At 42.7% G+C, this 72089-nt stretch overlaps 1 protein-coding gene across 8 annotated transcripts; it reads left to right on the top strand.

The window, feature by feature from the left end:
- Positions 1-18342: 18342 nt before the first annotated feature.
- Positions 18343-70771, top strand: SFXN1 (sideroflexin 1). 8 transcript variants are annotated; one of them, XM_030927312.1, is made up of 12 exons: positions 18466-18575; positions 24167-24352; positions 31997-32169; positions 50023-50193; positions 51172-51270; positions 52509-52584; positions 53157-53242; positions 54489-54616; positions 57688-57737; positions 63295-63344; positions 63749-63796; positions 67972-68699. In XM_030927312.1, exons 3-12 carry the CDS (start codon positions 32006-32008, stop codon positions 68066-68068), a joined length of 969 nt encoding a protein of 322 aa, XP_030783172.1. In that variant the 5' UTR covers positions 18466-18575; positions 24167-24352; positions 31997-32005; the 3' UTR covers positions 68069-68699. The 8 variants fall into 8 exon arrangements, with proteins under 8 accessions (XP_010386666.2, XP_030783175.1, XP_030783170.1 ...); XM_010388364.2 differs by lacking the exon at positions 24167-24352 and having other exon boundaries at positions 18343-18575; positions 67972-70771; XM_030927310.1 differs by lacking the exon at positions 24167-24352 and having other exon boundaries at positions 18434-18603.
- Positions 70772-72089: the final 1318 nt, after the last annotated feature.

Genomic DNA, 72089 nt, shown 5'->3' with positions numbered 1-72089 from the left:
ACAGCCAATCTCAAATGGAGGGGCTTCTGCATCAAAGCCAGTATAAAAATGTTGTTCTGATGAGAACACATGGACACAGGGAGGGGAACATCACACGCACAGACCTGTCAGGTTAGCGGAGGGACAGCATTAGAACAAATTCCTAATGTACGTGGGGCTTAAAACCTAGAAGACGGGTTGATAGGTGCAGCAAACCACCATGGCACATGTATACCTATGTAACAAACCTGCATGTTCAGCATATGTATCCCAGAAGTTAGTAAATTTTTTTTTAGAAAATGTTCTTCTGTATTTGCTGCAACATAATCAATGTCATGTTATTGCTCATATATATTACAGTGAACACACACACACACAAAAATAATGATGACTACAAAACCAACACAGTGAGAAGGAAACTAATGTTTTGTTGGTGCCCTCTATGGGCCAGCTCTGATGAAAGTTTTATCATCTTTGTTTTGAATTTGAAGAAACTACAGCACTGAAATTCTTGTTAACTAGCCTGAGGTCATATACTAATAAGAGGCAAAGCTGAGATTCATACTTGATTCTATCTGATCACAAAGCCTGGCCTCGTTCCACGATCTTTCAAGTTTATGTATTCACTTATCCGATGATGTATTTATGCACACACAATACACACACTGCTCCTAAATCACCGTAGATTTATTTACAATTTATAATTGTAATAATTGCTATGAAAGAAAGCAAACAATAGGAAGTATTAAGAGAAAATACAGACTGGGGGTGGCCTTTTTGGTAAATTATTGTTCATAGTATTTGCTGCCTTTCCTTGGGAGAATATTCTACTTGCCCAGCTCATTGACTTCAGGCTTAGCCATGAGACTTTACACATCCCTAAGGAACATACGCTTGATGCTCTATGGGACTATTATAGGTCCCCACCCTGGGGAACTTGGGAGTGTCCATGTGACTTCATTTAGCCCATAAAATGAGGCTGGAGAGATGTGTATTATTGCCAGGAGGAAGCCTGGTTTTTACCCTTATGGCTCACCATCTCTCTTCACTCTGCCCTAAGTCCAGCAATGTCCCAGTGAAGGCAGTTCATCAGCCTGTGTCCCAGAGTGAAGTCTTTGTGAACAGGAGCTGCAGCTGGCCCTCGATAGAATTATCATTGTTGAACCAGGCACGGTGGCTCATGCCTGTAATTCCAGCACTTTGGGAGGCCCAGGCGGGCGGATCACTTGATCATGGCAAAATCCCATCTCTACTAAAATATAAAAGTTAGCTGGGCATGGTGGCACACGACTGTAATTCCAGCTACTTGGGAAGCTGGGGCATGAGAATCGCTTAAACCCGGGAGTGGCTGAGATCGTGCCACTGCACTCCAGTCTGGGTGACTGAGCAAGACTCTGTCTCAAAGACAAAACAAAACAAAAAGAATTGTTATTGTTGTAAGTCACTGCGATTGGAGGATCATTTGCTAGTACAGCATAGTTTGACCTATCCTGATGGAGGAACCTTCTTAAGGGGGTCAGTGAAGACCCCTTGGAAGAAGTGACGTTTGAGCAGAGACCTGAATAAAGAGAAAGATTCTATCTGTGAAAGAGCCAGGAGGGGAGAGATTTCCAGACAAGGCAAAACAGCGAGTGTGCACGCCCCAGGGTGGGAAAGAACTCAGCACACTTGATGAAAGAAAGCCCGAGTTACTGAGCTGACAAGAGCGGTGAGGGATGAAGCCAGAGATGTGTCCAAGCTTGAACACAAGGGCATCACCAGCCACGTGAGGAGGTTGGGCGGTATTCCATGTGTGACAGGAGGACACTGAAGGAGCCAAGCGGTGGAACGACGTGGTCAGATTCAAGCATGTAAGATTGTCCTCAATGTTGTGTAGTAGAAGAGCAGGGAAACCAATTAAGAGGCTTTGTTCAGGCCTGTTAAGGGCCGAATGGTGTTCCCCGGTAAATCACATGCTGAAGTACTAACCCCCAGTAGCTCAGAATGTGGCCTTCTATGGAAATAGGATGGTTGCCTGTAGAATTCATTAAGTCTAGATGAGGTCACACTGGAGGAAGGTCGGTCCTTAATCCACATAACTGGTGTCCTGATAAAAAGAGGAAATGTGAGTGCACACAGACACACAGGGAGAATGCCATGTGATGAAGGCAGACATTGTGGTGGTGCTCGTGCAAGCTACAGCATATCAACAATTATCAACAAACCACCAGCAGCGGAGCCAAAGGCATGGAACAGATCCTCTCTCACAGCCCCGAGAAAGAACCACCCCTGCTGATGCTCTGAACTTGGAGTTTCAGCCTCCAGAACTGTGAGACAACACATTTCTGTTGCTTAATCCACTCAATTCATGGTACTTTGTTATGTCGCCCTAGTAAACTAACACAAAGTTGGAAACAATGATGCCTTGGACTGGGGTCATAGCACTGGAGGTAGTCAAAAAGCAGATGAATTCAAGGTACATTTTTTCTTTTTTTTTGAGACAGAGTTTTGCTCTGTTGCCCAAGCTGGAGTGCAGTGGCACTATCTCAGCTCACTGTAACCTCCACCTACCAGGTTCAAGAAATTCTCCTGCCTCAGCCTCCTGAGTAGCTGAGATTACAAGTGCATGCCATCATGCCTGGCTAATTCTTTGTGTTTTTAGTAGAGATGGGGTTTCACCATATTGGCCAGGCTGGTCTCGAACTCCTAACCTCAGGTGATCCACCCACCTTGGCCTCCCAAAGTGCTGAGATTACAGGCATGAGCCACCACACCTGGCCTCAAGGTACAGTTTCGAAGGTGGAAATAATGGAAGTTCCTATTGGATTAGACATAGATTAAAATGGAAAGGGAGGAATTAAAGAGGAAATTCTCAAAATTGTGTATCGTGCACTCTGTTCAATGCTTTCACGGATTATTGCCTCATTTCATCTTCACCAAAGGCCCATGTGTCAGTTGGGTCCCCTGGGATGCAGACACTGAGATGGAATTAGGAATGCATGAAGTTTATTGGGGTAATGTCTGTGGATGATAAAAAGGAGAGGAAGCAGGATTGGGTAGGGAAAAGACCAATCTTTTTGCGATGCAGATGTGGCAGAAGATTCAGGCACCCCAACGCAATAGGGACCTTCAGAGCAAAGATTTCCCATCACGGCATCTTGCATTGACAGAAATAGGCCCTAGTGTTCCCACCACGCTTGGCCATTGGCTGGCAGGAACTGGAAACAGTGTGGCCTCTGCTTAAAAGTGAAGGTGGATCCTGAAGGCTCTGACGGCAAGAAGCTGTCAGCTAAATTTGCTCCCAACAGTGAAACAGCAAGCTCTTATTTGAAGGGAGATCAAGCCACTCACCATGCTCTGTAAGGTACAATTTCCAACCATATTTCTCAAATTAGGAAACAGAGGTTCAAAAATCATACTTTGAAACATTGCCTTGAATGGGACAACATAGACTCTGGCTCTGCTCCTCTAACGTCATGGTCTCTGCCAAATTATGGCATTTGTGGCAGACGCTGAAAGCTGGCCCCCTCAGCGCTCATTCCATTCCAGTGCCCTCGAAGCTTGCCTCACAGCACAATAGGGGATGAAGAGCTAAAAAGCAAAGTCTCAGATACCTCTGCAGTGTGGGTACAGGTGTGTGACCTGGTTTTGGCCTGTCTGATGTATCACTAGACTTGCTGATGACTGTCAGAAGTGAAAGGCAGGACTGTGGCAGATAAGAGGCTCACCTGGAGAGCTCTGTGGCTGAGTCCCCAGACCCACAGGTGCCGAGTGGCAGGTGGCAAGCTGCATCGTTTTTACTGGAACAGCCCTTGATATGACTGACTGATTCTCCCAACTGTGTTGTGCCTGGTTCTTTAAACACTCTGGAGGCTTGCAAACTATCCAGTATCCTTTAACAAATTCCCTTCTATTTACACTAGGAAGAAGGACCTCTGTTGTCTGCAATAGAGAGCCTTGAGAGACGCGATACTGGCTAGAGTACACTGAGCCATACAGACACAAATGCACTATTGAGCAAGGAAATTGAATTGAAATCCAAATGCTTTTTTCGAGTTCTGGCGTACTTCACTGGAGCATTTCTCCTAGATGAATTGAACACATTTTGGTCTTAGCAGCATGCAAACATATCTAAAAAAATCAAGTACACACCTGGAAGGCAGTATGTTGGTTAGAAGGGTCTCAGATCTGCAAGAAATTGCCTTGCAAAAACCAGACTTTTTTTTCAGCTGTATGCAAATTAACTATCAGCATCTTTAAACCAAGCAAAATACTAGCTGAAAAATTCGAGTGTCTTAGCTATAACACAGAATAGGTGTTCACAGATTTTTAATAGAAGGCCCTCTTAAAAAGTCCCATTTTTATCTGTGATGTAATTCGAAGAATAGGTTTGATTTTTTCCTCCCTACCTGTCCACCAAAAGCAAATCAAAGGCCTTTTTCCTCAAGGAAGTTGCCACCCTATGAACAGCCACGAATGTCAAGAGCTGACTTGCAGGCTGAGCTCAGTTACATTAGGGACTTCTTCCTGTGCAAGCGGGGCTACTGAAGGCGACAGTGAGATTAGTAAGGGGGAGAGTCATGCACCTGGAAACAAAAACCTTGACCCTCCTCATAGCCCTGCAAAACAACACTGACTGAGTGTGCAAGCTGGTCCCTTCGCTGAGCCTCTCTGTTCTCCTCTGCAACCCTGCCTATGCGGTCATTTTCAGGATTTCACTGAAAATCTCACAGAGCAGGAAGCTGACATGGTCTACAGAGGCACTGAATTGAGGTAAACAGAAATTTCAGAGGCCACCTCTGCTTAGAGAAGCCACAAGCAGAACCATCCAGTGCACCACCACCTCAGACCACATCTCCCCAAGTCATCCAGTCCCCAGAGCCGCCTTTTTCTGTTGTTTTGTTTTCTCTTTAGAGACAGAGTTTTGCTTTATTACTCAGGCTGGAGTGCAGTGGCATGATTATGGCTCACTACAGCCTTGAACTCCTGGGCTCAAGCCATCCTCCCACTTCAGCTTCCTAAGTAGCTAAGGCTACAGGCTCTCACCACTATACCTGGCGAATTTCTGTCTTTTTTTTTTTTTCACAGAGACAAGGTCTGGCTATGTTGCCCAGAATGATCTCAAACCCCCGACCTCAAGTGATCCTCCCACCTTGACTTCCCAAAGTGCTGGGATTACAGGCATGAGCCACTATGCCTGGTAAAGCCTCTTGACCAAAAGCCCCACTCCAGTGGCTCCCAAGAAGCTGGTTTCAAAAATCCTATCTGTTCAATGGATAAAAAATCCAGCATCCTTATACAATGGAAGACTACATGACAATGAAAAGGAACAATGCACAGATGCTCGCAGTAATGTGGAGGAATTTCACAGCCATTGTGATAAGGAAAACAAAACAGAGACAAAAGACAGCATGCTATAGGGATTCCATTGATTGGGCATGCTAGAAAATGCTAGGCTAATTTAGAGTTACAGAAAGCAGACTAATGGTTTTGGGGATGGGGGCTTGACTGCAAAGGGACACAAGGGAAACTTTTTTGGACACTGAATATATTCTAAATTTCGATTGTGATAGTAGATACACAAATGTATATACCTTGGTCAAAACTCAGTGAACTATACAACTTACCATGAATTGTGCAGTGTGTGTTAAATAAACTGTGCCTCAATAAAGTCAACAAGAATAATCCTGTCAGGATGACTAAGACTTTCCGTATGAAAACCCCTTTTCTATGTGTTCCTCTTTAAATACCTGCCCCCTTGCTCTCTCTGAGAGCATAGATAGTTTTGCTGCCAGTTAAACCTGAATTATAGTTATCCTCATCACAAAATGTTGTCTGAGAAAAATATGTAGGCTCTGCACTTACTTTCTGTGTGACTTTGAGCATAATACTTCACCTGTCTATGACTCAGTTCCCTCATGTGTACTATGGAAACAGCAGTACAAAGAGGGTCCAACAACACAGCTTACACAAGAGAACCCAGCTCAGAGCTGGGCATGTGCTGTGTGCTCAATAAACCCTGGTTTCCTGTCTTCATGCATCAGTTAGGGCTCTTCAGATTGCATATAACAGAACATCTGGCCCGATTTATCCAGAGGTGAGACTAATGACGGAAGAGCCCAGAGCTTGTACTGACTCCAGAAGGTCAGCATCGAGGCCAGGCACTGGATTTCTCTCCCTCTCTCGGCCATGCACTTGGGCACATCAGCATTATCCTCTGGCCCCATGCGATGCACTCCCTCCCAGCAGCACCCACCTCTCCCTTTGGGCCTCTAGAACGCTTTGTCTCCCATGCCATCCTGGAGGCCCTCTCTCTGTCCCCAGTTGGGACACACGCCCTTTGTCTTAGCCAAGAACTGCAACTATGGGCACATAACATGCTAGTAGGATTAAGCAAATCATCCTGGAGCTGCAATCTGGGTTCAACATCCCCCAAAAAAGTGACTGCTACAAAATGGGGCACAAGTGACTGCTTCTCTCAGCAGAAGAAAGGGAGTAATTATATGGGAAGATAATCAACAAATGTCCATCAAACATATTCTGTCTGTCTGAGAATTCATCAGGAAACAGAAAATACAGACGTTATTTTAACAGAGGATTTAATCCAAAGAATTCTTTAAACAGGTGACAGAACACTGAAGTCATCACAACGTAGCAACTGCAGGAATCAGCTACCATTCCTAATACCAGGGGAATGAAGAGGGGGAATGAAGAGGACAGGCTGGGATACGAAATGGGAGAGACCTGGGGAAAAGAGAGCGCTCTTTGGCTGGTGCTCCTGGCCCAGAGGTTAGAGGAGAGGCCCTTCGGTTCCGGGACCCAGAACCCTGAGGAGACGTGCTGGGATCTCTGAAGGGGTGTAATGGGGCTGAATCAGGGTGTGTGGGAAAAACCTAGCTCTTCGATGAAGAAGCAAGACTGGAGTGATGCCAACAAGAATAAGATGCAAACAGGAAGGGACATGTCTCTCCATCCGCTTTTAGTCTTTCCTCCCTCCCTGGGTCTGCATGCGAGCCAGCTGGCAAAGCACAAATGTGGCTTTCAGAGTCATAGAATCACAAAGCATCATGCAGAACATTGGGTTTGGAGCAGAGAGACAATTACTTAACAACTAGCCCCCAAACTATTCCACAATCAGGGTATCAATGAGGACATTTTCGCTGCAAGAAGTAGAAACTCCAACTTAATTAGCTTAAGCAATGAGAACATTTTCTTCCCCAGGAAGAGCCACTCCAGATTTGCTTATAATTCAACTGTTCAACATTGATGTTAAGGCCAAGGTTCTTTCCATCTTGGAGGAGACGCTTCTTGGTTCTGGAACCCAGAACACTAACAGGGAGTGCTGGGGTCCACACTATGGATATGTGTGTGGATATATCACATATGTGCATATGCATATAGGCACCTCAGGAGGTTTGCTGTCATGCATATACATATATACTGTATGTGTATATACATGCTGAATATATATATGTGTGTATAGAGAGAGAGGAAATTTATTTTATTTTTTAATTTTTATTTTTAGTTCTGGGGTACACGTGCAGGATGTGCAGGTTTGTTACATAGGTAAATGTGTGCCATGGTGGTTTGCTGCACCTATCAAGCAAATTTATTACAAATATACTGACATAAAGGATGTGTAGAGCAAAATTTACAAATGACAATAAATTATACGATACTCCTTATTACAAGTTTCATATAGGCAACTGGTTCTCACAGGATGCTTTCATTGATTTTTGCCAAACCCTTGGATTCTCAGCCAACCTATGTTTGCAACTGATGAAGTTTAGTTCAGGCATGACCTTGTTTGATATAGAAAAACAAACTGAAACCATAAAGATGTATGTGTGAACTTCACTCATTAGCCAAAAACATGAGCATATCCCATAAGTGAGCTTAAAAAAAAAAACAAACTCTATCTGGAGCACTGCTTCCACCGGGGTGATTGAATGTTTATCTTAGCTAATTCAAAGTTTACCTATCTCCTCATTTTCTTGGAATTACATCCAATTTCCAGGACATGCTGGGAGGGCCCATGTGATCTTGCATCAGTTCAAAGAGCTCACTGTTTACATAGTTGCACATCCATCTGCCAGTACTTATGTTTGCATATCCCTCATTCCCATCCATGAGATACTTTGGATCTGCTACCTCTGTTTCCATATCCCACACTGAGAGCCCAAGAATCTCCATGAAGCGAAGTCCCCGTCTCCCAAGACTCATCACCATGCTCTGCCAGGGAAGCAGGATGCAGATTCCTTCTCCCTGGAACACATTAATGTCTGAGTTTTCCACGTTTTCCCTCTGCTCTCCTCTTCATTCAGCCTGATGAAACCATTCCCATTCTGTGGGAGAGTAAATCCCTACATGCCTTAACTGCCCTGATCCACAGTTTATCTGAGAGTGCAAGGGAAACCGGCTCACTCTTTGAAGAAAAATAAAACTGAATTCCCACCTCTCATACTGCATACAAACTCTAGACAGATTTTAGATTACATTTTACCTTCTAGATGAATAAAAGCCCCGAATGTGAGGTGTAAACTATACAACTAAAGCGTTAAACATTAGAGCAAACCTTTTAAGCCCAGTGTTGAGGGAGATCTTCTCTATTAAGACATCAAAAGGCCAAAACAAAAGAAAAACAAACTGATGGATTTAATTACACTGATGTTCAAGATAATCTGTTCAACAAAAGTATACTGTAGACAAAACTAACAGGAGGATGACAGGTTGGGGGAAGATATTCGCAATGTTTTTGGCAGACTTGGAACACTTACTAAGCGATAAAGAAAAGGGAAAAAAGCAACAAACATAAAGAAGTGCTAGTAAGTAGATGAGAAGATTCTCAAATTTGTTAATAACCAAAGAAATACAAATTAAAATGACAATATAGCACTTTATTCCCATCAGATTGGCAAAACTTAGAAAGAAGTATAACACCAAGTCTTGGTGAGACATGAAAAAAACAGGAGCATTTTTGCACACTGGTGATGAGTTATACAATGCCATCATTCTGGAAAGTCCTCTGGCAGTGCTATCTAAATTAGACATGCATGTATCTACAGAAATTTCACCCTCAGATATGTTTCTGGAGTCCTTATTAAACAAGACCATAACTGGATATACGTTAATATGTTTTTGCAGGGTTTATGGTACTGAGAAGTATCATAACACATCCTACATAGTAGATAAGTAAAAATGCATCCTAGGTAGTAGATAAGTAAAATGTGGTGGCTCTACACCAGGGAATTTTATCAGGAGTTAGAAAGAACAAACTACATCTATACAAAACAACATAAACAGATCCCAAGCACTCAGTAGTGAGTGACAAGTGAGAAAGCAAATGGGATCTCCAAAAGAATGCCATTTTTATAACTTAAAACCATATGCCCAAAACATTACATATTCTGCAAAGACATTTTGTAATGTGTTACAGCTGTTGCCTACAGAGGACAGGAAAACAGAAATGGAGGGCAGGGATAAAGTGAATGATTTCTTTCAAACATCTTGTCTCCATTCAGACTTTCTCCGTTCCCCTAAAGATTCAGATTTATTGACCCTAGAGTCCCGAGTCTAGAGCCTTTCTTTCTGCCTTGATGCAGCTTATCATTGAGAAAATTAGCCCAGAACAGCTCAGTCATTTGATGGGGACGGAGGGGAATAGTAAAGGGAGTTGGGGGTTGGATCAGTTAATTAACTAACTGCCAAAATCTCCATATATTATCCCACCACAAATGTTTCAGGGTTCTTGGTGAGAGTTTTCAAATCCATAACAAAATAACCAGAAAAAGAATGTCTACTTTATGTTGCAATTTGCCTATGACTTGGGTAAGTCTGTTCCAAATGACCCTCCGTGACGACTGCCACATTCAGTTGTGCAGTCTGTGCACTGCACAAAGATGCTCCTGCCCAGGGGAGCGGGAAGAAGCTGGAATTCACCAGGGACTCTGTTTACGAGCTGGGCCTGCCTGAGGCTCTTTCAATCATAGAGAGGAGCCTCAGGAGGTTGGCTGTAACTTGTCTTCCAGAGAGGGTAACCTTGCAAAATTCCTACAATGGTGCCGTATGTACTTGCTGGAGCCCTGACTTAGTTTACCCTCAGCCTCCCCATGTCTCAATCTGGTCAATATCCTTATCAGAAATTCACTCTAGCTTCTGTTACAATCTGCTTTTAGGACAGTCCTGAGGCAAATTTCACTTGTTCTTCCCTCTGCCTGGAATGGTCTTCCCCAGACAGCCACATTGCTCACTCTGCTCCTTCACTCAGGCCTCTGCTCCAACATCACCTCCACAGAGAGGTCTTCCCTCCGCATCTCCTCTAAAATAGGCCCCCACCCTGCCTTGCTCTCACCTCTCATCCCACAATTCTTCATCCTGCTTATCACCCACAGAATGTGTATGTATTCGTTTATTGCAAGCTTCTCAAAGGGAGAGACTCAGTCTCACTCACTAATTGGTGCCTCTCCTGCGCTGGCACAGAGCAGGTGCTCAGCAAATACATGTTGGATGAATGCATGGATTGAATCTAAACAGCAAGCAGAGTATGGTGTTATGGTATTCCTCTCCAAAGAGTACAGGAAATAGAACAGCAAGTGCTGAACCAGAGCAAAAAGAAATGTGAAGTATTACTTCTTCCTTAATTCTGGCCTATTATATATAATAAGATTAATTTGACTAAGAACCAGTCCCTTAAACCCCATAATGGAGTGGCTCAGTTTTCTCAGAATAATAAACATTGTCTTTAGCCTCCAGAAACTATTTCAAAGACATAATTGGCTTCTAAGCGATGCTTAGCATTCTTTATTTTTAAACAAAGAGCCAATTCATGATGCGTTCTTCAGAGGCTTTGTATGTGAGGTTTACTGGGCTTTCACTCTCAAACAAGAAATGCTGGCCAGGGGAATGGGAGAGGGATAATATTAGGAGAAATAGCTAATGTAAATGACGAGCTAATGGGTGCAGCAAACCAACATGGCACATGTATACATATGTAACAAACCTGCACGTTGTGCACATGTATCCTAGAACTTAAATAAATAAATAAATCTTTAAAAAAAGTTTGTGCTTGAATGTTCTTGGCTGCTTTATTCATAATAGCCCAAAACTGGAAATATTGTAAAGGTCCGTCAGTTGAAAACTGAATACAAAAACAAATGTGATATATAACAGAATCCTATGCCCCAATGGGGAAAAATCCAACACCATGGATAAATCTCAAAAACACGCTGCGTGAAAGAAGTCAGACATACACACACACAAGTGTAGCCGTATGATTCCATTTACACTAATAATAAATATTTCAGAGCATGAATGAGTCCCAGAATATTAGCTTGGTGCAAACATAATTGTGGTTTTTGCCATTGAAAGTAATAACAAACAACGCAATTACTCTTGGCTACTCCAGACAAGTGGTTAGGGAAGGCACCTCTGAGGAAGGTGACACTAATAACTGAAAATTAGTGTCAGAAATTATGGAAAGTAGGTGACAGAAAACAGGATGATGTGATGTCAGGAGTGGAGGTGTCCTGACTGAGAAAGGGCAGGAAGGGACTTCTGTGTCTGAGTGGGAGGCAGGTGTCATTGGCCTCTACAGGAAAGGCCTGATGTGGCCTGGCATGTGACCTCAGCTCAGCCAATCAGATGCTCCTGCCCAGACAGTGGAGACTCCATTCTGGCAGTGGCTGCAGCAACTAGTTTTAAGAGAGGAGTGGCGTTCATCCAGCGTTCAGGGGTACAGGCCACAGAGTCCTCACCACAGTGCTTCCGTGGCATAATCTGGGCTGTGACAGCAACTGCAGGGACTTTTCAAGGAGCTGAGAATATAGCAGGGGATAAAGAAGACAGGATTCCTGCCCTTATGGTAGAAAATTCTAGCTGAAAACATAGAGAAGAAACAAATCAAAAACAAGTAAACAAGGTAATTTTTTGTTTAGTTTGTTTTTGGTTTTGTTTTGAGAAAGAATCTTGCTCTATTGTCCAGGGTGGAGTATAGTAGCATGATCTCAGCACACTGCAGCCTCAACCGCCCAGGCTCAAGTGATCCTCCCACCTCAGCCTCCCAACTAGCTGGGACTACAAGTGTGCCACACCATGCTCAGCTAATTTTTTAATTTTTTGTGGAGAAAGGGTTTTACTATGTTGCCCAGGCTGCTCTTGAACTCCTGGGTTCAAGTGATCCTCCCACCTCAGCCTCCCAAAGTGCTGGGATTACAGACATGAGCCACCATGGCTGGCCTAAATGAGGTAATTCTGAAAAGTGACAGTACGACAAAAGAAATAAACAAGCAATGAGCTCCAGTGTGAGTGAGAGGGACTACTCCAGACAGGTGATCAGGGAAGGCACCTCTGAGGAAGTGACATTTGACCTGAGAGCATTCCAGGCAGCGGGAACAGCATATGCAAAGGCCCTGTGGTAGGTAAAGTTGCCCTGTTGAGCCAGCATTCCCATGAGCATAGGGAGCAGTGGTATATGGTAAAACTGAAGAACTGGAACAGGACAGATCATGAGGATCCATAGGCCACAGTAAAGAGTTCAAATTTTATCATAAGTATAACTGGAAGCTGTTGATGATTTAAAAGCAGAGGGCACATGATTTTATTTACCTTTCCAAGAGATCAGGGACTGAACAGTTAGAGGCAAGAGCGGAAATGGAGATGTAAAATCAGGGGCAGAGTAGTGTGATGGTTGCTTTTATGTGCCAACCTGGCTAGTCTATAGAGTGAATTAATCAAACACCAATCTAGGTGTTGCTGTGAAGGAGTTTTGTGGATATGGTTGACATCTACAATGAATTGACTTTAAACAAAAAAGATTACCCTCAGTAATGTGGGTGGACCTCATTCAATTGGTTGAAGGCCCTAAGAGGAAAACCTAATTTTCCCAGTGAAGTTCAGCCTCAAGACTATAGCATCAACTCTTGCCTGAGTTTCCAGCCTGCTGACCTGCCCTAGAGATTTCAGACTTGCCAATCACCACAATCATGTGAGCCAATTTCTTAAATCATTCTAGACAAATAGATGGAGAGAGAGAGATGGATGGAGATATAGTATATAGAGAGGGATATAGATATATAGTTTATTGGTCAATTTCTCTAGAGAAGCCTGACTGATATAAGTAATTAACCCCTCAGGGATGCAGTGAAGACTAGAGAAGATGTTTGTGCAAGTGGTTAGAGTATGGGTTGCCTGCCCTGCTCACAGTGGACGCTCAGTTCCTCTCCCTCCCTTCTGTAAGGCTCTGCTGAGTTTCTGGACCCAGAATCTCCAGGTCTTCCCTCACCTGAGAAAAAAAACACACTGAATCCAATGTGCGTGAGTGGGTAGTACAAAAAGACTTTCTTTGACGGGTTGGGTGGACGCTGACGCAGCTGCTCCATGAAACGTCCTACAGCCATTCAAGCAAGAAAGGGCACCTTCCCCTAGGTCTTCCCTGACCCAGCTCCCTGTCGCCTCCACACCCCCTCCTTTGTTAACTTACAGGACTTACTACCTTCTAACATGCTATATATCCTACTGGTTTTTTTTTTTTTGAGACAGAGTTTTGCTCGTTTCCCAGGCCAGAGTGCAATGGTGCGATCTCAGCTCACCACAGCCTCCGCCTCCCGGGTTCAAGCGATTCTCCTGCCTCAGCCTCCCAAGTAGCTGGGATTACAGGCACGTGCCACCACACCTGGTTAATACTGTATTTTTAGTAGAGACCGGGTTTCTCCATTTTGGTCAGGCTAGTCTCAAACTCCCGACTTCATGAGATCTGCCCACCTTGGTCTCCCAAAGTGCTGGGATTACAGGCATGATCCACCATGCCTGGCCTTATATATTCTACTTATTCATTGTGTTTATTGTCTGTCTTCATTTCCTACACAATCAGCTGTGTGAGGGCAAGGAGCTACATGTGTTCCATTCACTGTAGACTCCTTAGCACTTAGAATAACGACTAATGTAGAATCAGTCAGTGTTCAATAAGCATTTACTGAATAAAAAGCATGAAAGAATGCATAATGAAGATTATGATGTGACCTGAGAACATGTTTATAAAATATAACTTTGAGTGAAGAAAGTAAAACATAAAACACATGTACCAGGATTCTCACCACATATTTAGCAAACAAATATAGCATTCACTGGATGTCCTGCTGGACACTGGGGATAGAAAGTTGAATGACACTGAGTTTCTTGTTTGAAAGAGTTCATGGTCTAGAGAGAAGATAAGACTGTAAAACTATGCAGAGAGAGTTTATGAAGTGCCGCAGGACCCATGAAGCTGGAACTCTAAGAAAAGCAGCTCTCAATTAACAAGGCTCACCACTGACCAGGCGCCCTGCTCATCTCTGCACATATGTCATCTCAGGTAATAGTCACAATGGCCCCAGGTAAGTGTTAGTCTTACCCGATTTAGATATAAGCCAAGGCACAGCAAGGTCAAGGAACTAATTTGTGCAGGGTCTCACACCCGATCCAGGCAGAGGTGGAATCAGAACCCAGGTGGACCTGCCTGCAGAGCCTGTGTGCTTAAGCACTGTGCCGTGTGCTCCTGGGCTTGTGCATACAGAGAGCTGAAACTCAAGCACGGGATGAACCGAAGTTTGATGGGTCAGCAAAGGAATTACAATATTCAAAGGGAATACACTAAAAATCTAGCAGGGAGATTTCTGGGGAGTAGCATTGAGTATACACTTATACTTTTCTGTACTTTTCAAATTCATTTGATAATATATTTCTTTTATCACCAAAAACAACATGGGAGTCAGGCGAGGTGGCTCATGCCTGTAATCCCAGCACTCTGGGAGGCTGAGGCGGGCGGATCACGAGGTCAAGAGATGGAGACCAACCTGGCTAACATGGTCTCTACTAAACCTGTCTCTACTGAAACTACAAAAATTAGGTGGGCTTGGAGGCATGTGCCTGTAGTCCCAGCTACTCGGGAGGCTGAGGCAGGAGAATCGCTTGAACCAGGGAGTCAGAGGTTGCAGTGAGCCAAGATAGCGCCGCTGCACTCCAGCCTGGCTACAGAGTGAGGCTCTGAGAAAAAAAAAAAGAGAGCGAGAGAGAGAAAAAAACATGGCTAATATCATCTGGAACTTAAAGTTTTAATTAAAGAGTTAATTTAAACAAACCAACAAAAAATAAGGTTCTCATTGGATTATCTGTCCTGCCCTGATGAAAACTTCCCTTTGTGATACATTCAGCAAGATCTTTCCTCAGCTCCCTGAACTTTTGCTATGCTCAGAAATGCCCCCCACCTTTGCTGATTTAAGCATTGTTTTGTTTTTGCTGTTCCCTGAATGGTCAAAGTCCATATTAAAATGCAAGGGTTTTGCAACTTTCGTCGATGCAAGCTTAGCAAGAATTTCCAAGCATTCATTTTCTGAATTAAACAGAAATGTCATTTTAGCTTTATGGAAGCTGTTTCTGAAAGGGCTGTATTTGAAACAATGACTGGAAATCATATAAATGCTTGCTTCCCACTTTTAATTACCTCTCATTTTTCTTCCTTCATCCATCTGCTATTCCCGCTTTTTCAAATTTAGTTGCACTAGCTCGGATGTCACCACCTCTATGAACATCTCCTCACCCCAGTTAGTCAGGGATGGAAATCCAACTCACAAAAGCTTAAGATTTTAAAAAGAAGGAAAAAAGACAAGCAAGGGAAAAGGAAAGAGTTGGCGTGGGGGATAGGGTTTATTGACTCCCATAGCTGGAAGCCTAGGAGACAGACCAGGAGGCAGATCTAGCCTCAGGCTTGGCTGAGTCTGAGGCCTGACATGATGCCATCTGACCTCTTTCTCTCTCATATCTTTTAGCCTGACTTCCCTTCCACAGCTCCAGCAGCCCTCAATCCACATTCTCTTAGATCAGTTGTCCCAATATATGTGTGTGGTGGGGAAGGGAGGCAGGGAGGAGAGGTTACTTCTCTTCCCCAGCACCTACATATAAATTCAGGGTGGAATTCTGTTTGGCCCAGCTTGGGCCATGTACCCATGACTGTGGCACACAGGAGAAGATCAAGTACCATGACTGATAATTGGACAAGATCCAATGAAATGCGGGAGGGGAATTCCCCAAGAGAAATTGAGATGCTGGAAAGACAAAAACTACACATGACAGAATTTTTGAATAAAAAAAAATCCACAATTCTCCACCAGTCTATATATCTACACCTGCTTACCAGGTTGCTTGGCAGTTTCTCTCATCAAAAGATAAAGTCTATTTCACCGTGAATAGGGGCTGGCCTTGTTGACCTGCTTTGACCAATAGGATGCCTTGGAAATGAAGGTTTGCCATTTTCAAGCCTTGGCCTCAAGAGGCCTTGAGTTCATCTATTCTCACCTTTTCTGCCTTTGCTATGTGAACATGTCCAGGCTAGCCTGCTGGAGGAATGAGACATGGAGCAGAGCCATCCCGACCCAGTAATCCTGGCTGAGGCCCCAGACACATATGAGAGAGCTCTACCAAGATTGGCAATGCCACTGATGGCCCAAAGGTGACCACAGACACATGAGCAAGCTCTGCAGAGCCCCGCTCAGGTCAGTAGAACCTCCCAGCCAACCCATACACTCAGGAACAAAACTAAATGTTTACTGTTGCCTAGTCCCAAGGTTTTGTGGTTGTCATATAGCATTACTGTGGCAACAGACAACTGATACCTTTGTATCTACTAAACCTCTTCCACATGCCCATTCTGGGCAACTAGTCAATCCCTTCTCTGTGTTCTCAGGACACTTAGTTATACAATATACTCCACATTCTACTGTTGCAAGTTTCCTATTGAATTGTTACCATTTATTTTAAGCAAGTATTTACATGTCTATCTCCTTGCTCATAAGCTCTTTGGAGAAACTGGTTTTGGTTTTTTCTTTTGTAAATTTGTAAATAATTGTTAGTTTTCTTTTGTGTCTGAGAGAGACAGGGTCTCACTCACTCTATCACCTAGGTTGGAGTGCAGTGGCACAATCGCAGCTTACGGCAACCTCCACATCCCAGGCTCCAGCAATCCTCCAACCTTAGCCTCCTGAGTAGCTAGGACCATGCGCCACCATGCTCAGCTAATTTTTTGTATTTCTAGTAGAGATGGGGTTTTACCATGTTGTCCAGGCTTAAACTTCTGAGCTTAGGTGATCCACCCACTTCGGCCTCCCAAAGTGCTAAGATTATAGGCAGGAGCCACAGTGCCCAGTCAAGAAGGGGTGATCTTTTGTATATCTTTTTGAGCCCACACTTGGCACAGGGTATGGTACAGAGAAAAAGCTAGTTAAATATTTAGCCTGTAAAAATACTGACTTAACAACGACCACCTATAATGGGTTCAGTACTACGCTAGAGGCCAGGAATTGAAACACGAAAAGACCCAGTGTCTGAGCCCCAGGAGCTGCAATGGAGAAAAGAACTTTGGTAGAGAACTGCAAACAAACAAACAAAAGCAAGAAAGGAAAAGGAATTTGGAGGATGAGGAATACCACTCAAAATATCTGTGACATATTGCTTAAGTTTTAGAAGTTTTGTTTTCCACATTTGGATCATTAATCCACCTGGAGTTTAGTTCCATGCATTATACAAGTAGGGATTTGGCTATCCCAGTAGCGTTTAAGGAATAGCTAACTTTTTCCCCTGACCTGTGATGCCAAATCACAGCAGGTTTCTACATGGCTGGCAACTCTGTTTGGCTCCATGAAGCTTTGTTGACCCCGGAGCAAACACACTACCTTTCTTATTTACCATTGTTTTATAACAAGTTTTGTATCTGTAGGACAAGTCACTCGGCCTTACTCTTTTCTTCAAAGCTTGCTTGGCTATTTCTGGCTCTTTATTTTTTTCATATACATTTTGCAGTCCGCTTGTGCAGTTATAACACACACACCACCATGCACACTCGTGTTGTCAAAAAAATTTTTGGAATTGTCATAGGTCATTTGGGAAAGAATTTACATCTTTAAAAATGGAATCTTCCTATGAAATTCACCATTTATTAGATTTCATTTGCCCTTTAAATATGCCCAGGTTACCCACTTGGCCCAAAACACCATGATTCCTCTCCTGGATAACCTCAGCATCTCGCTAAACAGCCTCTCTGCCGCACATCCCCTCCCACACAGTCTGTTTTCCATAAAGAAGACGGGGTGGTGGTGGTGGTGGCGGAGTTTTTAAAGACGTAAATCAGGTCGTGGCACTAAAGTCCTAAAATCGCCTTGTAGCGCCAGTCTTGCCAAGCTCCACACTTTAATTGGGTAAATGAGTGCGTGAATGGATGCTGGCTACGCCAGGCCCCGGGAATAAAGAAATGATAAAGAAGCAGTCCCTTAAGGGAAACCCAAATGGAAAACAGTGGCCCCGGCCCGCGCAGAGCCCCACACCACGGTGAGGATGGGCTTGCAGTTCTCCCGGAGCCGGGGCGCGGTTGCTAAGCCAGAAGCGAAGTCGCGCGCGCGGGGCGGGGCCTGGACCGGGAGGGCGGGTCCCTGAGCCTCGTAGCTCCCGGGCGCGGACGCGCGCTCGCAGGCCCGCACGAGGACGCGCTCCGGGGACGCGCGAGGACACCGTGGCGGGAGAAGCGTTTCCGGTGGCGGCAAAGACAGCACTGAGCGGGACTTGCGAGCTGCGCACGCTGCGGCCCGGGGGAAGCGGTGAGTCGCGGAAGACAGGCAGAGCCAGGTGGGTGGAAAACGCGCAGGGGGCCCGGCGGAGGCGCGCAGGCTCGGGCAGGCTTGGGCCGTGCACCTGCGGGCCGGCTGCCGGGAGACCCCAGGCTGGGAGGTCGGAAGCCCCTTCGCGGGCCGGGGATGCCTCGGGCCGGGGGGTCCCTGCACCTGGGGATCCCTGCCATCCTGCTGCCGGACAGCACCCCGCTTCCAGCATCCCGAGGCCCAGCATCCCGTGGGCTTCCTCTCCGGTGGGGAGAGCCCTCCGCCGCGTCCCCGCGCGCCTGGCCGCGCGGTCTTCGGCGCCTGCGTGGCGAACTCGCCGCGGGGACACCAAGATGGCTGCGTCGGGGACAGCGGCAGCCAGGTGGCCGGGTGCCTGATCCCGCGCTCCGCGCTCTCAGCTTTGCCTCCTGGTGCTGGGGTCGGAGGGGAGACCACCTGGTTCCTGTTCTGGAACTCGCAATCCAGTAGGGAGGTGATGTGCAAGGAAGTAGATTCTTGGAATAGTAGTTGCTTTTTCCCTGAACTTTCACATCTGTCACAGGTCTCTAACCTGCCCAGAATGACAATAAACAGTCTACTAAGTGCGTGCCAGGTGACTTAGGTCCATGTAGTTTTACACTCTTCCAGCCCTGCGAGGTACTGGGTTCCAGATGAGAAAACTGGGGCTTAGAGAGGTTGAGTGCCCAAGGTCACACAGCTGGCCATCCATAGTCCAAGGCCATCTGAGTCTCAGTCGTAAATGCTGCGTTCTCAAAGATGCTTTTCCTTGGCTATGCTGCCGAAAATTGCACCCCCATTCCTACACACACCGTTTGTAACACAAACTCTGGATTTTTTCTTTAGTGTCTTTTGTCACTAGTTGAAATTAAAGGTGTTTACTTGTTTCCTTCTCCTCCTGTGAACAGGGCCTATTTTGTCTTGCACAGCCTTTCTGTCCCCTGCACATAACAATTGCCTGCACCAGGAAGGCCCTCAGTGAATATTTGTTGGCTGCCTGAATGAAAAAGCCTAGCGCTGCTTGACTCCAGAGCTTGGGCACTTAGCTGCTCCGTAGGCAACTCTTTTCTGAGTCCCCATAGCTTTTTCCTTGTGCATTTCTCACAGTCCTAGTCCCTCTTCTGCCTTGACTTCTAGATTTTGACTTGGGTGCCTCTGGATTCTCCCTTCTTTGTCCATCCCCCGTTTGATCTGCTTCAGTGTTCCCGGCATTGTTATAGGTGCCCAAGGAGGATGCAGGTAAATGAGGGGGCTTTGCAGCTCCTACAGCTTCAGACTTGATATAAAAGATTAGAGGGAACTGTTTGGGAGGATGAATGGGGTGGCTACCAAGAAGTTCTGGAACCTCAAGCAGGTTCTTTCTCTCCTCAGCACTGAGCAGGTGTCTCACTTTCAAAAATACAGCGTTTGGGCCAGGCGCGGTGGCTCACGCCTGTAATCCCAGCGCTTTGGGAGGCTGAGGCTGGCGGATCACGAGGTTAGGAGATGGAGACCATCCTGGCTAACACGGTGAAACCCCGTCTCTACTAAAAATATAAAAAATTAGCCAGGCGTGGTGGCGGGCGCCTGTAGACCCAGGACCCGGGAGACTGAGGCAGGAGACTGGCATGAACCCGGTAGGCAGAGCTTGCGGCGAGCCGAGATCGCACCACTGCACTCCAGCCTGGGCGACAGAGCAAGACTCGGGCTCAAAAAAAAAAAAAAAAAAAAAAAAATACAGTGTTTGGCAGTAAGGAGCTATCAGCTCCCATCTCAGCTCAGTACCTGTTCAAAGGTTAGATTGAGGCTTTCAGGCCACATGGATGTTCAGAAGAGGGATGATATCTGTGGTTACAGTTGTCAGAGAGAAACCTGTGTGGCAAGGGGTGTCATAATTCAGGATCAGTGAAATGTTTAGCATGTTCTTAATTTTCTGTAAAAGTTTTATGAAATCCCATGGGGATGGCTACAGAAAGGCACCGACTGGCAGGGATATCCCTTCCTGCTCCTCACTTTCTGCAAAGAAAGCTGAGAGGACAGCCAGGGCACAAAGGCCGTAAGAGCAGACCCGTCATCGAACTTTGTTGTTCTGGAAGCCTTACACTGAAGTCAGGCATCTGTATCCTGTTGTGTAGCAGTGGTGAGCTGCATTCGGTTAGAGTAGAAACATGAGTGTGACCAATTTTTCCTTTGTGGTTAAAGGTAAGAAATCAGAAGTAGTGAATCCATTGTTTTAAAAAGGGGGGAACAAAGGGCTGTTGTCCAGAAAGTGAAAAATCATTAAGTTAGACCATGTATCAAACCTGCACTTAATTACACAAAGTTCAAAGTTACTAAGTTTTTCTTTAGCAGCTGTTAATTTGTAAAGTAGTTTTATAGACTTTGGTATATGGCATCCCTGAGTTGATTCTTAAAAATGGATGGTAAAACTTCATCCAAATATGTTTAAAATATTACAGTTGGGTAGTGTTTGTCATTTTTTTGCAAGCTGATACCACCATCTCAAATAGAAATCAATAGAATTTGTTTTAACTGGTAATAGCATCACCCATCCTAAGATACTGCTTAAGAAATCCACACCCATAGTTGATCTTGAGGACCGGAATATGAGCAGTGGTTGTAATGTTACATCAGTGTTTTTGGTGTTTTTGTTGTTGTTTGTTTGTTTGTTTTTTGAGACGGAGCCTCGCTCTGTTGCCCAGGCTGGAGTGCGGTGGTGCGATCTCGGCTCACTGCAACCTCTGCCTCCTGGGTTTAAGTGATTCTCCTGCCTCAGCCTCCAGAGTAGCTGGTATTACAGGGGCCCACCACTATGGCTGGCTAATTTTTTTGTATTTTTAGTAGAGACGGGGTTTCACCATGTTAGCCAAGATGGTCTTGATCTCCTGACCTCATGATCCACTTGCCTCAGCCTCCCAAGGTGCTGGGATTATAGGCGTGAACCACTGCGCCCAGTACATGGGTGTTTTAAAGTTAATAGAATAGTGGGATCTGCATGGGAGGGGAGGACATGGCAGTGGGAAGGGCAGGAGGCCTTGATTTTCCGTGTATTCCTGATTCTAGGTAGGCCCCACATCTCCATGCAGAGCTATCCTGGAATAGGGAAGCATATGCAACACAAATCCATTGCTGAATGGAAATACCCTTGGAATGAATCTAATGCTTTGCACAGAATTCAACTCTCTGATCTATAATTCGATCTCCTGTGTGACCACGCCCATAAGAAAGGGATACTGTATGCAGATGACCAGCCCAGACAGAAATCAGGGAATTTGCTTTTTAGGCTCCTTGAGTTAGTGTGATTGTCCTTGTCAGACACATGTTCTCTGGCCTCCAAAGACTCAGAATTGAGTTTCAAAGTCAGACAGAACTGTGAAGGCTGTGTCATCTTGGGCATGGCACTAAATTTCTCCGAGTGGCTCTAGAAAACAGGGGAAGATAACTTGGAGGGCTGTCATAAAGATTTAGCAATCTAACAATGCATGGAAAGCTTAGTGTCTGGGTGCTCCGTCATGTTCCCTGGACAGTGGACAGGAGTGATTGATGAGCTGTCTCACACCTGCCTGGCCCTACCTAAACAAACTGGGTAATCATACCCTGTCATAACTCTCAAAATACAGTAGTTTTAACCAACAGGCTTCCAGCTTAATAACGTAGTTATCATTGTTAATCTTTAGCCAAGATTAAAGGTCTTTATTACTAATTCCTGATAAAGCACATTCCCTGCTAACTTGTTTTCTACAATATTTTAGAAAATTCTTTTTTCTCGAGTAGTTAAGCATTTTCTTAGCATGCAGCTAAAAATTTGAAATTAAGTTTATCTTGGAGATAAATTCTTTTTCTTACATGTTTCTGATCATCTTCCGGAAGTTCAGGCAGCCATTCCTGGCACCAGGAGCTGCATTTATGCACAGGACTGTGGCCAGTAAGGACAGGAGCTTCCACTCGTGGAAAGCCAGCTTATTAATAATGATTGCACTTTTGTTTGGCACCTTAATAAAGATTAATAAAGGACTCTTAAACTCTTCAGTTTGCTAATCCTACCAACTCTATGAGCCAACTCTTACCTGTGTTTTATAGATGACAAAATTGAGGCTCGGAGATGTAAAGTAATTCACCCAGTCACATGTCTAGAAAGGAAATAACAGAATCAGGACTGAAATCTAGATTGTATTTGCTTAAGTCCAGTTCTCATTCCATAGGTTATCAGGGAGATTACGCCACAGGGCAGGGGGCCTCCATCAGCAGGGACCAGCCAGAAAAAAACAGCTGTGTGTTGGGTCTTTCTAAACCCAGGACCAAGCCAGTGTTGACTACATAAGAGGCCTTCAGTGGATACAGAAGGCGTAAGTTAATTTTGTTTGTGAATGAATAAATAAAAAGACTTTCAGAAATCTATTGGGATGAGGCTCCATGAAACTATATTTACTCAAAACCTTAGTTAAGAGATTGAATTTAAACAGTTTTTAATTTCTCTATGAGATTATTTCTGTCCCTTTTAAAGGGTGAAATAATTTTTAAACATATATCATCTGTAAAATAATCTGTTCATTTAAATGCAGTATCATGTCATAATTGTTAACAGTTCCAGATAGCCAACATCATTGTGAGAATGTCTTTATGTGATCAAACCTTAAAGTCATTTTTCTTCTTAGCGTAAGTGGCATCAGCCAACCACAGAATTTTTTAAGTCCCACTTTTTTCTCATACCCCACCAAAATTTCTTAATACTATTAAAATCCAAATATTTCTTTAAAATCATTCATGAAAAAGATTCGTAGAATTAACACCTCAATTGGCCAAGCACCAGGAAGCCACATTACAGCTATTGCAATACACAGAGACCATCTGTCACCAATCATTTCCTTCTAGCACATCTGTCCTAGGCCTTTTCTCTTCCCTCCACACCCCATTGCATCATTTCTTCAGCTCATGAAAACTGAGCTTGCTGGACATGAGAAACCTGCCAGTGTGCCGCTGTGTAAACCATAACATTTTGCTGCTGCCTTTCTGCAGTCCTGAAGCCAGCGAGTAACTGCTCAGTAAGCGTCTCTTCTACAGCTTCCCTGGGCCCCTCTGTGTCTGTGGTGGGCTGGGGCCTGCTCCCCTGTCTCCTAGCCTCTCTGAGTGCCTGAAGGCACCGCCCCAGCGCTTCTGCATAACTCTCAAAGCCTCAGGTGGACAGGGCAGAGAGAGCACCCTCCCCACTGACTGTCTCCTCACTCTCCCTGGCATCTCTCACTTGCTTCAGGTGCCATGAAGGTGATGAACCCACACACTCTGGAACACATTCTTTGGCATCCTGTGCCGTCTGGCCCTCTGAGGGACATTCTTCATGATCCTTGCCGCATCTGCAATGGGAATGCAAATATCTTATTCTCCAAAACTTTCTTTCGAAGCCTCTGTGGTTTCATGATTATTCACACTGTTCCCAGTGTCAACGCAAGGCTGTGCAGTATGACTTCCTCCAGCACAGTCTGCAGAAATCCAGAGTCGAGAAGCCTCTGTCCTAGCACTGCCCCTATCCTAGGTCATGAAAGACTGTGAGTGATGTTCAAGACACCTCTGTAACAAGATGTCTGATCTTTACCCAGTTTCAACCTTTCAGGCAAGCCTAGGGGCCATAATTTGCCAGATGGATGGCTACATAAACCAGACCACGGAAAAACGAAGGCCATTCCTGCACCATCACCCCCACCCCAGGACCTCGTTCCCTCCCCACAACAGTGCCCGTGGCAGCCCCGCCCCACCACCCAGCCCTGCTGACCTGTCAATACCAGGTGTGTGAAGCACGTGCCCTCAGTGCATCTCTGCCTTGCCCGGGGCCCGCAGGTATGCACTGGAATGCTACGGACCAACCAAGTCGCCTGGCCAGCCCTGATCCCGGCGAGGGGAATGGGGTGCACCCTGGGGATCCTCACAGGGTGGCCAAGGCCTTAGGGATACCAGCATCTCGCTCCCTGAATAGACTCCAGGCACAAAGCGGAGCCAGCCCAGGGCGCGCCTAGCACACCCTCCCCAGCCCAGGCCCCATGCAATAAGGAGTGCTCCATGTCAGCATGCTTGGTGGGCCCCATTGATTTTTAGAGAGGGGTTTTACTATGTTGCCCAGTTTGGTCTCCAACCTCCTAGGTCCAAGCAGTCCTTCCACCTCCGTCTCCCAAGTCACTGGGATTACAGGCACGCGCCACCACGCTCAGTGCTGTTGACTTTAATGTGAATAGGAAATAAGTTTTGGTGTTTGTTTTTGTTTTTTTTTTAAGTGGGACTCCTGTTTTTTAAACATGGATCAATTTATCTGGGGTGCAAGCTACTCCTGTGCTTGAAGGTGGAAGTAAGTTCATGCGTGAAAGAAGTCTTGTCTAATTGAAACACGGCATCACGGTTAATAATAAAATGTTATCTGATCTGAGATCAGCTGTTTTTGTGAGAATTCCTGATTAGTCTGCAGCATGTTTTTTGGGTTTTTTTAACTTCTGGAGGCAGAGGAACACAGATCATCAAATCCAGTTGGTAGTTCTTATGCCACTATAGTACAACTTGAAATCCTTTTTAAGTAGAGGAAACAGTGTTGTATTCATTTCCTATTGCTGTTATAACAAATTACTACATATTTAAGTAGCTTAAAACAACACAGATATATTATCTTAGAGTTCTGGAGGTCAGAAGTCTAGAACAAGTGGACCTTCCTTCTGGAAGCTCTAGGGCAGAGCCCCTTTCCCTGCCCTTTCCAGCTATTAGGGGGTGCAGCTCACAGCCCAGCATCACTCCAACCTCTGCTTGTTTCTACATCTGTTTCTTTGCCTCTGCCTCTTCTGCCTCCTTCTTTCTCTTATAGGGACCCTTGTGATGATATTGGGCCCACCAAATAATCCAGGATCGTCTCCGCATCTCTCAAGATCCTTAATTTAATCATATCAGCAAAGTCCCTGCACCATGTAAGGTAACATGTTCATAGTAGTAGATGTTCAATAAATAGATATTAAAGATAGCAGCATTTTTTATTAGACCTTCTCACAGCTTCCGGGGATTAGAATGAGACATCTTTGGTGGCCATTATTCTGCCCATCACAGGTACATGCGGTAGACGCTTCCACTGCCGGGATTTCGGTGGGTTTGACTGGAGTCTGCAGATAAGCAGTTGGAGTCAAGCACTCCTGCTTCTTCCCTTGCTGGAAAGATGCGGTGGCTTTGAGTGATATCCCAGAATCTTGATTCTTCCGTCTGCAAAATGTGCGTAGGATGTCTGAATCACACTGTTGTGAGAAGTTCTAGATAGAATATTCTCTAATGTTGCAAGCTTAGGCCAGCATCTAGCCCAATTCCTTGTATGTAATGGAAATTCTTAAGATGTTAGGGTTCCCCTCTCCATCTCTCTCCTTTTTCCTTGCCTTCTAAGGAAGACATTTTTTGTGAGGCCTCCACAGCATTCTTGATCACTTGTACTGTAGAGTAACCTTAAGGTTATTGTAGTATAGAACTTCGTAGTGTGAAGGTCAAGTTTTTATTTAAAGGAAAAAAGGGAGGGGTCTCCAAGATATCATTCTCTGCAGACATTAATTGGTGTCATACTTCAAGAAAAATGGCCAGAAGAGAGTGGTGAGTGGAAAGCTGGCCAGTGCCCTGGAGGCTGGTCCTTCTTTGAGCTCTCCCAGACTTGGTTCTGCCACCAGCATCTGCCATGCAACCTGGGCAAGTTATTTCCCCACTGGACCTCAGCTTCCACATAATAAGCACATTGGAGAAATCATTTTTAAGACTATCCAGCTCTTATACATGATAATACTTAAATTTTATAGAGTAACCATATTTTTGGCTGGGTGCAGTGACTCACACCTGTAATCCCAGCATTTTGGGAAGCCAGGGCGGGCAGATCACGAGCCTAGCAGTTCGACACCAGCCTGGGCAATACAGTGAAACCCTGGCTCTACAAACGGTATACAAATTTTAAGAATACAAAAACTAGCTGGACATGGTGGCAGATGCCTGTGGTCCCAGCTACTGGGGAGGCTGAGGGGGGAGGATCACCTGAGCCCAGGACATCAAGGCTGCAGTGAGCTGTGATTGTACCACTGCACTCCAGCCTGGGTGAGAGAGAAGACCCTGTCTCAAGAAAAATAAATAAATAATATAGTAACCAATTCTAAAATAAGACCATGATGGCAGCAACTTCCCCTAAAGGTTGTCCTTATATTTAACAAATTAGAGATAGTTATTAGGAACTAGAATTATATAAAGGCTACATATTAATTTTTGTTTTCATTATTTATGTTAAGCGTAAAGGAAAAATACTGACAGTGAGAATTATAGTTAAAAGGAAGAAGAGATTACTTGGTATTCAGTTTTCTGAGAACAACCCCTATCAGATCTCCACTAGGAAACATCACAGATGACCTAGGCCCGAGGGCAGGCACCGGAGGGTAGAGAACAGTGCAGGGAAGGAAATGGCTCCCAGCCTCATGTACAGCCACAGCCTGGGGTCCGTCCAGCATGAGGTCCACACCCAGAGCACATGCTGAATCCCACGCCCAGCCTCATGTTGAACCTGCTGGATCAGAACCTCTAGAAGGAGGATAGTATTTGTGTTTATAAGAAGCTCTCCAGGTGATTTTGATGTGTTCCATTGGTTCAGAACCATCAATCTGCACCAGCAACTTTGCAGGAATAAACAGTTTCCTGAGGAGGGGAGGTTTAATGTGTTGTTCCGTCTTGCTACCACCATCATTGCTGTTAAATCCACCTCCTCCCCCTTCACTATCCAAAAATGGAAGTGACGGGCTACCAAGGTGTCTTCCTTTTGGCCAGTCAGGCTACCAATAGATTTACCTCTCATCTTCCAGGATGCCACTCTCTCCTGGTTTGCCACCCACCAGTCACTTCCCAGCCCACTTTGCACGCCTTCGGTGCTTTCTGACCTCTTCACACCAGAGTCCTTGGATCTCTTCTCTATTTACCTTCACTTCACTGGTGATCTCATCACATCTCATGACTTTAAATATAATCTCTGTCTGACAACTCCCACGGATAATCTCCAGATTAGACTTTTCCCCTGAACCTAGACCTGCTCATTCTGTTGCCCACTGGACATCGCCACTTGATGCCTCCTAGGTGCCTCAGACTTACTCCGGACAAATCTGAACTTCCTGTCTTCTCCATTGGCCCTCTCCTCCTCCAGTTTTTCCAACCAAATACCTTAGGAACCTTGCTTTTTCTTTCTCTCACATCCCACGTCTAAGGTGTCAAGAAATCCTGCTGGCACCAATTTCATTGAAGTTTTCATTTCAGTTGAAGAAATACCAAGGATTCCAGTACCTCTTGCCACCTGTGCTGCCCCCCGGCTCTGTCTGGATCTCTGCAGGAACCTTGCAGCTGCTCCTCCTGTGTCCACTCTTATCTCCCCGTTGTCTGTTCTCCACACAGCAGCCAGAGAGATCCTTTCAAATTGTGAGTCTGTTCATTTCAGTCCTCTGATCAGAACCCTCCGATGACTCCCATTTTTTGCAGAGTGAAATGCAAAGGCCTTACAGAGGCTACACGACCTACATCATCTGACTCCAACCTAAGCCATTACATCTCTTACCTGCTCATCTCCCATCTCCTGCTTCCTCACTCTACTCCAGCCCATGCCTTCTTGCTGTTCTCTGAAAATACCAGATGTATTTTTGCCTTAAGGCCTTGGCAATACCGTTTCCCTCTGCCTGGAATGCTCTTCGCCTAGATATCCACACGATTCCATTCTTCACTGTCCTCTGGTCTTGCTGCAGTATTACTTTCTCAATGAGACATGCCCTGACTACCTTATTTAAAAATGCAAGCGCTGCTCATGATCCTTCTTATCCTATTCTGGGGTTTGTTTGTTTGTTTGTTTTCCCCAAACCATTTACTGTCTTCTAATATAATGAATAGTTTACTTATCTTTTGTGTTTTTTGTTTATTGCCTGTTTTCCTTTCACCTCTGCCATCCCAGCGTCAGCTCCAATAGGGCAGGAATTTTTGTCTTCTTTGTTCCCTGATACAGCCCAAGAGTCTGTCATGTAGTAGGTGCTCAATAAATAGATATTAAAGATAGCAGCATTTTTTTAGGCCTTATAGAAAAAACAAAGCTAGCAGATTTTTTTTCTCCTAAGTATTTATTCTGTTATGCATTTAAACTATGGTCTACTTGAGAATAGGAATTATGTCTTTTATTGGCTCATTCAGAAAGGGAAAGAAATTAGGCCAGATTTTCTGTCTTATTCAGTTGTATGATTGCGTATGGCATTTATTTGATGACCTCTAAGGCTAGAAACAAATGCTGTGTAATACACGTAATTGTAGCTTCAAAATGTGGCTCATGGATAGGGGCCAGCATGTGAACCCACCTGCTTGAATTCCCCTGCACGCCCTACAGGTTGCTAAGATGCCTCAGCAGAGCCCAAGCCTCTGTAGACAAGTCTGAAAAGTGCTGCTTTTCAGAATATGAACTGGACTCTGCTTTTTGTAATACACTTGATATATTCTAATTCAAAATGTAGTCGTGTCTGCATACAATGACATACATTTCTTGTATCCCCATGATGGTGGTAGCAAGAAGGAAGACACTGCACAACACATTCAACTCCCCTCCCCGGGGAACTGTTTATTCCTGCGAAGCTGCTGGCGCAGAACGATGGTTCTGAACCAGTGGAACACATCAAAATCATCTGGAGAGCTTTTTAAACAGACAAATGTTATCCTCCTAGAGATTCTGATCCAGGAGGTCCAGCACAAGGCTGGGCATGGGATTCAGCCTGCATCATGTGGACCTCATGCTGATGGGCACCAGGCTGTGGCTGTACATGAGGCCATGAGCCATTTCCTTCCCCGCACTCTTCTCTACCCTCCTGTGCCTGCACTCAGGCCCAGGTGGACTGTGATGTTCCCAGTGGAGATCTGATACAGATTTTTCTCAGAAAATTGAATACAAAGTATTCTCTCTTCCCTTTTAACTGTAAGTCTCACTATCACTACCACATCCCTGTTTCCTTAGAAGCTACAAAGTTAAGATGGACTTGCAGCGTTGTGTCCAAAAGTTTCCTAATCTGAAAGTCTGCACCTGGGCTGTAAATCCGGGCCAGCTTTCTGTGTCAAGAGTGGGATGTTTCATTCTGTGCGTTAGGATTTCAAGTAGCAAAGTTTCTGACCCTCTGTGATGATAGATAACAAGATTTCTCCGTGAGATAAGAAAGCAGTGGTCACAAAAAAAGAGAACTATTATGACACCACATAGCTGCATTCTGACCTTGGGGAAAATAGGCTTCCCATTAGCTTTGTAGCTGGCCTTCTCTGTGTTTGTTACCCCAGCCTGCTCTAGGAATAGCAGGGCTGATTCTTACCTTCTCACTCTCACCGCCCTACTGTTTTCCATACACTAGACTCCTCACATCCGCGGACCTCACATGCTCAGTTTTGATCCTGTAGTCCATGATATGTGTTAATTGGAGATTTTGAGAAAATATGCCTTACAGGAATGCCCAGCATTTGCATCTGACATCTTAATATACCTCCGAACCTGTAAAGCACTAAGAAAGTAACTTAAGGAAAAGTGACCCGAAAAGTGAATTAAAATTAAAACTGGTATTAGAAATGTAGGGAAGGGAAGCAGGTATAAGTAAGCCATGGTTTGAAACCTTCATAGTCGTTAAAATCCTTTGGACTACTAATATCACGCAGAGAGAGCTAGTCTGAGGAAATCACTAGCTGTAAGGACAAAGATGCATAGACAGGGATAAGCAATTATATGTCATGCTGAAAAACCAAAACCACTTAAACATTAAAGGTGTAGTTATATATCCAAAATGAACAGCAGCCACAATGGTGCTCATGAAATAAGTGCAAAAAAATCGGGATCTTGGCCGGGCGCGGTGGCTCAAGCCTGTAATCCTAGCACTTTGGGAGGCCGAGACGGGCGGATCACAAGGTCAGGAGATCAAGACCATCCTGGCTAATCCGGTGACACCCCGTCTCTACTAAAAAATACAAAAAACTAGCTGGGCGAGGTGGCGGGCGCCTGTAGTCCCAGCTACTCGGGAGGCTGAGGCAGGAGAATGGCGTAAACCCGGGAGGCGGAGCTTGCAGTGAGCTGAGATCCGGCCACTGCACTCCAGCCTGGGCGACAGAGTGAGACTCCGTCTCAAAAAAAAAAAAAAAAAAAAAATCGGGATCTTAAAATACACAGTGTGATATCAACTATTTTTTTAATTGTATAATAACATGTATAGAAATTATCTATAAGGAAAGGTACCAAAACATTAACGATGATTTCAGAGTGCCTGGACTATGGGAGATTTTGTTTCTTTATTCTTTATTTTCTATAATAAGCTTGTGTTTTTCGGAATACCGCAGTAAGCATCTATTACAACAGTACAAGGCAGTTCTAAAATAAACATGTATTACTCAGAGAAAGAAATTAATTACTTTTGGAAAAAAAGTAATGCTCTTTAGCCAGAAAATAAAAATTTTATGAGGATAATTATATGCTACAGTTATTCCTATTCATGGGGCTGTGCAAATGTGTTTTTCCCACTATGTTCCTGGTAGCTTGAAGAACATAATTTTTAATTTTTGATTGGTGGTTTATGTGCTAAACAAGGCTGAATGAATCTGCATCTTTTTTAGTTGTGTAATTTTTAGCATTTAAACCTTTTTAAAATCATTAGTCATCTCTCCTAGTAGGAATAACAACTTTAGTAGGCTTTAAACAACTTTAGTAGTTTGACGTTGGTTGTTTCACTCAGAAAAATGGGTTCAAACTTCAGGCCTTGTTACTGTTATTATTTTTAAACTTTTTTTTTTTTTTTTTAGAGACATGGTCTTGCTTTGTCACCCAGGCTGGGGTGGAGTGGCATGATGACAGCTCACTACAGCCTCCAACTCTTGGGCTCGAGCAATCCTCACACCCCACTGCCACCTCAGCCTCCTGAGTAGCTGGAACTATAAGCATGCACCACCATGCCTGGATAGTTTTTTAAAATTTTTTGTAGAGATGGGGTCTTGCTTTATTGTCCAGGCTGGTCTCAAACTCCTGGGCTCAAGGGATCTTCCCTGCTCGACCTCCCAAAGTGCTGGGAACATAGGTGTGAGCCGCTGCACCTATCCTAAAACTTTTCTTACCTTTATTTTCTGCAGAGTAATTCTAGGTATTCAATAAGTAAATATTAAAATACTATGTACTTATAAAGAGAAATATGTAGGAAACTATTGAAATTTAGTTAAAATCAATTGAGATTTATAGACAAAGTTAGCTTTGAATTTAGATGGCCTTTTTGCCATTTATAGCAAAATTATCTTTATAAATAGGAAGAGTACGTAAACCTTTACTTGAAAATTAAAAGTGACTATAAAGTTTCTAAATATGTAGTGACATTGTAAGCCTTACATGAACTTGCCTTTTTGACTCTTTGCAGTCCGGGACCATGTCTGGAGAACTGCCACCAAACATTAACATCAAGGAACCTCGATGGGATCAAAGCACTTTCATTGGACGAGCCAATCATTTCTTCACTGTAACTGACCCCAGGAACATTCTGTTAACAAACGAACAACTAGAGAGTGCAAGAAAAATAGTACATGATTACAGGTAACATTAATTATTGTTTTTTGGTTTCATGTATAAATAGATCATCATGTTAGGCTGTTATCTTTAAACCTTCACTTAGTGATTTTACAACTTTTTTTTTTTTTTTTTGCAATGGAATTCTTTTGACCAAAAAAAAAAAAAAAAGGAAGAGTAAAAAGACTTGTTGTATCCCTCATTGCTCACCCTTAACACAAATATCTAGGGTTCATATTAACCTGACAATGAGAGTCACTCCTCTTTGTTGTGGATACAAATCCCTTTTTCCTGGCAGCTTGCCTTCTGTTCTCCAATAGCACCACCACCTCCGCTATGACATCCACAACCCCTCCATGCATTTTTCTGTCTCTGGACAGAAACAGCATTATGCAAAAACAAATTGCCAAGAATCAGGGGTAGTTTGGTTCCTTCTGAATTATAGGCCCAGTAAGTAAAATCCTGTAGGTAGGAGCTCAGATGGCAAGGGTGCTGCTGGCAATGCCTACAGGGATTGCAGATGTGGGATGCACGCCATCAGCTGAGAGAAGCAAACAGGAGGGAAGAGAAGATGCTACCAGTGTAGAGATATTCCAAGGCAGCAGTTGGCCACTTTTTCTGTAAAAGATCACGTAGGAACTATTTCAGGCTTTGTGGGTCACTGTCACATATTTCTCTTAAATTTTTATTTAACAATCCTTTAAAAAAAATGTAAAAACCACTCTTACCTAGCAGGGCACACAGGCCACGACCAGTAGTTTGCTGACTCCTGCGCTAGGGGAAAGTCAGTCCAAAGCTGGGGATTGGATTGTGAGAAGCTTTGTGCCTGAACGTGCCCAGAAGTGATACATCAGAAGCAGGTCCTTAACCATCATCTAGGTAGAGAGAGAACCAACGACAGTCAATAAACACTGAGTCTGGCCAAGTACTGCCATGTGCCAATGTGCGTAAAGAGGGAATACACAAACAGCAGATACACAAACAGCAGAACATCCTGGAGCCTTATGAGAAAATAGTGAAGACAGGCAAAAGCCATAGAAAGCAGAGAGGTTGAGATGAAAAGACAACTATGTGGTTGAAAGAAGATGGCATAAGGAACATTGCCAAGAACCTAAAAATGTGATCGAAATTGAAAGGTTTACTGGAGGCAATGGTAAAGAACCAACATTAGAAATCACACAGTAAGAAAAAGAATTACCGGCCTGGCATGGTGCCTCACGCCTGTAATCCCAGCACTTTGGGAGGCCTAGGCGGGCAGATCACAAGGTCAGGAGATTGAGACCATCTGGCTCTACTAAAAATACAAAAAAATTAGCCGGGTGTCGTGGTGGGCACCTGTAGTCCCAGCTACTCAGGAGGCAGAGGCAGGAGAATGGTGTGAATCCAGGAGGCGGAGCTTGCAGTGAGCCAAGATCGCGCCACTGCACTCCAGCCTGGGCGACAGAGCGAGACTCTGTCTCAAAAACAAAAGAAAAGAAAAGAAAAAGTAGAATTACTGATGGAGAGAATGAACCTGAGAAGCTTCCTGGGTGAAGACCAGAGGTCGGCAAACTTTCCGTAAAGGGCCAGACGAAAAGTATTTTAGGCTTTACAGGCCACGCATTCTTTGTCACATATTCTTGTTTGTTTTTACAACCCGCTAAAAATGTAAAAGCTACTCTGAGTTCACAGACAGAGAGAAACAGGCCAGGCCATGGACTGGTGTTTGCCAGTCCCTGATATGGATGGAAAAGAAAGGTATGAAAAAGACTTTATAAGAGGAAAAGAGAGTAGAGACTGAAGATGAAATTAATTGGTGCTCCTAAAAGAGAAACTAGAAAAATTGCAAATAAGCAATATTAAATGTATTTCATAGCAACAGAAAGTAAAATGGAATTTTCCTCAGGTGAGGAAAACCATTTCTCTAATTAAAGAGATATGCCCTATTTCAAGCAGAGACACCCACACATGGCAATTTTTTCCCTTTTGTTTTTTCTATAAACTTTTAAAACTTCCAAAAGAATCCAAGAACAGGGAAACAAAACAAAAAAAGCTATTAAAAAGGAACATGTCAGAAAGGGCTCAATCTTTTCATCTTTATACTGAATGCCAGAAGATAGTAAGCAGTGTGTGCAAAGTTCTCAAGAGAAGGAATTGTCACTTGGGAATTTTAGAGCAGATCGTCTATTTCCAACAGCAACAGAAAATATGCAAGTGCGGCCAGGCACAGTGACTCATGCCTGTAATCCCAGCACTTTGGGAGGCCAAGGTGGGTGGATCGCCTGAGGTCAGGAATTCGAGACCAGCCTGGCCAACGTGGTAAAATCCCGTCTCTACTAAGAAAAGTAAAAAAAATTAGCTGGGCATCGTGGTACATGTCTGTAATCCCAGCTACTCGAGTGGCAGAGGCAAGAGAATCACTTGAACCCAGGAGGCAGAGGTTGCAGTGAGCCGAGATCATGCCACTGCACTCCAGCCTGGGCAACAAGCACGAAACTCCATCTCAAAAAAAAAAAGAAAAAGAAAATATGTAAAATATGCAAGTGCATCAAACATAAACTCTTCATAAAACCTTCTTGGGTGGTCAAAAGATAACACAAAATAGAGTTAAAAAAATAAGCCATAATATAAGGAGATTCCTCAAACAGTGAAACGTGAATCACCATGTGACCCAGCAATCCCACTTTTGGGTATATACCTGAAAGAAATGAAAGCAGGAACTCGAACAGATGCTTGTACACCCATGTACATAGCAGCAGTATTCACGGTAGCCAAAAGCTGGAAGCAACCCAAGTGTGCATCAGCAGAAGAGTGGATGAGCAAATGTAGTCCCGCCATACAATGGAATCCCATACCATGAAATATTATTCAGCCTTCAAAAGGAGGGAGATTCTGATGCATGCTACTACATGGTTGATCCATGAAGACATTATGATGAGTCAAATAAGCTAGTCACAAAAGAACAAATATTGCTGATTTCACTTATATGAGATACCTAGAGTAGTCAAATTCACAGAGACAGAAAGTAAAGGGGAAGTTGCCAGGAGCTGGGGGAAGAGGGAATGGGGAGTTAGTGTTTAATGGGCACATAGTTTTAGTTGGGGAAGATGAAAATGTTCTAGATGTGATGGTTTGATAGTGGTGATGACCACACAATAATGTGAATGTACTTAATGCCACAGAATTGTATACTTAAAAATGATTAAAATGGCTGGGAGTGGTGGCTCATACCTGTAATCCCAGCACTTTGGGAGGCCAAGGCAGGAGGATCACTTGAGGTCAAGTGTTCGAGACCAGCCTGACCAACATGGTGAAACCCCGTCTCTACTAAAAATACAAAAATTAGTTGAGCATGGTGATGCACACCTATAATCCCAGCTATTCGGGAGGCTGAGGCAGGAGAATCGCTGGAACCCGTGAGGCGGAGGTTGCAGTGAGTTGCGATCGCACCACTGCACTCCATCCAGCCTGGGCAACAGAGCGAGACTTCGTCTCAAAAGAAAAAAAAGGGGGAGGGGGGTTAAAATGGTAAATTTTATGTTATGAATCTTTTACTACAATAAAAAAAGAGAAATATAAGAAAGTCATCATATAAATAGACAAGTGATGAATGTTGAAACACATTAAAATAGAAACAGTTGTACCTCTAGTATGAAAGAGTGTATATAGAATAAAAGAAATTAAAAGTGGTTTTTTTTTTTTGTTTTGTTTTGGTTTGGTTTTTTTTGAGACGGAGTTTTTCTCTTGTTGCCTACGCCGGAGAGCAATGGCGCGATCTCAGCTCACCACAACCTCTGCCTCCCGGGTTCAAGCAATTCTTCTGCCTCAGCCTCCCGAGTAGCTGGGATTACAGGCATGTGCCACCACACCCGGCTAATTTTGTATTTTTAGTAGAGACGGGCTTTCTCCATGTTGGTCAGGCTGGTCTCAAACTCCCAACCTCAAGTGATCCGCCCACATCAGCCTCCCAAAGTGGTGGGGCTACAGGCGTGAGCTACCGCGCCTGGCCTTAAAAGTGTTTTATAAAAAATTGTAATAGATAACTGGGCATGGTGGTGCGCACCTGTAATCCCAGCTTGGGAGGCTGTGGCAGGAGAATCACTTGAACCTGGGAGGCGGGGGTTGCAGTGAGCCGAGATCGCTCTGCTGCACTCCAGCCTGGGCAACAGAGCAAGACTCCGTCTCAAAAAAAAAAAAAAAAAAGTAATAGGTATCTGAATCTAAAGCCCTAGATTGTAGTGTCAAAAAACAAAAAGGAAATGGAAGAATTAAAACACCTTGTCTCAAATAGGAACAAAACTCAAAAATATACATGATTTTGCTCCTTACTGTATTCAAGAAATGCATTAACATGTTTTATTTTAAAGTTTGTAGAATATGCATGAACAGAAAATTGTAAGCCTTAATAATTTACTAACATACCAACAAATTAAAACATTTTTAAATCAAATCAAAGACTTTAAAATTGGGTGGAAACACTTAAAAAGCTCAGTGATGACATGACACCCCACTTAGAATACCTGACGCTTGCGTGATGTAATTGTACTTATGAAATTACAATACATTTTTCCAAGAATCCCTAAATGTCTCCCCTTTTTTTTTCTCTTCACCTTTTTAAAGCATATAGACCCTTAAAGTTTGGGTGATAAATTGACTAGGCCTGGTCCAAATGAGCTTTGGGGTATTTGTTAGGTTCTGTGCTGATATATACTCTTCTTTTTTTTTGAGATAGAGTCTTGCTCTGTCTCCCAGGATGGAGTGCAGTGGTGCTCCAGCTCACTGCAACCTCTGCCTCCCGGGTTCAAGCAATTCTTCCTGCCTCAGCCTCCCAAGTAGCTGGAAATACACGCGCCTGCCACCATGCCTGGCTAATTTTTATGTTTTTAGTAGAGATGGGGTTTCAGCATGTTGGCCAGGCTGGTTTTGAACTCCTGGACTCAAGTGATCTGCCCACCTCGGCCTCCCTAAGTGCTGGAATTACAGACATGAGCCACCATGCCTCACCTATATACTTTTATATTTATTAATTGGTAAGCCAGTTGTTGAATCAGTATTTAAGAAATAACTCATCGAGTTTCTTACCTCCCCTCAAGAGATAAATCAGCCATGAGCCTTCTGGGGAGATTAGCTCAAGGGCTAGTTAGGGTTAAAGGGATAGCATGTTTTAAGTATGACTGCCAATATACAGTTCTAGTGGGATACCAACAATGCTATTTTAAAATGAACCGAAAAGGAAGTAATAAAAATGGCTAACATTAAAAAGCAGGACAAAGGTAATTGCAAATGAAAAGCAAGAAATCGCAACTCTGGGCAAGTAGATCCAAATATCTTGAAATTGATAAAGATACAGTGAATGCCGAACAGACAGTATTCATGAGCCGGTGGTGTTCCATCAAAATATACAAAGAAAGGGTGGTTAGCAATACAAATAGAACTTGATTAAAACACAATCGTAGGGCTGGGCGCAGTGGCTCATGCCTGTAATCCCAGCACTTTGGGAGGCCGAGGCAGGTAGATCACCTCAGGTTAGGAGTTTGAGACCAGCCTGGCCAACATGGTGAAACCCTGTCTGTACTAACACAAAATGTTAGCCGGGTGCGGTGGCGGGCACCTGGAATCCCAGCGACTTGGGAGGCTGAGGCAGGAGAATTGCTTGAACCCAGGAGGCAGACGTTGTAGTGAGCTGAGATCGCGCCACTGCACTCCAGCCCGGGTAACAAGAGCAAAACTCTGTCTCAAAAAAAAAAAACAACCCACAATTGTAGTAGGAAATTCTAACATACCTTTTATCATCTTTGATAGATCATCTAATCACATTAGAATTTTTATGCTCTTTTAATTCTTTGATCAAAACAAAAAGAAATAAAATTACAAAGTAAAAACATTGAGAAAATTAATAAGAAACCTTAAGAAATTGTACTCGGGGAAAGATTGTAGCTTTACATATCTCGGTGATTAAACAATAAAAGCCGACAATGAATGAACTGAGAATCCAGCCTAAGAAATTAGAGAACAGAATAATAAGAAAACAGCAAACCCTGCAGGGTACTTCCTGAGTGCTGGATACTGCTTTAATCATTTCACATTTACTAATTTAACCCTCACAACCTTGGAAGGCAGGTAATGTTATTTCCATTTTTCAGATTGAGAAACGGAGGCATTCACAGAATCCTGCTGCAGTAGGCGGTGGAGCCAGGACTGAAACCCAGATAATCTGACCACAGAGTTCATGCTGTTAACTGTTAACTACTACATACACTGCTTTTCTTTTTTTTTTTTTTTTTTTTTGAGACGGAGTCTCACTCAGTCGCCCAGGCTAGAGTGCAGTGGCATGATCTTGGCTCACTGCAAGCTCCGCCTCCCGAGTTCACGCCATTCTCCTGCCTCAGCCTCCCGAGTAGCTGGGACTACAGGTGCCCACCACTACGCCTGGCTAATTTTTTGTATATATATATATATTTTTGGTAGATATGGGGTTTCACCATGTTAGCCAGGATGGTCTCGATCTCCTGACCTTGTGATCTGCCCGCCTCAGCTTCCCAAAGTGCTGGGATTACAGGCATGAGCCACTGCACCTGGCCTACATACACTGCTTTTCAAAACAGAGAGGAGTTAATTTTAAAAGTCAGAAATTAATTAATAGGATTAAAAAATAAATGTAAGAAATTGTCCTTTGAGAAATCCAGAAAAGGATAAACCTCTGGTAAGTCTAACCAATCTAAAGGAAACAAAAAAAACTCAAAATACATAACAAAAGGAGTAAGAAAGCCACCTGAAAGAGAAATAGAATATAAAAATAAAGCCTACTATATAGCTTTTTTGCTAAAGATTTTAAAAATCTTAGTGAGATGTATAACATTCTATGAATACAGTATATAGATTACCAAAACTGACTCAATCCAAAAGAAGGCAGGGAAAGGGGGAAAAAGGGAATGAGGAGGAGAAGAGACAAACAGAAAACAAACAGCAAGATGATAATAAAACAAAAATCTTTCCCACAAAAATCTCAAAGGCCAGATGGCTTTACACAGGTAAAGAAAGAATTTTTTCACAGGAAAAATATCAAACCAGCCAGGCACAGTGGCTCACTCCTGTAATCCCAACCTTCCCAGCACTTTGGAAGGTTGAGGCAGGTGAATCACCTGAGGCCAGGAGTTCGAGACCATCCTGGCCAACATGGTGAAACTCCGTCTCTACTAAAAATACAAAAATTAGCCAAGTGTGGTGACTCGTGCCTGTTATCCCAGCTACTCCGGAGGCTGAGGCAGGAGAATTGCTTGTACCCAGGAGGCAGAGGTTGCAGTGAGCCGAGATGGCACCACTGCACTCCAGCCTGGGCAACAGAATGAGACTCTGTCTCAAAAAAAAAAAAAAAAAAAAAAAAGATACCAAACCACAAACTCCAGCAGAAAGCAGAAGAGTCAAGAAACACTTCATCATGCATTTCCTGAAGCTACAAATACCCTGATGCAAAATCAGAAAAGGGGATAAGAGGAAAAATGACTAATACCCCTGGTAAACATAGACACAGAAATTCTTAACGGAATTTAACAAATCTACCCAGAAAGGGCAATACCAAAATAAGCAGAACTCAAGTGGAGTTATGACAAGAATGCAAGATTGGTTTAACATTTAAAAATCACTGTATCAGGTTGGGCACAGTGGCTCACGCCTGTAATCCCAGCACTTTGGGAGGCCGAGGCGGGAGGATCACAAGGTCAGGAGATCAAGACCATCCTGGCTAACACGGTGAAACCCCCATCTCTACTAAAAATACAAAAAAAATTAGCCGGGCGTGGTGTCGGGCGCCTGTCATCCCAGCTACTCAGGAGGCTGAGGCAGGAGAATGGCGTGAACCCGGGAGGCGGAGCTTGCAGTGAGCCGAGATTGTGCCACTGCACTCCAGCCTGGGCGACAGAGCGAGACTCCACATCAAAAAAAAAAAATCACTGTATCAGTAGACTAAAACAGAAAACCATATTACCATATCAATAGATGCAGAAAAAGCAGACAAAATCCAACATCCATTCCTGATACAGCTGTCAGCAAACTAGGAATAGAAGGGGAAGATACAACTACAAAAGCCCTACCACTAACATCAGACCTAATGGTGACAGTATGAACACGTTCCTTCTGAGACTGGGGAGCAAGGCGAGCATTTCTGCTCTCATTACTTTTCTTCAGCATTGTGCTTGAGGTTCTAGCTAGGGCATTAAGAGAAAATTTAAACTTTTTTTTTCAAAAAAGGCAAAGATAGGACATGAAAAAGTAAAACTTTCCTTATTCACAGAAATTGTGATCATCTATATAGAAAGAATTTACCAGGCCAGGTGCAGTGGATCATGCCTGTAATCCCAGCACTCTGGGAGGCCAAGGCGGGTGGATCACCTGAGGTCAGGAGTTCAAGACCAGCCTGGCCAACATGGTGAAACCTTGTATCTACTAAAAATACAAAATTAGCCAGGACTAGTGACGCATGCCTGTAATCCCAGCTACTTGGGATGCTGAGGCAAGAGAATCACTTGAACCTGGGAGGTGAAGGTTGCAGTGAGCTGAGATTGCACCTTTGTACTGCAGCCTGGGTGACAAGAACAAAACTCCGTCTCAAAAAAAAAAAAAAAAAAGAATTTACAAAAAAACCAACTAGGATAAATGGATTTAGTAAAGTTACAAGATACAAGATCAATATACAAAAATCGATTTCATTTCTATCTAGTAGCAATTAACAACTGTAATTTTGAAATTTTAAAAATAATACCATTTTCAGTAGCAACAAAAATATTAAGTACTTGGAGATCACTTTAACAAAATATATAAAATGCCTGTACACCAATACACACACACACATACACACACACACATTACAGAGAAAAAAAACAGAGCTTCAGTTTTTTTTAAAAATGGGGAGATATGCAGTGTTCCTGTATTGGAAGACTCAATATTGTTAAGATGTCATGTCTTCCCAAATTTATGTAAGATTCATTGTAATCATCAAAACCCCAGCAGGCTCTTTTTAGACACTGACGAGCTACTTCTAATGTTTATGTGGAAATACAGGGAGCCTAGAATATTGGAAACAATTTTTAAAAAGAATGAAGCTGAGAAACTTACACTACCTGGTCTTTGACTATAAAGCTCTCACAGTAACGACAGTTTAGCATTGTTGTAAGGAGACACATTTAGATCCATGTAACAGAAGAGAATCCTGAAATAGGCACAAATATATATAGTTAACTGATTTTACATAAAGGAGCCAAGATAATTCAGTGAGGAAAGGATACTCTGTTCGATGAATAGTTCTGGAAATAAAAAAATGGATCTTGATCCTTAACTCATCCTGTAAACAAAATTTAACTTGAAATGGATAATAGACCTAAATATACTAGCTAACACTATTCAACTTCTAGAGAAAACAGAAGAAAATCTTTATGACTTTGATATGGACAAAGGTTTTTTTTTTTTTTTTTTTTTTTTGAGACAGAGTCTCACTCTGTCGCCTAGGCTGGAGTGCAGTGGCACAATCTCGGCTCACCGTAACCTCCACCTCCCAGGTTCACACCATTCTCCTGACTCAGCCTCCCGAGTAGCTGGGACTACAGACCTGTGCCACCACACCCAGCTAATTTTTTGTATTTTTAATAGAGATGGAGTTTCACCGTGTTAGTCAGGATGGTCTCGATCTCTTGACCTCGTGATCCACCCGCCTCGGCCCCACAAAGTGCTGGGATTACAGGCGTGAGCCACCGTGCCTGGCAATATGGGCAAAAATTTCTTAGATAAGACATAAGAGTGAACAATTATCAATTGAAATGGAAAGAGAAAAACACTGATAAATTGGACTTCATCAAAAGTAAAGTCTTTTCATGACAGAAGACACTGTTTAGAAAATAAAAATGCAATTCACAGACTGAAGAAAAATATTTGCAAAACTTATATCTCATAAAGGATTTGTATCCAGAAGATATAGAGAACTCTATCAATACTGAACTATATCACTTGAACTATATCCAACCAGTAATTACCCAACCCAATTTTTTTAAGTGAACAAAAGATTTGAGTAGACTGAGGACACTTCACCATTGAAAATACAGGAATAGCAAGTAAGCATATGGAACTATGCTCGGCATTTTTAGTTACTAGGGAAATGCAAATCCACAAGAAGATACTACTTCACACCTACTTCACCTACTAGACTTTGTAACCACCCGTTGGATTCACCTTGCCTGCTGCCCAGGCAGAACCGATTTATCAAGACAGGAATCACAATGGAGAAAGAGTAATTCACGCAGAGCTGGCTGTGAGGGAGACTGGAGTTTTGTTATTATTCAAATCAGTCTCCCCGTGGGTGATGAGAGTTTTTAAAGATAATTTGTTGGGTAGGGGCTTGGGAAGTGGGGAGTGTTGATTGGTCAGGTTGGATATGGAATCACAGAGGGTCGAAGTGAGGTTTTTTAATGTCTTATCTTCCTGGGTGTGATGGCAGAACTGGTTGGGCCAGATTACTGGTCTGGATGGTGTCAGCTGATCCAAAGTACAAAATATCTCAAGCTCTGATCTTAGGTTTTACAATACAGTGACGTTAGCCCCAGGAGCAATTTGGAGAGGTTCAGGTTCTTGGAGCCAGAGACTGCATGACCCTTAAACTGTAATTTCTAATCTTGTAGCTAATTGGGTAGTCCTGCAAAGGCAGACTGGACCCCAGGCAAGAAGGGAGTCATTTTGTTTCAGAGTCAAACCATGAACTGAATTCCTTCCCAAGGTTAGTTCAGCCTATGCCCAGGAATGAACAAGGACCGCTTAAGGATTACAAGCAAGATAGAGTCAGTTAGTTCTGATTTCTTTCACTGTCATAATTTCCTTAGTTATAATTTTGCAAAAGCAGTTTCAGAATAACTAAAAAGAGAATTGATAAATAGCTGGTACTGGCCGGGTGCAGTGGCTCATGCCTGTAATCCCAGCACTTTGGGAGGCAGAGGCGGGAGGACTGCCTGAGCTCAGGAGTTCAAGACCAGCCTGGACAACATGGAGAAACCCTGTCTGTACTAAAAATATAAAAAATTTGCCAGGCATGGTGGTACATGCCTGTAATCCCAGCTACTTGGGAGGCTGAGGCAGGAGAATCGCTTGAACCCAGGAGGCAGAGGTTGCGATGAGCCAAGATCATGCCATTGCACTCCAGCCTGGGCAACAAGAGTGAAACACCATCTCAAAATAATAATAAATAAATAAATAACTGGTACATCCATCCATCGAATGGATTAACCAACTCCTATAAACAACAAGGTGCATCTCAAAAGCATTATGCAAAGTGAAAGAGGTCAAATACAAAATACACAAAACATATATCTACTCACTCTATGATTCCATTTGTATGAAATTCTTGAAAAGGCAATATAGTGTTAGAAAATAGATCCATTGGTTGACAGGAAGTGAGGAAATAACTCCAGAGGGGCCCAAGGGAATTGTTGAAGACATGGAAATATGCTGTACCACAATTCTGGGGTGGTTACACCACTGAATACATTTTTTCAAAACTTATCAAATTGGACACTTAAAGTGGGTGACTTTTATGGTATTTAAATTATACCTCAGTAAAGCTGATTTAATTTTAAAATGTTATGACATCATAGGAAAAAAAGGAAATGCTTCCCAATTCATTGCAACCCTGATACAATAAATGATTTTTAAAAAAAATACAAAAAGAAACAATGACCTGTCTTACAAATTGATAATGCAAAAATCCAAAATAAAACACCGACACATAACATCCAACCTTGTGTTAAAACATGAACTGGTAGAATTTATTCCAAGAACGAAAAGGTGATTTATATTTAGGACATTTATTAATGTAATTTATCACATCAGTATGTCAGAGCAAAAAAGCCACATCTTGATAGATGCCCAAAAGAAGGTAAAATTATATATTTCCCATAAAATAATTAATCAGGAATAATGCATAGTACTTCTTTAATTATTAAGAATGCATATCGGGCCGGGCGCGGTGGCTCAAGCCTGTAATCCCAGGACTTTGGGAGGCCGAGGCGGGCGGATCACGAGGTCAGGAGATCGAAACCATCCTGGCTAACATGGTGAAACCCCGTCTCTACTAAGAAATACAAAAAACTAGCCGGGCGAGGTGGCGGGCGCCTGTAGTCCCAGCTACTCGGGAGGCTGAGGCAGGAGAATGGCGTGAACCCGGGAGGCGGAGCTTGCAGTGAGCCCAGATCTGGCCACTGCACTCCAGCCTGGGCGGCAGAGCGAGACTCTGTCTCAAAAAAAAAAAAAAAAAAAGAATGCATATCCCACATCAGTAGTGACCAGTGCACAAAATAATGGAACACTAGAGCTGAACTTCCCAAAAAGACCTCTAAAGAAAAGGAACCCTGGCCGGGCGCATCGGCTCACGCCTGTAATCCCAGCACTTTCAGAGACAGAGGCGGGTGGATCACCTGAGGTCGGGAGTTCAAGACCAGCCTGGTTAACATGGTGAAACCCCGTTTCTACTAAAAATACAAAAAATTAGCCAGGCATAGTGGCACATACCTGTAATCTCACCTACTCAGGAGGCTGAGGCAGGAGAATTGCTTGAACCCGGGAGGTAGAGGTTGCAGTGGGCCAAGATTATGCCATTGCACTCCAGCTTGGGCAACAAGAATGACACTCCATCTCAAAACAAATAAAAGAAAAAAAATAAAGAAATCCTATGAAATACTTAGAGAAAGAAAAGAGCGGGGCAGGGGAAAGGAGAGAGGAATCAAGGGAGGCAGAGAGAGAGAAAGGGAGAGGGTTTTGGTAGTCAAATTTGAGAAAGTTTACATTCCACTTTTGAGAATGTCACATTCCATTAACTGTTCAAAGTTTCCAAAAAGTCCAGGAGTAAAAATAAAGCTGCTTAATCATTTTTCCCAAACTTGGACATGAGCCCTTTCTTTTTTTTCCATAATGTATGTAATATGTATGAGAATACTCAGCCAGGCGAGGTGACTCATGCCTGTAATCCCAGCACTTTGGGAGGCCAAGGTGGGCAAATCACCTGAGGTCAGGAGTTCAACACCAGCCTGGCCAACATGGTGAAACCCCGTCTGTACTACAAATACAAAAACTAGCCGGGCGTGGTGGTGCACACCTGTAATCCCAGGTACTCCAGAGGCTGAGGCAGGAGAATCACATGAACCTGGGAGGCAGAGGTTGCGGTGAGCCAATACTGCATGACTGCACTCGCTGGGGCGACAGAGCAAAACTCTATCTCAAAAAAAAAAAAAGAAGAGACCATAACAACTGAAAAACCATAGAACAAATAAAAATACAATGAGGGGGCTACTTATAATAAACACAAAACAACAGTAGTTTCCTGTGTACCAGCCACAAGCAATTACACAGTGTTTTTACTTCACTTCATAAGAACAATTATTATCTTTTTTTTTTTTTTTTGAGACGGAGTCTTGCTCTGTCGCCCGGGCTGGAGTGCAGTGGCACAGTCTCAGCTCACTGCAAGCCCCACCTCCCTGGTTCATGCCATTCTCCTGCCTCAGCCTCCCGAGTAACTGGGACTATAGGCGTGTGCCACCACGCCCAGCTAATTTTTTGTATTTTTGATAGAGACAGGGTTTCACCATGTTAGCCAGGATGGTCTCAATCTCCTGACCTCATGATCCGCCTGCCTCGGCCTCCCAAAGTGCTGGGATTACAGATGAGAGCCACTGCACCCAGCCAGAACAATTTTTTTAAAATGCAAATTACGTGGGAAGAAACGTACCCAGAAATTTGCGTCAATGACGAAAACATTTGGAATCATGTTAAGTTTGAGTAAATGGAGAGATGTGCAGTAGGCCTGGGTAGAAAGGCTGGAGACTGTAGAGGTGTCAGTTTTCTCCAGATTAATACAGTTTCAGTCAAATTACAATTGTGATCACCTGTAAAACTGATAAAATAATTCTTGCCTGGTGCAGTGCCTCACACCTGTTATCCCAGCACTTTGGGAGGCCGAGGCAGGGGCATCACCTGAGGTCAAGAGTTCAAGACCAGCCTGGCCAACATAGTGAAACCCCATCTCTACTAAAAATACAAAAAACATTAGCTGGATGTGGTGGCGGGTGCCTGTCATCCCAGTTACAGGAGCAGGCTGGGGCAGGAGAATCGCTTGAACCCAAGAGGCGGAGGTTACAGTGAGCCGAGATCGTGCCATTGCACTCCAATCTGGGCAACAAGAGCAAAACTCCGTCTCAAAAATAATAATAATAATTCTAAGGTTTATCTGGGACAATAAGTTAGTATAAGGCATTTTAGAACAAGAAAAAGAAAAATAGATTGTGGGATGATTGCTCTACCCAATATTAAAATTGACTGTCAAGTTAAAATGGTGGGTGTTGGCATCAGAATGTGTAGATAAGTGGAAACACAATAGAAAGTCTAGAAATCAAGGCTAGTACTCACGAACTCTCCATTGATGCAGGCCAGCCAAAAGAGAAACTTAAGAAAGTTTCACATTTTCTTTTTTTTTCTTTTGAGACTTAGTTTCATTCTTGTTGCCCAGTCTGGAGTGCAGCGGCACTGTCTTGGCTCAATGCAATCTCTGCCTCCCAGGTTCAAGCAATTCTGCCTCAGCCTTCCAAGTAGCTGGGATTACAGGCACCTGCCGCCATGCCCAGCTAAGTTTTATAGGAGGGTTTCGCCATGTTGACCAGGCTGGTGTCAAACTCCTGACCTCAGGTGATCTGCCTGCCTTGGCCTCCCAAAGTGCTGGGATTACAGGCATGAACCACCACGCTTAGTCCACATTTTCATATTAAGATAAATTCCAAATACAGTAAAACCTTAAATGACAAAAAGAAAACAACTGTTCTGAGAATGCTAGAAATATGGGTGAACATTTGTATAATCTTTCTAGATAAAAATTTTATTTGTTCCTACCTAATTACATAAAAATAATAATTTTCAGGACAGCAGATAACACAACCAAAAAAATTAAAATTGGGGTTAATTATAGTGTACAAAGTACGCATACAAATTACATAAATAACAATGATGCTGCTGTGGTTGGTGATTTTTTTTAAAAAGACATAGTCAAGTAGAGAAAAAAGCTAAAAGACATAGTCAAGTAGAGAAAAAAGCTAAAAGTTTTAATGTTGTACATAGCTTTTGTTCCAGCAAATTTACTCATTTCTTTCAGAATAATCTTGGATGTGGGGATAGATTTATGTATGAGAGTTTATTTACTTCCTTATCCTTTACAAATGGAGTAAAATTAGAAGCAATTTATATGCCCAACACTAGGAGACTGGTATATATTACAGTGTCTTATAATCATGTATAATAGAATACTGTGAAGCACTTAAAAAGATGCTGTATTCTTTTTTTTTTTTTTTTTTGAGACAAAGTCTCACGCTGTTGCCCAGGCTGGAGTGCAGTAGTACAATCTTGGCTCACTGCAACCACTGCCCCTCAGGTTCAAGTGATTTTCCTGCCTCAGCCTCCTGGGCAGCTGGGATTACAGGCGCCTGCCACTACACCTGGCTGATTTTTGTATTTTTAGTAGAGACGGGTTTTCACCATGTTGGCCAGGCTGGTCTTGAACTCCTGACCTCGTGATCCACCCACCTTGGCCTCTGAAGTGCTGGGATTACAGGTGTGAGCCACCACGCCTGGCCTATTAATTTATTAAGGCTGCCATAACAAATTGCCACCAACTTGAGCCTCACAGTTATGGAGGCTCGAGGTCTGATATCAAGGTGTCAACAGGGCCGTGCTCCCTCTGAGAATCCTTCCTTGGGGTTTCCAAGGTTCTAGAAGCTCTAGGAATGTTTTGATGTGCCTTGGTATATGGGTACCTCGCTGTCATTTCTGCCTCCTTCATCACTTGGCCTTCTTCTACATCTGATTGCACGTGGCCTTCCTATAAGGACACCATTCATTGGATTTAGGGGCCACTCTAATCCAGTATGCCTTCATCTGAACTAACTGCATCTGCAGAGACCCCATTTCCAAATCCGGTCACATTCTGAGGTTGCAGGTGAACATGAATTTGGGGGAGACACGGTTCAACCCAGTATAGATTATATAGAAGAATATCTGAAGACACAGAGACATGTTTACAATGTATTACTGATTAAAGAAGGCGGTTATAAAGCAGCAGATCCGGTGTGAGGCCTTTAAGTAAACACATCACATTTAGATTCCAGAAGAGAGACTGAAAATATACGCATGAAAACATTACCACTGGAGATGAGTAGGTAAAGACTTCAGTGATTTTAAGTGCTCTAATAGATTCCTGTATTTTCTAAATTTTTGACAATGAATATATGTTTTTTTGATAAAGGGAAGGAAATAAAGAATGATGTACCTAACAGTTCGGTTTTTTTTTTCGTCAAGAGTCTTCTGAGGCTGGACATGGTGGCTCACGCCTGTAATCCAGCACTTTGGAGGCCATGGCAGGCAGATTGCTTAAACCCAAGAGTTCAAAACCAGCCTGGGCAACATGGTGAAATCCTGTGTCTACGAAAAATGCAAAAAAATTAGGCAGGCATGGTGGTGCATGCCTATGGTCCCAGCTACTCAGGAAACTGAGGTGGGAGGATCATTTGAGCCCAGGAGTTCAAGGCTATGGTGAGCCGAGATCATGCCATTGCACTTCAGCCTGGGTAACAGAGTGAGACCCTGTCTTTAAAAAAAAAAAAAAAAAAAAAAAAGACCAGGCGCGGTGGCTCACGCCTATAATCCCACCACTTTGGGAGGCTGAGACTGGTGGATCACGAGGTCAGGAGATCGAGACCATCCTGGCTAACACGGTGAAACCCCGTCTCTACTAAAAAATACAAAAACCTAGCCAGGCGAGGTGGCGGGCGCTTGTAGTCCCAGCTACTTGGGAGGCTGAGGCAGGAGAATGGCGTAAACTCAGGAGGCGGAGCTTGCAGTGAGCTGAGATCCGGCCACTGCACTCCAGCCTGGGCGACAGAGCGAGACTCCGTCTTAGAAAAAAAAAAAAAAAATCTTTGTGAACTAGCTTTTCATTCTATAGGTATAAAAATGAATATCCTTGATTACCATAACTTTTGTCTAATTGGTTAAAATATTTTAGAGTTCACAAATTCAAAATACATTATAAAATATGTCACTTAAAGAGTATTTCAAAGTTGAATGCTCCCCTGTTCCCTATATATAATTTCTTTTCTGGCTTTTCCAAACTACAGGTAATTTGAGATTAACAGGTTTGAAATTTTTTTTTTGAGAGGGTCTTACTCTGCCTAGGCTGGAATACAGTGGTATGATTTTTATTTTTTTGTAGATACAGAGTCTCACCATGTTGCTCAGGCTGGTTTTGAATTCCTGGGCTCAAGCAATCCTCCTCCCTCAGCCTCCCAAAGTGCTGAGATTACAGGCATAAGCCACCATGCCCAGCCTGAAATGTTCATTTTAAGTGCTTATTGTCCTGCATGTTTTGAAATTTTTGCTGACTATATGTAACAAATTTATCACTCCATCTAGGCACAAGTGTTTTAGGTGAGCATAAACTTTTTTTTTTTTTTTTTGAGTCAGAGTCTCACTCTGTCACCAGGCTGGAGTGCAATGGTGCGATCTCAGCTTACTGCAACATCTGTCTCCCAGATTCAAGCAGTTCTCCTGCCTCAGCCTCCCGAGTAGCTGGGATTACAGGCAGATGCCACCACACCCCACTAATTTTTGTATTTATAGTAGAGACAGGGTTTCACCATGTTGGCCAGGATGGTCTCAATCTCTTGACCTCGTGATCTGCCTGCCTCAGCCTCCCAGAGTGCTGGGATTACAGGCGTGAGCCTCCATGCCTGGCCAGAGCATAAACTTTTAAAATCTTGTAGCCACTTGTCTCTAGGGTACTGGGGAGATATTTGAAATGAGCAATTGCCATATTATTTGTTATTTTCTTAGGCAAGGAATTGTTCCTCCTGGTCTTACAGAAAATGAATTATGGAGAGCAAAGTACCTCTATGATTCGGCTTTTCATCCTGACACTGGGGAGAAGATGATTTTGATAGGAAGAATGTCAGCCCAGGTTCCCATGAACATGACCATCACAGGTTGCATGATGACGTTTTACAGGTATGTTATGAATATGTAGCAACAGTTTGTTTACCATTACAGAAGCCCAAAGTCTATTTTTGTATGTAAATAATTTTGTTGAAATTAGTGTTATTTCATAAGTATATGAAGTGGCAAACAAGGTAATTAGCTTGCTTGACTCGTTCCGTCATGTACTTATGAATCGAAACATCATGTTGAACTCCTTTAGTTTATACAATAAAAAATAAAATTGAAGACAATAAAAAACAAAAAACGGGGCATTATTGATGTAAAAAGAAAAAAGTCATTTGGCTTTTAGTTCCATTGTGTTTGAATGTTGTTACTCTGGGACTCTTTTTTTTTTTAACCTTTCCCCTCTGCTAAATAGCATCTTCTTAGTTGTTCAAAAGGAGGTCGAATTTTTTTTTCTAAATCTTAGCCCCAAAACAGAATGAAATGGAGAAAGAAAATAAAGAGTCTGCAAGCAGATTCTCCTTTGACTCCATTCATATAGATATAGGTATAGATATGAGTGTAGATAGAGGCACACTAAAGGTGTATGTGTAGACATAGACATATGGCACTCCTCATGCTGTTAGGAGGGCCCAGGACTGCTTAGCCTACAAATTGTGTCTTTTTTCCCCAAAAGAAGGGATCTGGCATTTATTGAATGTCTGTTCTGTACCAGGCTCTCTACAACTTTTATCTTAGTTCATCCTCATGGTAACCCTCTGAGCTTGGTGTTGTCTATATCTATGGAACAAGGACATGGATGATCCCAGAGGATAAAAACTTGCCCAGCACACAGGTCCTAAGCCTGTGGCCTTGTGGCTTTCTCCCTTCCCCAGTACGTCTCCTCTGTGGTTACTGGTGTCCACATTTTCTGTTCTGTGCCGCGGCTGGGTCCCGGTGATGGTGGGTATGTGACGGATGGCTCTGTTTTAGGACTACGCCGGCTGTGCTGTTCTGGCAGTGGTCCCGGTGATGGTGGGTATGTGACGGATGGCTCTGTTTTAGGACTACGCCGGCTGTGCTCTTCTGGCAGTGGATTAACCAGTCCTTCAATGCCGTCGTCAATTACACCAACAGAAGTGGAGACGCACCCCTCACTGTCAAGTAAGGCTATGAGATTTCACCGCTCTCTGTAGTTCTCCAACCTTCATTTTATTAAGTGGTGATACTCTCCTATTTAAAAAAGCGTATGTGTACACATTTTTATATTGTTCAGAATATTATGTAGCATCTTTTTTGTAGCTTTTTTAAAAAAAAGTAGAGTGTTTCTTTTTCTCTCTCTCTATCAAGAAAACTGTCTTCTTCTAGCCTGCCTTCTCAGACGTTACTCATGGTTTTGGAGGTACTGGTAGGATGATACCTCCTTCTCACCCTGGAGCTCATGGCCCTATAGAACACACAGCGGGCAGCACCAGTCTGACCTCTGATAAGTGACAGGCTGTTCCCCCATCTACCCTGCCTGAGTCGACAGACACCAATGTTAAAAGTAGAGGAGACAAAGTGTGGTCTCTGCAGAAATCAAGGGGAGATCATGGCGGTGTGACCTTTGTATCTGATGTGTTTTTAAAATAGCTCATCTCTGGAGCCCAAAAGAAAGCAATGAGTTTAATTTTTTGTCACCTGTTGAAAAGAAAAATAGGCCAACAAGATTAGTTAACCACAAATGTTAGTTAGCATAATTGTATTATACTCGAAAGAAAAGTGCTTCTCTTTTTTATCACTTAAAATTGCTTTTGACAACCCATATTCTTCTACTGTTGTCATATGGAACAAAGGATCTTGAACTCTGTAACCCAGTGGTGTTTATCGCAATTAAAATTTCTTTTAAGAGAGAATTGCTTGAGCTTTATAGTTTTTGGACGATAAGACTTAGTATTTTTATACAGTTAAGATCTCATGTTTTAAATGGCAGCACTTCGTTTTTGCTTTCAGTGTGTATATTAATATTTTGAGAAGTATTTTAAACAAATATGCTCCAAACATTTAGCCCAATATGCATTCCCCTGTATTCATAGCTTCCTACATGCAGCACACAGCTCCCCTCCTTTCCACGAATACAAAGTCTGTATGTTTATTTATTTGTATATTTTAACCAACTCACCTCAAAGAATACGTGTCTGCTTTTGGAGTTACAGTCAAGATACGTGTGAAGAATCCCATTTTTTTACGGATCTGCTTGCTTTTTCTCTAGATTCCCCTATTTGTGGAGTGATAATGTTGTTTTGTAGACTCTTCATTCTGAATCATTCTCTTTTATATTTCCCTTTTATTTCTTCAAATAATGTTGCACCAGTTTCCTGACATGCCCTCGTTGTCTACACGATATCCTCTTTTCTTTTCAGTGAGTTGGGAACAGCTTACGTTTCTGCAACAACTGGTGCTGTAGCAACAGCTCTAGGACTCAACGCATTGACCAAGGTACTCAGATTTTTATTTCCATAATAAAGCTGCTTAATTTGTTATCATCTGTCTAGCTCTAAATCCCTCTATTATTTCTTAAAATAGTTCAAGTCATATGGCTTTCTTGTTATAGTCCTTATCTTCAACTGCGTCTTTTAGTTATATTTTCCAATAACTTTGGGAAGAGTTGTCACCGATAACACCTACCAGGACTGTGGTCTGTGCCTGGCTCTGTGTACAAAGTGCTAAATGTTCACCCATCCTGACAGCCCTCCAGAGGCATTGCAGTGGGCAGTGTGCCTCAGGCCACAGCTCTGAAGAGAGGCAAGAGCATCTCTCTCTCTCGGCACTCCAAAGCCCATCCTCCTGCAACCACACTTAGCTACAATGACTTAGAAGCTTGCATGGTCCCAGCACAGCCATGTGGGAAACATACAAATACTGCCAGGAAAATTTTGAAAGTATTCTTGGCCTGAGTTTCTATGCAAATCGACTCTGCATTTTTCAGAGTTTTCAAGAAGAAATAAGTTACTTCCATGCACTAGTACAGGAAAAATAAGATAAAACTTTTGAAATTTTCTCCTCTGCAGCATGTCTCACCACTGATAGGACGTTTTGTTCCCTTTGCTGCCGTAGCTGCCGCTAATTGCATCAATATTCCATTAATGAGGCAAAGGTAAGACGAATATGCACTCTCAGTAGGGACATGTGCTTGACGGGAGAGTCTCTTTTAATAATTAGCTTTGTTGAAACTTTCAAATATTTGTTTTAATATGTATAGGTGAAATTATGTGAGATCTTGGATTTCCTTCAAAATAATCTGGGGTTGGGGATGAGGATGGGTGTGTTGATAAAACAAGCTTAGCCATGAGTTACTGATTATTGAAGCAGACTGAGGAGTGCGGGGAGGGGGCTGATGCTGGAATAGTCTTTCTGTGTCTGTATAATAAAAAGTTTAAAAGATATATCTCAAGCTTACATTGAGTTGTGCTTGGGTTAGACAAAGTCTATCCAAAGAAAGTTTATTCTCTAAAATAGATTCCTTTTTTTCCCTCCAGAATTTTCTTTTGGAGCTTAAAGTAACATTATTCTGTATCTTTGGAAGTATTGTTTTAGAACTGGCAAAAATTAAAGGAGAAGAAAGAACAGCAAAAGCGTTTTGGAATGGATAACAAAAAACAGGGGTAACCGCAGAAGTCATACTTAGTGTTAGTAAATGTAGTTAATAAATACACAATAGGGCCATGTGCGAGTGACTGTTTCCATGTCAGCATACTAAGTTTGTTGACTTAATAATGTGGTGTGTTATATCTGTTTCTCATTTGGAAAGTTGCTCAAATTTGCACATGAGCATAGATTGAAGTTAGCGTATCCACCCTTCGAATCGTATTGTTACTGAAAAAGGTTTTAAAAGTTTACTAGGTTGTTTTACTTTTATTTCTATCAAAGGAGGATTAAACTTGTCCATGGTATTTAAAAATAAATGTGTCTGCCGGGCGCAGTGGCTCACGCCTGTAATCTCAGCATTTTGGGAAGCCGAGGCAAGTGGATCACCTGAGGTCAGGAATTCAAGACCAGCCCGGCCAACATGGCAAAACCCCGTCTCCACTAAAAATACAAAAATTAGCCAGCACACTGGCACACGCCTATAATTCTAGCTACTCGGGAGGAGGCAGGAGAATCGCTTTGAACCTGGAGGCGGAGGTTGCAGTGAGCAGAGATAGCACCACTACACTCCACCCTGGGCAACAGAGTGAGACTCTGTCTCAAAAAAAAAAAAAAAAAGATGTGTCAGTACCAAAAAATGACACTTGAGTGGGTATTTTAATTAAGTAGAGGCTTGATCTTTCCCAACATAGTACTGTTTCGGGACATTTCTTGAAGGCATTGGTGGAGCTCTCTGTATGTGTTTTGCTCTGCAGGGAACTCAAAGTTGGCATTCCTGTCACAGATGAAAATGGGAACCGCTTGGGGGAGTCAGCGAACGCTGCGAAACAAGCCATCACACAAGTCGTCGTGTCCAGGATTCTCATGGCAGCCCCTGGCATGGGTTAGCAGGACTTTGTCATTTATTCCAATACAGGTTGAACAAGCGTTCACAGATCTGTGAAACAGAAAACAAACACAAATATCATGCCTCTTAGTGGAAATTGCCTTCCCGTGGGGGTGGCAGAAAATAAACAAGTAAATAAAGTTATAGTGTGTGCAGTGGTGATGAGGGCTAAGGGGGTAGGGGGCTAGGGCATGTGGGAATGGAGGTAGGGCAGCCGGGAAGAGCACGAGGTGGAGGTGTGGGAGTGAGCCAAGTGGGTATCAGGGATGAATATTCTGGCAGAGGGAACCACAGGCAGGAGTTTGCCTGATGTGTTGCAGGCATTACGGGTGCAGGTGCAGCTAGGGCACAGTGGGAGGGGTGGGGAGCAGTAGGAAGGGAGTCAGGAGGCCACAGACGACAGAGCACGGATGGCGGCCCTGGCATTTCACACTTGGGTTTTAGTCTGAGAGTTAAGAAGCCAGGCAGGGTTTTGAATACGGGAGCAGCACAGTCTGACTTAGGTTTTATTTGTGTGACTCTGGGTGGTGGATTGAGAATAGGCTGAAGGGGAACGACAATGTTCAGTGAAGGCTGTCCAGGAGGCTGCCTCGGTAATCCAAGCAAGAGGCAGTGATGGGCTGGACCAGGGCCATACAGTGGGAATTTGACCAGAAAGAATTGATGGAGCAAATTGGAATGGTTAGAGCAGCTATTGATAAATTGTGTACCAAGCAACTAGTCAGTTTTCCCTATAGGGGCTGGGATCAGCATGACCAGAAACAGAAACTCTATATTGTATTTAGTTCTGCTGAGAATCTCTAGTCCACCCTAAGGCTGCTTAGAGCTACCTTCAGACTGGGGGCCTAAAGAAAGTTCTCAGACTGAGAAATCAGAAGGCCTGGGAGTTAGAGTGCTCTTCACAGAAAACAAACAGTAATTAGTATGTTTAATTTTCATCATCTAAACTGAATGCAAACAACACTTGGCAATTAAAATGAAGTTCGCCAATGAAGTATACTTCATCAGCTGCTGTCAGGTCATCCATTAATACTTTCTGGAGGTTTTTAAATTCCTTTTGTCACTGTGACTGCTCGTTAGCAGGCAGGAAGAGCAGGCAACAAAAGTTGAAGAAAAGTGCATGAAGGAAAACTTTGAGGAACATTATATTCACATTCCGGCAAATTGGGGGAAAACTGCTATTAGCTAATTTCACACAGGAGTGCCTTGGTGCCCTGTCTGAAGCTAGTGTGTTCTGTAGGGGTGGCTGCATAGCCACAGTCCTGACACGTGGGCAAAGCATCCCCTGAGTCCAGAGACCAGCATGCTTGTCACTAACCTAAGAGAAGGCTATGGAACCGCCCCCCCCGGTGTGCCTGCTGAGCCCTGATTTACAGATTTGCTGAAATCGAGGTTGCAGCTCCAGCTTCTGCCCTGGGTTTGTTTTGTTGTTGTTGTTGTTGTTGTTGTTGTTGTTGTTGTTGAGACAGGACATTGCCGTGTCCCTCAGGCTGGAGTGCAGTGCTGTGATCATGGCTCACTGCAGCCTCAACTTCCCTGGGCTCAGGTGATCCTCCTACCTCAGCCTCCCAAGTAGCTGGGACTACAGGCATGTGCCACCACACCCACCTTCATTTTTATATATTTTGTAGAAACAGGGTTTTGTCATATTGCCCAACTGGTCTAGAACTCCTGGGCTCTAATGATCCACCCACCCTGGCCTCCCAAAATGCTGGGTTTACAGCTGTGAACCACTGTGTCCGGCCCTGGGTTTGCTTTTGATTGTGGTCTTTTCTGTTTTGAATCGCCTCACTCCTCTTAGACTTCAGCCAGCCCAGCCCATCAAATCCATTTCTAGTGATTTGACTATTTTAAACACTATTTAGTCCCCAGAGAAGAAATACAATCTTTCTGTCCCAGTGCAGTTTATAAGAATAATTGATGTACTGAAGTAGTGGATATGACAGTTTAGTCTGATACAAGTTGTCAGCAAACGAACAAATGCTGTCCACCACATACCCAGTGTTTCACGTGCATTATTGTATCCAATTTCCCCCATTTCATAGAAAAAGAAAACAGAAAACTGAAGTTCAGAGAAGTTAGGTAACTTCTCCAGGGTCACCCAGCTAGCAAGTGGTCTAGCCCAGCGGTCCCAAACCTTTTTAGCACCAGGGACCCATTTCATGGGAAGACAATTTTTTCATGGACCAGGGGTCAGGGGGATGGTTTCAGGATGATTCAAGCACATTAAATTTATTGTGCACTTTAATTCTATTATTATTACATTGTAATATATAATGAAATAGTGACACAACTGACCATCATGTCGAATCAGTGGGAGCCCTGAGCTTGTTTTCCTGCAGCTAGACAGTCCCATCTGGGGGTGATGGGAGACAGTGACAGATCATCAGGCACTGGATTCTCATAAGGAGCAGGCAACCTAGATCCCTTGGATGTGCAGTTCTCAGTGGAGAACTCCTGTTCTCCTGTGAGAATGGAATGCGGTCGCTGATCTGACAGGAGGCAGAGCGCAAGCATAATGCAAGCAATGGGGAGCGGCTATAAATATAGCTAAACCTTCATTCAGTTGCCCGCTGCCCTCCTCCTGCTGTGCGGCCCAGTTCCTAACAGGCCACAGATCCAAACCAGTCCATGGCCCAGGGACTGGGGACCCCTGGTCTAGTCTGTACGGAAGCAGTTTCTGCCTGACTCCAAGGCAGGATTCTTTACACCATCCTCCCTGCCTTGTGCACTTTGTTTGATTAATGCAGGAAGAAAAAGTTCTTGATATTTTCATTTTTGCCTATTTAAACTTTAAAGTTATTTTCAAGATTATAAAATGATCTGGCTTGCAGAGGATGTGATACTACTTTTCAAAAATTTAGAAAACAGGAACAGTTTTTAATTTAATGAATTCAAATGTAATAATTTAAAGAATTACTACAAACTGTTTTTACTGTGACAGTGGAAACAGCCTAAAAGTGACAGAAGTTTTCTGTTAAATGGTTGAAAAAAAAATGTAAGCTGAAAATTGACGTTAAATAATTGACGTTAAATAAAGATTTAAGTGGATCTGTCTTTATTTGCAGCCATCCCTCCATTCATTATGAACACTTTGGAAAAGAAAGCCTTTTTGAAGGTAAGCTGTAGTTCTTTTGTCATTTTCTCAACCCTTTTTATTTCATTTTAGATTTCAAACTGTACAGAGTATTTCCTACCTAAACAGTATAGAATTTGAAGGCCACTTTCTCCTGGGCACTTATGTAAATAAAAAGATGTTCCCAGGAAGATTTGATTTCTAATCTCAGATATTTGAAAAAGCTTTTTGTAAATAAAGATTGCTACTTTTGAGAGGTTTTAACTCAGTTACACACACAGTCATCTATTGGATGCCTGGCTGGGTGAAAATGAAGGGATGGTGTGAATTTGGAATGATATATGTACAAGTCAGTAGTCATCCCATCAGGAATGAAAAAATCATTCAGAGTAGCAGCTTCATGGGGTCTCAGTTTGGGAACAGTTACCACAGTTCCTCTCATCTCAGTGACAAACACTGAACAGAAGACAGTTGGGCATGTTGCATAAGTTTCTTGCTGTGACAGATGGAAATTTCTGTAGATATTTTCCTGGCATTTTCTCATGCGAAGGAGCTGGCAAATGATAAAAGCAGTTAGCCCCATCTTAGCCCACCATTGCCGCATTGTTCCAGGCTGTTACACAATGATAAGATGAAAAACTATTGTGTTCTCCCCACTTTCATCTTAAGTTGTGGTTTTTTTAGCTTTGCTTGATATTGTACCCTTTGATCATCATTTGGAAGTATGTCGCCTCGCCTGCTCTTCCCACCGAAGCCCCCTACCTGCCCCACTCCCCACATGGAAGGGCCCATTGGTTTCAGAACCCCAGCGTGAAGGTCCAGAGAGATGATCAGGACAGCTCGTGGCTCAGTCCTGGCACCTCAGTGGCTACAAGGGGGCCTGGTTGTAGCTCTATTCCTTCAGACCTCAATGAGAGATAATTGCTCTGAAAAACTAATGACTGAATACTGTTAAGGTACCCATGCATACCTACCACTCCCCAAGTTCACGGTTGCTGGTATACGTCAGTGTTGCATTTCACCCATGCAGAGAGGACCATAGGACAGAAATGATAGTACAGTCATTGTTTATGACACAGAGGCAGCTTATATTAAAATCCCAACTTTTCCATGTTCAAAACACTTTCAGATTCTATTGTGAAGGCAAGCTTCACCATGCCCCGTCCGCAAAGGCTGAGGAGATCACTTCCTTGGCAGCTCATGATACCCATGTGGTGGTGTTCACCTTGGTTGGCCTTCCGCTTGTTCCCACTGCCCCAGGGCCAGGTGTGCCTCCTCTGCAAGGATGTACTTCTCTGGGCTTTTACCTTAGAAATGACCAGACTCCTCCGCAAACAAGAAACTAATTGAACATTCTGGGCTTTTTTAAACGATGATGCTTGGGGAGCATTCAGTATGACTCATCCATCCCCCCACGCCTTATCTCTCCCCAAGTGGAGCGCTGGGAAAAAAGGCATCAGCTGTAGGCAGGTGACTCACGGAAATTTTTGCAGTAAACCAAAAAGTTCGCTGCCTAAAATCTGGTGCTTCTGTGAACAGTGCTTCTGTTATCTCTTTAAACTTGGGTCATTCTTAATGGCACGTTCATTGGGGGCGAAACTGATATGGTTTGGGTCCCATGCTAGTTCTTATTCCTTAAGTTCTAATTCTTTTATATTCCCATTTATAAACGTGGACTGCGGTGTCTACTCAGTAGGCTTTCAGGACTGCTAATTGAATGGGAATGTAACATTTATTTGTTCATTCATGCTTTTTTTTCAGCAGCCCTTTGCGGAATGCTTGTTTATGCCAAGCAATGTGGTAGACCCTAGAGTCCCAGAAAGAGGATGTGACTCCTGCTCTCAGGGAGCATGTAGCATGATATAGGGAAGAGGCGTAAGACAAATTGTGAAAATACGCAGTGTTTAAAGTTTGGGGCACAGAGGGAGCACATAGGAGGCATCTTACCCAACTGGTGTAGGTGAGCAGAGACTTCTTTGAAGAGAATGGGGTGAGGGCCACATGCTCCACAGAAGCTCAGCGAGTACACAGAGCAGGAATTGTTGGAGATCTGTGGATGGTGAGGTTGGCTGGGATGTAGGCAGTGTGTAAGGAATTGACTATATCATATATAAAAATTAACTCTCAGTGGTTCATAGAATCTAAATGTAAAGGTCTACAACTATAAAACTTCTAGAAGAAAATACAGTAGAACACTAGGGCTAGGCAAAGACTTATTAGACTCAACACAAAAAGCACAGCCCATGAAAGAAAAATTGATAAATTAGACTTCATCAGATTTGTTAAATTATGTTCTTAAAACTACACAGAAAATGAAAAGAGAAGAAACGGCATGGGAAAAAATGTTTACAAGGCATGTATGTGATAAAGGACTTGTGTCCAGAATACATAAAGGGCCCTCAGCACTTAAGCTGGGCAGAAGGTTTGAACAGACGCCCTACCAAATACATACGGTTCTTAAGCACCTAAAAAATGCTTAGTATCTTTAGTCATTGGGAAATCTAAATTAAAACCACATGAGCTGCCACTAACGCTTATTAGAATGTCAAAAACTAAAAAGATTGATCATAACAAGTGTTGGTGAGGAAATGGAAGAACTGAAACCGCCCCCCCCCCCCCCCCACTGCTGGTGAGAATTAATGCAGTACAGTCATGTGAGAAAATACTGAGGCAGTTTCTTACAAAGTTAAACAGATGCTGACCTGTGATCCAGCCATTTCCTTCCTAGTTCTTTACCTAGGAAAAATAGAAGCACATGTCCATGAAAGACAAATGTTCATAGCAACTTTATTTGTGATAGCCAAAAACTAGAAACAGCTCAAATTGCTCAACAAAAGGAAAATAGATAACCACCTTGTGAATACAAGGGAACACTTAACTCAGCAATAAAAAGTAACAAACTAGTGCTACACACAATATGAAGGAGTCTCAAAGTAATTACACAAAAGAATAGATACTGTATATCGAGTCCTAGAAAATGTAAACTAAATCTAGTGACAGAAAGATGAGAGGTTGCCATATAATGGGGTGCAGGGTTTATGGAAGAGGGAGGAACTGCAAAGGGTACAGAAGCAAGAAAAACATTCGGGGTGGTGAATATTTTCATTATTTTGATTGTGCTTATGGCTTCACAGCTACATATAGATGTCAGAACTTACACACTTCAAATATGTGCAGTTGTATGTCAATAAAGCTATTAGAAAAAGATCGTGGGGGGGAGAGAGAATTTAGAGTCGTTAACTTTTGAGCATTTTTCTTTTTTTGCCTTTTGTGTGTGTGTGTGTGTGACCGAGTCTTGCTTTGTCACCAGGCTGGAGCTGGAGTGCAGTGGCACGATCTCGGCTCACTGCAACCTCCGCCTCCCGGGTTCAAGCGATTCTCCTGCCTCAGCCTCCCAAGTAGCTGGGACTACAGGCACCCACCACTGCACCTGGCTAATTTTTTGCATTTTTAGTAGAGACGGGGTTTCACCACGTTAGCCAGGATGGTCTCGATCTCTGGACCTCATGATCTGCCCGCCTCGGCCTCCCAAAGTGCTGGGATTACAGGCATGAGCCACCGTGCCCAGCCTAACTTTGAGCTTTTTACTTCATTGAAAAAAAAATACATATATATATGTATATGTATATATGTATATGTTCCCTAGTCGGGAACCAACCGGAAGGGCGGAGACTTGAGACCTTGGCACCAGGCTATCCTACCTCCTCAGCCAGGGGATACATTACAATTAAATGACAGCTATTTCCCCACCTCCGCTATATACCCAAGCAGTGCTCAGATTAAATGGGGGGATGTGGGAAAAAACAGAAGCCACTTGATCTTTGCGTGTGTGCTGATTTACAGATCAAAGAAGGCTACAGGAAGTTAGGCTAACACCCTTGTTGCAGTTGCAGCGTTTCCCCCAAATTTCACTAACCACGTTCTATCTGGATCTATAAAACATATAATTCCTCTCTTTAACTCATTTGGACTTTTCATGTAAACATCCTCTGTTTGCACAGTTCTGTTAGGTACGATGTTTCTACCTTCAGACATTTTGTGAATATCTAGTGAAACACCAACATCCCAGCTGACGAATGTTGTATCTGACTTTCTAATTGAGAGGAAGGGATGAATAAGGCAGGATGGGATGCTGGGGTAGGAGCTGGAAGAAGACATGGTATCAGGTTGGGTTTTGGCAGGATACTATAATAGTCTAGGAGCCTTGTCTGTGCGAGGAGCCTTTCCATCAAAACCCTCTGCATGAGCCACAGTCAGCATGTAGCTTGCACATGCCCACCTCCAAGGTGGCACACAGCTGCTCTCTTTTGGCTAACAGGTTACCCCAGTTTGCTGCAGACCAGAGTTTACTTAAAATGAGGTGGCTGCTCTCACAGGTTCACGTTCATCCATGAACAGGCTCTCGCTCAGTACTATGCCTACCCTCCCGTCACCAAGCCTGTCCCAGTCCAGATGTCACCTGGATAGGAAGTGCTAGGGGAGTATTTAGCATCTCCTTATGACAATCCTTCACCATCAAACAGAGACAGTTGCCAAAGATACAGTGTTTTCCTTTTCATTCTGTCTTTTGAGGAGAGAGACCCCTCTGTAACCTGTGGGGATCAGTTTCCTTGCCGATGCTTCTCCCTTCCTCTTTAATCCATCCCTTTCCCCCCTTACGCCAACCCTGATGAACCTTTTCTCCAGAGGAGTCTCTTCGGGGACCAGGGTACGCCTCCCATCTACGTTGTCTTCTAACAGCTTGTGTTGACTCCTAACTAAGCTGACTGATTTCATTACAACCATCTCACACCTTGGTTGCAGTGATTTCTGTGGCCTTATTTATATAACCATATATCTCATCACTCTTTATATTGTGTTTTGAAGTACCACTCCTTTTTAAAACTAAAAATCTAACAGCATTTATTCTCCAAAAGACCAACCAACTTGTTCATTTCCATTAAAAAAAAAAAAGTGTGACTAGCAAAAATGTTTTATGCTAGAAATAGTTTTAACCATACTGACAGCAACTAAAACCAAAAAGATGAGGTGCAAAGTGGGGTGAGGGATGGTGAGCATTTGTTGGGTTTCTGGTATATTCCAGCCACCATACTAGGTGCTTCATGAATGTGATCTGGCATCTTCCTCCACACACTTTTAGGAAGCTGTTAATGATGTTCATTTTGCACCAGAACAAGGAAACGGAAGCTTGGAGAGGCTAGACTCTGCCTGTGTTTCCCTAGTCGGGAACCAACCGGAAGGGCGGAGACTTGAGACCTTGGCACCAGGCTATCCTACCTCCTCAGCCAGGGGATACATTACAATTAAATGACAGCTATTTCCCCACCTCCGCTATATACCCAAGCAGTGCTCAGATTAAATGGGGGGGATGTGGGAAAAAACAGAAGCCACTTGATCTTTGCGTGTGTGCTGATTTACAGATCAAAGAAGGCTACAGGAAGTTAGGCTAACACCCTTGTTGCAGCGTTTCCCCCAAATTTCACTAACCACGTTCTATCTGGATCTTGAAATGTGGTGAGGTTCCTTCCAGTTAATCACAAGAAATTGTCTCTAAGACCCCGTATGAAAAGTATTCAAAGTCATTTATTTCTCAACGCAGAGGTTCCCGTGGATGAACGCACCCATTCAAGTTGGGTTAGTTGGCTTCTGGTGAGTAGAAATTACTTTTACAAAATTAATTTCTTTTTAAAATATAAATACACAGCGTATGAAAGGTGACTGGGTAATATGGGATACAAATTTTGAAAATGAGGCCATCTCAGAACGTCTGGAACGCATGGCCCCAGATAATTAAATAGAAGTAAACTGTCTTTAGAGAAACCTACAACATGGGGGCTATTCATGTGAACCTTTTTTAAATCATTTTATCTCTGTGACTTTCCATGATTTTGGCAATCCTCGGTAATAAAACTTACACAAACAGGACTGATTTTTGTTAGACAACACAGAACATAATGCTCTGAAGAAAGAAGGGATTGTTGTAAAATAGAAAAATAATCTGAAAAGTTAACCATTTAAAATGGTCTGACCTTTTTTTGTATTTTTTTTTTAAGTTTGGTGTTTGCTACACCCCTGTGTTGTGCCCTGTTTCCTCAGAAAAGGTATGTATTTGTTATTCTTCAGAATAATCATGAGTTTTAATCCTAAAAACCAATGGAAGACGCAGGTGCCATTATTCCATTTCATTGGCAGGGAAGTTGAGACTCAAAAGACACTGAAGCCAGGGTCTCTAAAAGGAAGGGATGGAGGCAGAAATCAAACCCACATCTGTCTAATTTCAGATGTACCCAGTTCTTTTCTACCCCCTTCCATTAAATTTGAAAATGCTTTATTCTTTTATAAGAATCAGATTAACTCTGGTGCAAATTTGCTTTTATGAAAATTTAAAATATGGTCCAATCCATTGGCAAATGCATCTGTAATACAGATATGATAGGATGTAAGTTCCGCCCCCAGGGACAGCAATTATATGCACTTAGCTTAGGTGGTTGGTATATTTGCTTCCCTTCTTCCCACTTAGTTTTTTGCCTTAAAAGCTTTCTTGTGCATGCCTTTCATCACAAGCTGCCCTTGAATCCTGCCTTTGATGTGAGAACAGGACTAACTGGCATTAAATCGGCATTTTCGGCATCAGGTCTCCAGCCTGCACTTGACCTGACACTAGCACGCAAAGCGGCGGCATTTTGTTGTCTGTTTTCTGTAAGTGTTATCAGACTCCTTGCCGTGGTAATACCCTTTCCTTCGTGGGCCAGTAGGTCCCGAACATACGGTCTTTAATCCCCTAGCCTTGCGGAGTCAGTTTTGGATGAAGTGCCTTGTTCTAGAACTAATGCGGTCACATCCCTCTACGTGATGGAGAACTCCACCTTGTATCTGCTCTCCCACTCTGTCTCCGACCCCGCTGTTTCATAGACATTTAAACCTCATGGACAGGAGCCCTTCATCACCTTGGGCCTGCTGAGGAGCCGCCCCGTGAAGAGGGCAGGACCTTCAAAACTTGCTCTGGGAGCCTGCTTCAGATGAATTTCCTCATCTCTACAGTGGGATAATGATACCTGTTTAACTGCACAAACCCCAGAGTCTTGGGGCTCAACCTGAGAATGTCCATGTCTGTAGTATGTGGGTTTATGAACACTGGTGTTCAGCAGCTGACCTTGATTTAGCAATTTAGACTTCGAGCATGTAAAATGCCGAGGGGCGTGCCTGATACCAAGGAAACGCCTAAGAAATGTAGCTGTAATTATTTTCAGGTTGAAAAGATTTTAGATTTGAAAACCCATAGAGTTTGGCCTTGATTTTTTTTGAGTGCTGTGAGAAAAAAAAATGTATAGTCTAACATTTATTTTTTAAGATTCGTTTAAACTCTAGGTGTAGAAATGAAAAGCTTTCTGTAACTACTGGTGTCCTCAGGTCAAGGCCCTCAGAAACTGTGTGGTTTTATATTTGTGAAACCAATGGTCTTTTGTTTTACTGTGTTTTAAAATAACTTCTTACTCTGTTTTGTTGTTTATACATTGTTTGTATGTTTGGCTTCTTTAGGTCTCTGGCTCCTCAGTTTCATAGAGTAGGATTAATAATATTCCTTGGCTCGTAACACAGTATCCTCATTGATCCAAGCATGACCCTGTTTTCCTTATTTTTATTTTATTTATACTAGTAATATAATGAACATCCACAAATTCAGGGCCCAATGAGGCAGGAGAATCACTTGAACCCAGGAGGTGGAGGCTGTGGTGAGCCAAGATCATGCCGCTGCATTCCAGCCTGGGCAACAGTGCGAGATTCCATCTCAAATATATATATATATATATATATATGTATATATATCTCCAATAAGTTACATCTTATAGACTCCTCCCAACCTGTGTCCCTGCCTCCCCTGCAGATTTAACCACTATGCTGAATTTCATGCTCTTGCATTTTATATTTGTGTGTGTATCTTTAGTTTGTCTTCTTAGGAACTTGTTAGACAAGGGTGTCACACTATCATAAGATATATAGTCTTCTAGTACTTGTTCTTTTTATTCAGTATCAGAACTAAGATTCATCTACATTATTGTGTGTACCTGTAGTCCATTCGTTGCTATTGTTGTATCATAGTGCATTGTATGAATGCACCACAGTTGCCCATCTCCCATGTGAACAAGTGATAATGAAAACATTCTTTATTAACATTTTTGAGAAGCAGCAAATGTGTTGCTTTGAGAGATATTTATAGCTTTAAATGTTTATATTTTGAATAATAGATAAAAATCAATGCACTAAATGTCCAACTTAACTTTAAAAAAAGCACAAAAGAATAAACATCAGAAAAGAAGGAAGGAAGGAGATTAAGATCAGAAATAAATAACAGAAAGAGTAGAGGATCAACAAAGTGAAAACTTGGTTCTTTGAAAATAGAAACAAAATAGACAATTGTCTGGTGAGATTAATCAAAACAAAAAGAGAGAGAAAAGCACAAATAATATAAATGAAAAAGAGGCATAACTGTAGATTCAGCGGTGATTAAAAATAATATCAACATTATACCAATAGATTTGAAAACAGGCAAAATAGACAAATTTCTGGAAAACATATTAGCAAAGCTGAAAAATTAGAAAGTCAGAATAAGCAAGATAATCATTAAGGAAGCTGAAGCAGCATTTAATCTTCCTCCTACAAAGAAAACACAAGAAACAGGTAGTTTTACAGGTAAGTTTTTCCAGCTGTCAAGAAACAGATTATTCCAATTTTAAACAAACTCTCCTGGAAGATAAAAAAGAGAATACTCCCCATCATCCACCAAGGTTTGAATAACTTTAATTCCAAGATCAGACTTGGGCCTTTAACATACATTCGTAGTAATTACAGATACTTAGAGATCAATGGCAAAACAGAAGGACCAAGAGGCGGCATAGCAGGGCTTTGGGATCAAGAAAGATCTGCCGTCAACATCTCAGTTGCACCTCAGGTTTCCTTACCTGTACAATTATGATAATACTGGACTTCTAGAGTTTTCATAAGGATTAAAATGCATAATGTCTGGCCCAGCAAAAGTCATAGCCATTATCATTACCATCATCAACGTCATCACTGAGTAAAATTACTCAAAGACCCACTACATAACAATAGCCATCGTGGGATTTTTTTTACTACCTTTTTTCTATATTTGTAATTTTTAAAATTTGTTTTGCATATTTGAAATATAAACTCGTATCCTGACTTTTTTTTTAACCTTACAGTCTATCACATGTCAACTATATTAAATGCCAATTTTTTTTATTTTTTTTTAGAGATAGGGTCTCATTCTCTTGCCCAGGTTGGCGTACAGTGGCACAGTCTGTAGCTTACTACAGCCTTGAACTTCTGGGCTCAAGCAATCCTCCTATCTCAGCATCCTGAGTAGCTGGGGCCACAGGCATACACCAACACACCTGTCTTATTTTTTATTTTTATAGATACAAAAATTTGGGTCTCACTAGGTTACCCAGGCTGGTCTCAAACTCCTGGCCTCAAGACATCCTCCTGCTTCAGCCTCCCAAAGCTCTGAGATTACAGGTGTGAGCCACTGCGCCCAGCCTCAAATTTTTTTTTAAACTAATTACAGATCAAAATATTAGCAGTTTTTCTGGTAGATATTCTGGACAATTTTCTTTATACTTTAACGAGTATGCGTTTCTCTCAAAGAATAAGCTTTAATATATATATACCCATAATACCTTCAAATACATTCTTAAGCACTTAAAGACTAACAGTAGTTATCTCTCAGTGGGATTATAAATGTTTTGGGGGTTTTTTGTACATTTTAGTATTTTCTGAAATTTTTTCAATAAGCATGTATTATATACAGTAAACAAAAGCACATTAATGTAGGCAAATTATTAATGTTATACATTTTACTGACTGCATATATCTTTTTTTATCAATGGTGAACATTGCAAATGATTGATACTGTTTTTCTTAGGAAGTGGCATTGCCACAAATGGTTTTTCCAGCACCAGCAGGGTCTGAGAGTGTCATCACCATACACTCTTGCCAGCAATAAGAGATTTCACCTTTTAATAATATGAGAGGGAAAAGTTGGGTGTTGGGTTCTTAAGATGCATTTCTTCCATTATGAGTGACAATTTTCTGAAAGGAACATGATCTCGTTTGCTAGTCGCATGAAGCATTTCTCCAACAAGACCCACTGTACCAGTCCTGGGATCTCCACACCTGTGCCTTCTCCACGCTCTTTCTAGGTCCTGATTCTCACCTCTGCCTGTGTAATAACCCTGTCATTTCTCCCTTATCCCAGTTCCATGTCCGTGACAAGCTTGGAGGCCGAGTTGCAAGCTAAGATCCAAGAGAGCCATCCTGAATTGCGACGCGTGTACTTTAATAAGGGATTGTAAAGCAAGGAGGAAACCTCTGCAGCTCATTCTGCCACTGCAAAGCTGGTGTAGCCATGCTGGTGAGAAAAATCCTGTTCAACCTGGGTTCTCCCAGTTACAGAAACCTTTTAAAGATCCACATTCGCCTTTTAGAATAAAGCTGCTACTTTAACAGAGCATCTGGCATGGGTCAAGTGCCTGATACTCCCTTACATTGAATCATGTTATGATTTATAGAAATACTCTTCCTTTAGCTTTTATAGTCATTGTTTTTCAAAGACAGTATATCAGCCCTCACCCAGGGTTTTAAAAAAGTACTAATAGACATAGAATAGGTGCTCAGTGTATAGTCAGTAAATGTTCTATTGATTATCAATCAATGAAAAGAAAATCTATTTAAAATATTGAACTTTCATCTCACTCCCATTCCAAATCAGGGAGATCTCAGCAGTGAACTGGGAAAATACAAAAGCTCTGGGCTAATCTATGAAAACTTACCCCGAAATATTAAGGGCAGTTTGCTTCTAGTGTGGGGACTGTGCTGGCCCAATGAAGGTGACCAAGTTTTTGGATTTGGAGTGTGGAAGCTCCTTCACACCCCTTCCAAAAGTCAGTCACGGACCACTGCAACATGCCTTCCCTGCTGGATCATTCTGTACATTCAGATTGTGGGTGGATTGCCTTGGTTGACTTTTAATTTATTGTTTTATGTTCTTATAAAGATGTTAATCTTACCTTGCAGTTATTGACTTTATATTCAATTATTTACATCAAATAATGAAATTACTGAAATGTACAAATGTCAAATTTTGGAAGTATATTCAATACCAATGCTGTGTGAGTGGGCTGAATCTAGTTCATTGGTTTTTTTTTGGTAAGAAGTGAGACTACAGTTCCAGCTACCTACATGTCTTTTCTTGTCATCCTTATAGATCTCTTTGGCTTTCAGAAAGATACAGTGATAATGTGTATGAATCAGTCACAGTGAATTTTACTTGAATATTGTATGTTGCATTCCACTTCATTTGAAGATAATGAAATGTACCACTGTTTACATTATCTGTAGTGATTTCACAGATAATATATTTAATATAACAGATTATGTTTCAAGTCTGTAGATGTCCAATGTCATAGACAGTCGGCCCTCTGTATCCATGAGCTCTACATCTGTGAATTCAATCAAGTTTGGATGGGAAATATTTTTTAAAAAGGTACAAAATATACATAACAATGAAAAATAATACAAATTTAAAAACCAATACAGTATAACAACTATTTACATAGTGCTTACATTGTATTAGGTGTTATAAGCAATCTAGAGATGATTTATCAAGTATACAGGAGGATGTGCCTAGGTTATATGCAAATACTGCACCATTTTGTATCAGGAACTTGAGCATCCGTGGATATCAGCATTAGAGGGCGGTCCTGGAACCAACTACCCACGGATACTGAGGGGCGATGTTTCATGAAGTGTAGATCATTGTATTCAGAGATTGTAAGTGAAAAAATATATAGAAACTATTTAGTTTTGGCAGATTTTTTTTCTGACAATGTGACCAGACTGAATTTCCTCATAAAGAAAAAATGGTGTGCCTTGTGTCTGTGTTTCTCTTTTCTCTGAAAGGATTAATAGATCTGAAGCTTTGGGCCACTCGGAGCCTTCCTTGATGCTGCCAGAATCTTCTCATTTAGATTTTTTGTCTTAAACCATTGGAAGCAAAACGGCTTTCCCTTGACACTCTGGTCTTGGACAGGTTCTGTTGTCCTCGACGCGTCTCTTTAAAAAGTGGTAAAAGCCTGAAATTCAGGGCAGATCTCCATAAGGTGCTGAAGGGACTCTTTTCGTAAGAAGCTAAGGCACTGCGACCTGCCCCAGGTGTCCTGCTCCTCTCAGGAGTCCTCCCGGCACCAGGTAATCTGTAGCTCCGTGTCAGAGTGTTAACCTCCAGTGAAGAGCTCATGACTGGTTAGAAGACTGACAAACTAACCAAAATTTTACACACTCCAGTTATGTGTGTTAAAAGTTATAAAAGGAATGGCCAGGCGCGGTGGCTCACCCCTGTAATCCCAGCACTTTGGGAGGCCAAGGCGGATGGATCACCTGAAGCCAGGAGTTTGAGACCAGCCTGGCCAACATGGAGGAACCCTGTCTCTAAAAATACAAAAAATTAGCCAGGCGTGGTGGCGCACACCTGTAATCCCAGCGACTCGGGAGGCTGAGGTAGGAGAATCGCTTGAACCCGGGAGGCAGAGGTTGCGGTGAACCGAGATCGCACCACTGCATTCCAACCTGGGCGACAGAGCAAAACTCCATCTCAAAAAAAAAAAAGATTATAAAAGGGATGATGAACATGGAGCTGCGTCTTTTTAAACGTTGTTTTTTGATGCTTCAGACTCTTAATGCTTTTATATAAAGCTATCAACTGTGTATGTTAATCACGGTTTATAACAAGGAACAAATAAACCAAGATTGGCAATCCTTGCCGATCTTTTAGAAATACCCTTTCTGGAGAAAAAAATCCACATGAAGTGCAATAAGCTTGTAAAGCTAAGTAGTTATTAATATTTCTATTAACATGATATAAAGGATTATGATTGTAAGTGTTTACTGACTGGCAGTTTCTATTTCAGTATTAGCACAGTGTCTTGCCAGTGTTGGAGGCCATGTATTATTTCAGTTCAACTGGATGAAATGTTAAATAAACTCAGAATGAAAATAAATTCTCTCTTTTATTTGTACATAAAGGATAAAGCAGTTTGTATGTTACAATTGATGGTGCTTTCCATTCAAACTTAATATCTGCAGTACCATCAGCAACTCCTAATGAAAAGATATCTTTGTATTTTGCCTTTGACAAGAAACATATTTCTATTTTGAGCTACCAGTCTTCCACCTTTTTGAACCTCATATACATAGAGACACACCCACCCCCCCCCAAAACCCCACCGACAGTGTGATTCCAGGAATATTAATGATGGGCATGGGGGATGGATTTTGGCTTTAAACTCTGATGGCCAACACCACTGCACATGACGGTGATGTAAATGCACTTTTATATTATTGATCTGATTCTAACCTGGAACTGCATTTACTGACAAAGTCTAAATTAACCTAAGATTGGGGAGTGCCTTAATAAAAGACTTGATACGGGCCAGGCGCAGTGGCTCAGGCCTGTAATCCCAGCACTTTGGGAGGCCGAGGCAGGCAGATCACAAGGTCAGGAGATCGAGACCATGGTGAAATCCTGTCTCTACTAAAAATGCAAAAAATTAGCCCGGTGCTGTGGTGGGCGCCTGTAGTCCCAGCTACTTGGGAGGCCCAGGCAGGAGAATGGTGTGAACCCGGGAGGCGGAGCTTGCAGTGAGCTAAGATCGCACCACTATACTCCAGCCTGGGCGACAGAGCGAGACTCCATCTCAAAAAAAAAATAAAATAAAAGACTTGATACAGAGCTGAGCATTTTAACTTCCTTGGCCATGTTTCTGCATTTGTTTTGCTACAGTAACTCTGTTGTCACTGAAATTATTTAAATATATTCAAGAGCGTGGGTCTAGAAATCAGAGCCAGGTCCAATCTTCATTGCACCCTTTTATAAAAGATACGCATTTAGGCCAATGACATTCTCTGTGACCTTCAGTTTTGTGGTTTTTGTTTTGACTGTTTGGAAAAATCATTGAATCATAGAGTTGTTATAAAGATTAAATGAGCTAATCCCTGCACAGCAGACACCATATTGCCTGGCACTTAGTAAACATTAAACGAATGGTTGCCTCTTGTATATTTGCTCTAGAGACAGTGGGTGTGCATTCAAAATGCCAGTATGTCATTGCTAAAGGTAAGATTTCAGAACCCTGGCAACTTTGCCAGAGATGGCACACAACTTAACTAAAAATATCAGATTAAAATGGCCAAGTGGAGACTTTAAATCTATCCCTTAAAAATGTCCAACAATTAAGGTTTTGCATAAATGAGACAGAAGCCGGAAGAGTCTCCACTCACAGATGAGCAAACGGGCTTGCATTAGTGAAATGCATGCTT

Source organism: Rhinopithecus roxellana, chromosome 3, assembly GCF_007565055.1.
Source record: "Rhinopithecus roxellana isolate Shanxi Qingling chromosome 3, ASM756505v1, whole genome shotgun sequence".
Classification (NCBI taxonomy): domain Eukaryota; kingdom Metazoa; phylum Chordata; class Mammalia; order Primates; family Cercopithecidae; genus Rhinopithecus; species Rhinopithecus roxellana.
Note: the sequence above shows the minus strand (reverse complement) of the source record. Positions and strands in the feature narration are given on the sequence as shown.

Excerpts from the sequence above, each read along its gene's own strand:
- SFXN1 (XM_010388364.2), top strand. The coding sequence starts at position 32,006 with ATGTCTGGAGAACTGCCACCAAACATTAACATCAAGGAACCTCGATGG. Across the intron at positions 57,738-63,294 it reads AAAAGAAAGCCTTTTTGAAG|AGGTTCCCGTGGATGAACGC; the intron begins GTAAGCTGTAGT and ends TTCTCAACGCAG. Across the intron at positions 63,797-67,971 it reads GCCCTGTTTCCTCAGAAAAG|TTCCATGTCCGTGACAAGCT; the intron begins GTATGTATTTGT and ends CCCTTATCCCAG.